The 72,089-nt window shown below is 40.8% G+C and overlaps 1 protein-coding gene across 2 annotated transcripts; it reads left to right on the forward strand.

The window, feature by feature from the left end:
- Positions 1 to 1,593: 1,593 nt before the first annotated feature.
- LOC134579496 (estradiol 17-beta-dehydrogenase 2-like) lies at positions 1,594 to 36,925 on the forward strand. Of its 2 annotated transcripts, none has more exons than XM_063438801.1 (5): positions 1,594 to 1,996; positions 15,938 to 16,150; positions 18,116 to 18,301; positions 35,283 to 35,420; positions 36,131 to 36,925. In XM_063438801.1, exons 1-5 carry the CDS (start codon positions 1,720 to 1,722, stop codon positions 36,493 to 36,495), a joined length of 1,179 nt encoding a protein of 392 aa, XP_063294871.1. In that variant the 5' UTR covers positions 1,594 to 1,719; the 3' UTR covers positions 36,496 to 36,925. The 2 variants fall into 2 exon arrangements, with proteins under 2 accessions (XP_063294871.1, XP_063294872.1); XM_063438802.1 differs by having other exon boundaries at positions 15,938 to 16,144.
- The last annotated feature ends 35,164 nt before the right edge of the window (positions 36,926 to 72,089 follow it).

The following is a 72,089-nucleotide window of genomic DNA, read 5'->3' on the forward strand; positions in this document are numbered from 1 at the left end:
CACAGAGTATCATTTTTTGTGTGCCCCAGAAAAACCCAAATGGTGGATGGAAACCGTTCACATTTAAGTCCCAGAAGGAGTCAAGAACTCTTTTCTGTTTAGACAAAATGAGTAGGGTGGGCACATCCTGTTCTGGCAGTTTAGGGAGTGTATCTCATTTTTACTGAATGAGGATCCTGCATATCATAATGGGTATAACATTTTATTACCATACACTCTGAACTAAAATTGTCTTTTCTTTTCTATACTGCTGAGTCCTGAAAGTGGATTTGAAAGTCTACACACAGCTTGGTTCTATAAAAGGTACTTTATTAAGGATATCATGTGAGTGTACTTGCACATAATTAAAAGAACACTACAGGCACCCAGACCAAATAATGTACATGAAGTGGTTTAGGTGCTATGTCCCCCTCGTGCTGCACTGCAGGAACAGCAATGTTTAACGCGGAGGGTTTAAATTCCTCTAGTTGCCGTCACTCTGACAGCCACTAGTGGAGCTTTATCCAAAACCGTAAAACTCTACTATTTTCATCAGATAGTCTCATAGAAACGTATAGAAACCATTTGATAGGCGCAGCGCATTGTGTCGTACATGAGCATGCTCTCTCAGCGCTGCAACAGAGAAAGGGTAAGTAAACGTGCATTTAACAGGAGATTATAGTGCTAAGAATGCACATTTGTACTAATAATGCTATAGTGTTCCTTTAAGCACAATTTTTTTTTGTTTTTCTTTAAATGGTGTTATTCTGTTTGTTTGCCTCTCTCTCTCTATATATATATATATATATATATATATATATATACACATACATGCACACTCACACACAATACACAAGATCCAGCGCACTCACTTATCCACTAAACGGCAACTTTAATGTTGACAGATTTTGTTTTTTTTTAAAACACCTAATCTAGGCAAAAATAATGGGGGTTTAGTTACAGTATATGATCCTACATTGCATAAGCCTGCCACAACGTCAATGTACCCCATCTTTGGCAGGTCCTAATCTAACAGCCTAATTTCTGCTTTTATGAGATTAACCCACTTACTTGGGGAAACAATTCCATCTGGGGCTCTCTGCAGTACAAAGCTAAATAGGGTCCTGGGATGAGGCACCTGTGACAGGGAGGGGTGCAAAACCAAGGAGCTGTCTTGACTCCCAAATATGTATATGCATTATATGAAACCATGGTGCTGCACTCACCTGAACATGCATAAACGGGGGTGCTGCTGGAGGCCAATTTATACAGTGCACTCACTTATCCACTAAACAGCAACTTTAATGTTGACAGATTATATATATAGGCCATTCCAACATTCTGATTCTGTGCACTAGGTCAGTTCATATTATGACCCCTTGCAAAATGCCCACTTTGGCAACTCTCATCATGAGCAAGTGCAGGCTATGTATACAGATATGTTGGCTCATGATCTCACCTGACAAGCCCCAGCCCTACTGCTAACCATTGCATTAACCTTAAGTAATGAATGGGTTGTTACAACTCTTTATATAAATAGTTTAAAGTCTGCAAGGGAGGGGCTAATGTACCAGACAAAGAAAAAAAAAAAAAAAACACATAAAGAGGTGGGAAGGAGATTTATATTTATAGCAGCAACTTATTAACAAGTCATACAAGTTGAAAAATCTTTTTACCTAGCTCAATGAAAAACCAAGGTCTGTGAAGTCTCTGTAACTGTCTCCCACTAGTGACTGGGATATGGCTTTGGTACAGTGTGAGTCCTTGCTGCTATACTGTGCAGTAAGTGCTGTTTTTATGGGATCTGCCCTTCACAAATTAACCAAGAACAAGGTGAAGATAGAACATGCTTGTGTCTTTGGGCTGCTGTCACTGCTGATTGTGGCACTTGTCTGTTTCTACCTTCTATCTAGAAGCATTGGACTGACTATATTCATTTTATCATGCATCACTTATTATATTTCAATACCTGTCAGAGATATGCTACCCACCAAAGACAAAGCAGTACTTATTACAGGTAAGGCACCAAGAGTTCACATTTGTTTCATGCTAAATATAGTTCTAATTGTGTTCTGTTAATTGTTTTAAGTGAATTGTGGATGAGCTGTGTTTGCAATCTACCAGTTTGCTCCAATGTAACTGCTAGACAGAATGATTCTTTTAGAAATGTCATTTTTAAATCACTATCATAAAAGCAACATTAACTGGTATTTTCAAGGTATGCTAACAATGTATGCAGGGCAAATGACAAGTTAAACAAGAAAAACTATAAATGCAAACTATCTTTAACTTGGGGGGAAACAGATATAAAGTATATAACAACATGTGAAAATGGCATACCTGAACTTAAAGGGACACTGCTAGAATAAGAAAGTCAGGTTAAAGTATGTTGTACTATCTGCAATGTATCGTTTTGTTTTTGTCTGTGTACTGGGAGAATAGGTCTCGTCAGATTAATTGGGCAATATTTTAAGTTTTTTTTGTTTTTTTTTAAAGGATGCTAGTTGAACAAAATATATATATATATTGGGGTTAATTTGCTAAATTTGTAATTTAAAGCAAGATTTTAACAGACAGAATTCTAATAGATTTTGATGCAGTTACATTTTTCTCCAGTTTGAATTAAACGTATTGCATTCATTAGCTGTTGAATGAATATAAAAAAAAAAAAGACAGACATAGACAAAACCAATTATTAAATATACTCTGCGCAATTAGGGTGGAGTGTATATGTGTATGTCTCATTCGGGAGTTTTGTATAATCCAAATTAACCCCTTACATTGCCAGGCTCTTGCTAAGAGCATACTGGGATTGTGTTTTATAGGAAGAAATAGAAAAAACGGTGTAATGGGGAAAAGGTTTTGGGCAATACTTTGGCCCATTGTTAAGTGTAGGTGTAAACCATAGGGTAATAAAATCCATGGAACAGGGCCATAATGCAAGCTATGGTCTAATATGCAGCTTTGGTGATTACAGTTGAGATCACAGAGTGGAGGTAGTGACCCTGGCTCATACCATCTGCTAGAAGGTCTCAGGCCAGTTATATATGTATTTGTTTTAATTTTAATTACTTTTTACACATCAGAGTGTCTTTTTACTAAAGTTAATTTTCACAAATTAAATTGAATTTCTCATTTCAGGCAAAAAATAACTGAGTTGAAAGCATAACTGACTTGGATAACTACTCCTGATGGGAGCTGCTGCGGCTTATGATCAGTTATCAGTTCAATATTTCAGTCGGGTCTGGGCCCTTCCATATAATATCAAACTGACATTCCAAAATCTAACTTAGAATATATTTTGCCTGACATGTTTGGAGTTAATTTGTTTACATTTTACCTCTGTGGGGAAAAAAAAAATATGAATTCTTTAAGTTTACAATCATACAATACAAACATAAACTATTACAGTAATAGGGAAGAACAGTGTGTCCAACCTGTCTGTATTAGACACGATGTATCAAGATGTTCATAGCTGGGACTTTCAGAGCTAACAATCCCTAGCGGTTAAATTAAAGCTTACAGTTATTGCCTACTATAGTTAAAGGGACACTATAGTCACCTGAACAACTTTAGCTTTATGAAGCAGTTTTGGTGTATAGAACATGCCCCTGCAGCCTCACTGCTCAATCCTCTGCCATTTAGGAGTTAAATCCCTTTGTTTATGAACCCTAGTCACACCTCCCTGCATGTGACTTGCACAGCCTTCCATAAACACTTCCTGTAAAGAGAGCCCTATTTAGGCTTTCTTTATTGCAAGTTCTGTTTAATTAAGATTTTCTTATCCCCTGCTATGTTAATAGCTTGCTAGAACCTGCAAGAGCCTCCTGTAAGTGATTAAAGTTCAATTTAGAGATTGAGATACCATTATTTAAGGTCAATTACATCTGTTTGAAAGTGAAACCAGTTTTTTTTTTCATGCAGGCTCTGCCAATCATAGCCAGGGGAGGTGTGGCTAGGGCTGCATAAACAGAAACAAAGTGATTTAACTCCTAAATGACAGTGAATTGAGCAGTGAAAGTGCAGGGGAATGATCTATACACCGAAACTGCTTTATTTAGCTAAAGTCATTTAGGTGACTATAGTGTTCCTTTAAATACAGACAGAGGCAAAGGAAAGGGTAACTAACTATACTTCGAATGGAAGGGAGCCAAGTTACACGCCAGCCATCTATAGTCGCGAATGGCTCAAGGAGTAAAGGCAGAGTGTTGTGCAGTCAGGTTATAATGACTTAAAGGGACACTCCACTTCCCAAATAAATAAAATACATTGTTTAGTAGATATACCCCAAATGAAAAATTGCATGCATTTAATTAAGTATTTTTTCATTAGGGATATATAAAAAAAGCAGCTTGCAAAACCTGCAGTTCTCTTGTCTGCTACCTTTGCAAGCTCTCCCCTTTTAACCCCGCCCAGACTTTCTGTGTCTGTCCAATCACAAACTTCCCAATGCAGCTCAATGAGACGTCTTTGTAAATCAGGTGCTCTGGGCAATTGCTGCCTCTTGAGGTCAGCTGCATTGAGCTAACGAAACCAGGAAGTAACCGACCCTGTTGTCTGTTTGAAAGCCACAAGGGTGTAACCAGGTTAATTTATAAAACTGTTAATTCCTATTGCGACCTGCAATGAAGCTTTTCAATAACGATTTTCAGCAAGCTAAAGTATCCCTTTAATTATCATAAGGCCTCAATGGCCCCATAGAAAAATTTTAATTTTAACTAACATTTCAGGAATCTGTGAATATATGCACTTTTTTCTGTCCATTGTTTAGTTTTTTTTGTATGGTCTGAAATTTTGAAAATATCTTCGTATGACACTTATTTGTCTATCTTTTGGTGATAACATGGGGGTTTAGAGTATGGTGGTTTATATCCTACACTCAGAAATGTAGTGAATTGAAATTCAAATAGAACAATATGGGCCACATTAGTTCAGGAACTCTCTCGGCTACAATTTGGCTATTTTTGGCTATTTATGTTAACCTGTAATTTAAGGCTTCAATTTGCCACAATTCAGTATAAAACCCAAAATGTAGTACAATTTCCCCAATGTCATACAGCTTTTATGCAGTATATTTTATCTATCGATACAGAGTTCACTTTAAGTTCTAAACATCACACATACATCTTAAGTCATATATCTATGACTGATTAAAAATAAAGTTATGTTTAAAAATCACAGAATCTTTCATGAAGACATTGTTAAAATGTAGAAAAAAAACCTTCAGACAGAATTCTGACAATCCAAGCTGGAACTCACATGTAAGGGTTTTAATCTTTCTGTGGGAGAGTATGTAAAATGTACAAGCAATCCCATGGAATATTGCACCTTTCTATATTTGAGGAAATTAAAATCACAAAGTCATCTAAAGTGGTTTGCTTAAAACTGTTCTGTTACATGAAAGCCAACCACAAGTTCATTCAATAAACATCTCTATACAGCGTACGTGTTTCACAACCGATATATTTTTTAGAATTCAATGTGTCACTTTCCGTTTAGATTTTCTTTGTTGACACTCTACACTTAGTTCATTTCATTTTGTGAATATGTTGCAAATTGTTATATAGAGACATAAAGCATTGTATGTATATAAAAGTAGTAATTGTACCAATTAGTGCATAAATCAATGAGACCTATGTAAAAAAACAAAAAACAGTATAATGCCTTAATTGCCACTTTAGAGGGTAGGTAGAAAAGATAGATATATTGCATATTTTTCTTAAAAGGCGTTTCCATGGTGACTACAACAATGGACACAGTTCCTGATGAGTTCTCCAGTGTAGAACTTTGCTCTTTATATCATTGACAGACCTGGAGAGCTGTCAAACAATTCTCTTTCTAGAGCAACAAACCCAATTCTTATTGCACGGAACTCTACAAAACTGAGGTTCAGCCGCGATTTGCCAATCGAGTGGCCCAAACACTTAGGGCCAACCGATGAGTAGCACTGGGGCCGGTCAGGTGCCGAGGTCATGTAAGAGCACGACCAGGACCCCTGTAGTATTGGATGATGGGAGGTAGTGACAGACTGTTACTTCCTCCCAGACATCGAGAGCGCAGCGCTGGAGGGAGAGAGGCAGCAGCGGGGAGTGAGCTGCTGCCAACCTTGCACACCAGCCTCAGCCAGCAGCACTAAAAGAAGTCACCCTCCTTCCTAAAAAATTTAAGCGAACAGGAGGGTGACTGCAAATATAAACATTATGACCTGTATGCTGTATATCTGTGTGTGTGTGTGTGCCAGTGTGTATATAAATAAAGAGATTATTTAGCCAAAATTTGGTTATTACTGTATGTGACAAACATCGCTTTCCACAGACATTTGCCACGGACTCCTGGAGGAGTGTGGAAGCTGGCCTCCTGGCCACCGACTATGGGCCAGGTCAGCGACTGTAAAGACCCATATTATATTCCCCCTGGTTCCCCAGGTTCAGCACTTTCCATTCATGCGCATAGAACTGAACGCTAGCTCCCTGGTGGCCGTTCTCATGGACCAAAACTGCAAATAGACTTCAGGGGGACTTAGCCACGAATGCCCTGGAACTATTTTCGACATGAAGACTTCATGGTTCCAGGTCGGTCCCCAGCAGCACTTAGCCCTGATTCTCTGGAACTGTTTTGGGCATGGGACCATGCAGGCTGTCAAATTATGACTTCCAGGAAATTCCTGAACCCCTGAACTGATCTGGGTGATTTTTGGATATGTTGGTCATCCAGATCAGGGCTATCAGGGGATGTAACCTTTGTGGGGATTTTGTGTTTTTAAGGTATTTTTGGGGGACTCTATCTTTCAGGCACAGGGGAGGGATTTACCTATTTTGCATGGGAATGTCCTGGACCTGAGAGCCAATGTGATTGTGTATATATTTTTACTGTAGTCTACTCTCAGGTCCAGAGAGGAGTGCCCATTGCATGGGGACCTGCATATAAGGCCAGTTGTGGCTACCATTAAAGAGATTTGTTTTACCCTTCATGAAGTCTAGGCTCATGTTTGGGGGATTGGAGAGCTATATTCACTCTGGGGATTGCTATAATCACTATGCTCCCTTGGATCACAACAACTGCTCTTGTAAGAGCAGTCTGCTTTGCTTTCTGGACTAGGAGAGGTCTACCAACTAGAAGCTGGATCCTGGTCTTTGGTCCAGGGTGGTTGGAGGACAGCGAGACCCCAACCAAGCTGCGGCGGTTTGTGGGGTTTACGGTGGTTATGGTTTCTGGTGCGGTGCTTATGGTACTCGAGGATTACCAGGAAGCAGTGATTGACGGAGATACCCAGTCGGGGCACCAGGCGGTCCGTCACACTGTACTACACTATTAGAGTGTATTTTTCATTTACCTTTCAGGGATAAGCAACATGTACTATTCTCTCTAGGTGTGTGTGTGTGTGTGTGTGTATATATATATATATATATATATATATTCACTCACAAATGTATACACTTGGTAGAGTGAGTTCTGGTATCACTATTATGTTTTTGCGCTGGATACTATTTTCTTTGTTTTGCCAAGCTTCACTCGTCTTTTGTTTTATATAGTGGGAATTGACAGATATCTAACTTACATTGGCATCGCTCAGCATTCTCCCTAAAAAGGCACTGGTTATGAACACTACAATATTTAAAGCTTAACGTCTTCCCTGTGGGGATGATGGAGAGAGCAATAGTTAAAATTAAGTAAGGGAGCCTTGGCTCTTCAATGTTGGTTAAATATTCCTGAAAGGCGACCAGAGAACCCCCCCCCCCCAACCCCAAAAGCCTGCACCTCCCCCGGAGCATCATCCCTTTTCCCCCTGAATGTTCTGTCATATGCCTGTATATCAACAGTCTCTAAAAGACTGTGTGGTAAACAACCACCATCCAGTGAATCCATATGTCTACATAGGTGTGAGAACGTCCCTGAGCTGAAAATGGCAGTTCCTCCAATCTACGCAAGTCTACCATTTTGTCAAACCACACTGTTAAGGCCGGGGGTGGGTCTTATTTCTAAATAGGGGTAGAATTTGTTTGCGGTATTTAATATTCTAATGATTTCTTGTATTTAGCTGTTGGCATGGTGGTCTTGTAAGAAGCAAGGGGCAGGTTGAAAGGCAGGGGGGTTATCGGAGAACTTCATCAAAATCACACAAATTGCCAAAAAGGTATAATCTTAGGGCATTCCCACCAGAAGTGTTGAAATGTGCCTTTGCTGGCACGACAGCGCTAACACTCACCAGCTAGGACAGGGTTTATACTCAGCAAAAACTGTGGAGTTACCCATACCACTCATCCCAACAAAGAGGTCTGGGTGCAGTGGCCCTGTCCTTTGTAAAACATTGCTGTTTGTAATTTTTTTTAGAAATGTCAATGTTTACATTGCAGGGTTAGATCAACGTCCAGTGGCTGTCTTCCTGGCGCTCACTGCGCATGCACATTAGGTCCCCAATGTTCCTCTATGAGAAGTATCGAAATTGACCATTGCTGAAGGAGACCATGCCTCCTTGATGCCATTCACCTCGACAGTGGGGAAAAAAGCTTTCATTACACTCTTACTGCACACGAGGGGGACTGTATACAACTAGGGACAGGGGCACTATATTGTTTGGAATAAACGTTTGTATTCCTAACACTATATATTGTTCTTTTAAATAGAGGCATATTTTCAGGTATTCCAATAAGTGTGTTTGCATGGATGTGTAAAAAAGGACACCAACTTCTTCCATATTGCCTGGTCTCTTGCAAATAAGATACCTGCTAATAATCCACCACTAGCTTTAGGCCAGCCATAGCACAAACTCCCAGGGATCACATGCTGTTCAATCAGAGAGGACCACTAGGAAAACTAACCTAGGTGTGGCGAGATTAGTAAGGAGTGTGAAGAGTCAGGCCTGTGTCCTCAACGTGTCCTGCTGCTGTCCAATTCTCACAAATTATGTACTAGTTTCCCTTGTAGCTATATCACTCAGCATTTCCATGTGCATACTGCAGATGGTCCCCCAGCTCAGTGATGTGTGTGTGTTGTGCCCATAGAGCAGCCGTTACTACCTTGACCCGTGTCTGGCTCGGTGCTCTGACATTTGGTCTATCTATTTAGTCTACAAGTTGGGCTTTCGGTTGTTAAAGGTTTGGGCGAATTTTGTTCATGCAATTGTTTCAGTTGTGCTAAAATTGTTCAATGTATTGGAAAATATAAATAGTGTGTGTATGTATATGTGTGTGTATATAAATATTGTAGTACACTGCGCATATTCACACCATTTGGTTCACAGATCAAGTGAGAAGAAGCAACCAATAGAGTGTAAAAAGGTGCAGCAGCAAAAATAAATAGTAAAAAATAAATATATATATATTTCATTTTCTGCTCCTTCTAGTTTCCCTCTGTTGGTCTCATTTCTCCCTTTTTTTTCATTTTTTTTTTTTAGCAGACGGAACTCTGAATCATTTAACAAACTAAACAATTTCTCCCATTGCCCATTTACGTGTTTCAAGATTCGTCCATAAAGCATTAAAGAGTTTAGGATTTTGGACAAATGGCCGAGAGGCAAAAAACCCATGGACAAATCTTAAATAATTTCAAACCATATGAATTCATCCATAGGGATTATCTCCAGAGAGCTAATGAAAGCTCCCAAGAAGAAACTTCTGGCTCTCCTGGTATCTGAATTGTGGTGGGGAGCAGCAGTCAGTGTACAGTCCACAAAAGGAAATAATGGAGAACCATACATTATATTTAATTGTTAAGATATAATCATGGTTGTCACTATTTTTTATAACAAACTGTTATTTTTTTCTAATCCTTCCTTCTAGATCCACATTATATATTGTATAGGGTTTAATCACTAAAAATGCAGAAATATGATAACAAGACTAAAATAACCATGCTTGAAAAATCCAGACTATAACCCTGGATTGGAGCAGACGAATCTCCGCTAACCATTAACATAAAATGGGAAAGTCAATAAAACCCAGATATAATATTTATCTGGACTATATCCTACTGGTTGGTGATGATTTATTTAACAAAATAAATCTGTATTTAAATTTTTCATGCTATAAATTATTTCCTTTTTTCATTAAATTGTAGTTTGGTAATAATAAAGCATTTGTATCAAAGAGAACTTAATGACTTCACCTCATAAAGACTTGTTGCCTGGGATAAGCGATCGGGTTGGAAGCTATGAATTCGTTGTGTGTTTCTCCCAAGTTATTTCATTAACTGTGAAAGGGATTACAGAACTTGACTGGCAGCATTAAATTACACTGCTTTAGAGCACTTGTTTAATACAATTGGGTCCAGATGACTTCTGGTTGTACTTTTTAACTCTTCCTTTGGAATTTGTACAGTTTTATCATTATTAAAGACCTGTGGCACAGATGCCTTAGGCAGAAGTAAGACGTACAGGAACACTATAGTTATCCAGACCACCCACTTCATCTGGGTACTGAGTCCTTGTACTTTTAACTCTAATGTTAAACATTGAAGTTTTTGAGAAACGGCAATTTTAACATTGCAAGGTTAATTTCAACTCAATATGACAGCCACTGGAGGTACTGCCAGAGTAAAACTCTGTCACATGATGTGGATGCCCCCATAGAAAAGCACTTATTCAATGCTTTCCTATGGGTAAGTGTGAATGCACGCGGTACTTGCCGCACATGCACATTAGCTCCCCAATGCTCCTCTATGAGAAGCACTGGATTGGACACTGAAGAAGGAGGCGTGACACAGAGAGGTGAGCAACACCGAGGGAGCCTCGGACCTGTAAAATGCTAAGTAAATCATCATTATTTATTTCCCCCCCCCCCCCCCCCACTTAAATTAATGCACCAGAGGTCAGGACTTGAAAAAGAGTAGGGACACTATAGCGTTAATACAGATTTGTATTCCAAATGCTATAGTGTTCCTTTAATCCAGAAAACCAACTACAATTAAAAGATGAATCCAAACTTTAACAGGGAATCACTAGTGGTTTAACGCACAGCTACAGTGAAGACACCTCTAGTCTACTCTAGGCTGAAAACAGAAATGTGTAACCAATCTCACTTCGGGTGAAGGAGGACTGGAATGACGGTACAACAGGATACAAAAAGAAGATGGTGAAAGCAGTTTAAAGTAGCACTGTTACCGTCTGGGGACTTTGCATAATTTGCAAAGATTCATGAAGGTGAGGTGGGGGGCAGGAAAAGGTGAATTTAACTTAACTGATCCTGACCCTCGAGGGGGACACCTTCTTCTTCTGGCTAGGACCCAATATCATTGCATGCGCACGAGTACAGTACTGAGGTCTATGGAGGGTCCCGCCCTTTATACACAGAGCCAATTCCCTGCAGCCATCACTGGTGACAGCTGGGGGATTGACACTTCCAGACTGGAGCTCCGCCTATTATCAAGAAGTGCCAGGTGTAGGAAATTACAGCAGTATACAGAAAAATACAAAGTAGTCTCGGTACGACTGTAAGGTTCAGAAATATTGGAAGAGGCTCAATTAAGCCAGACGTAATTATGACATTTAGACTTAGACCTCAATTTAACACGCTATCTGCAAGATTCCATACTGTTCGAAAATGTTCCAAATGATTTTCCACAAAAAAAACCCTTCTAATAGTTATTTCTATAGACAAATCATTTAGTAAGCTGTTTTTGTGTGTGTATGTGTGTTGTTGTTTTTTTCTTTTGTTTTGTGCAATATTTGTTTATTCGGATAGCTTACGACATCAGGGCACTGGTTTTCTTCTCCCCACCCAATTTATATATTTTTGGGGCAAAACAAACGTGTCAAGGTAAAGTGAACATGATAACATATGATAAACAAACCAAAGTAGAAGCCCAGTTTAAACCATCTAATGACTGAATATCAATTACATAAGGGACATTTGCCTTTTGTACGTGTAGCGTTGATAGTGACCAGTGTCGCTAAGTGCGAAAGAGGAATTATGGTCTCAAAGAGGAAACACAGGAAGAACAATTAAACTAACCAGGTTTTTCATTGCTCGGATTGCAAAGTGAATTGAAAATTTAAATCTAAGATAGCCATACTGAAAACAGAAGTGAATGTTTCTAATTTGGCTATATTGTGCTAATTTCTGAAATTCACTTTGAGTTTCTGGCAGTTCTCCATGTCATTGGTCTGTAAAGAGGTTGCTGTGTCACAAACACTGTACAGACTTTTAAAGTGCTCCTAATCTAGATACGATAATAATAAAAATAAATAAAACAGCTGGTTTTCACTGTGAGTTTCTTACTGGCTATCATCACTTTTTAACATTCGAGCTGTAGGTTCCATGATTCAAGCAAATGACCTTGAAAGACTTGTTACGGTGTTTGAGTGTCATGTCGTCCATCTCCAGACATGGGTGTTGCTGATTTTTACACCATGCACCTGAAATGGTTATTGGCAATGGCAAGCAAAACTCCATGAAATATAATTACACCTGCAAAATGACCCTCTTCATAGTTCAGTTTTAAGGTGGGATTAAAGAGAGTTGAATATGATAGGAGTAATGGAGGTTGCCGGCAGGTTGAGCAGAATGTTGTTGTAAGCGTAGAAAAAATATTCCTTTTTATGGAGTGTATTTACATTCAGCAGTAGTTCTGCAGTTACTTATCCTCTGTGCCATAGGCTGTGTCACTGCACTCTAATATGGGATATGCCCATAAATCCCAAGCAAAGCCTATAAAACCCAATGTTCCTATGCACCATAACTAAAGGAAATTGTATTTCTCTTTAATGCACTTTCTAACTTTCACCTGCTAAGCCATTAGATTAAATTGTCCTTTGCAATTTGAATATTTATTCTTTTACTATAACGCTTTCTGTGCCGTTTATGCCTCCTCATTTATTGACCTATTATTTATAAAGGACAGCTAAACCTCACAGTTTACAAAAAAAGTTAAGGAAAAGAAAAAGTTTTTGAGGTCAAGTTCACATAGAAGCATAGTGATAACAAACTGACAAATGAATACAGACAAAGGTATTGCTAATGGTTAAGGGTTCCAGTTCAAACCCACATTTTTGAGTTTCTACTTACTAAACTGTAGGTTGTTAAGTAATACATTTCTTGTGTTCATTAGGCCTGTGTGACCAAGGTGGATACAAGCTGTATGTGTGTGCACAGTATTCACCTCTTAGCACTGGCAACATAGAAAATTCTTCCTTACTAAATGTAGGTTACACTATGTTACATTGCATGCATCCAAAGGGAGGCAGGATACGTGCATACAGCACCTCCACAGACAGTCACAAACACAGGCAGACAGTCAAACACACAGACACACACAGGCAGACAGCCACACACAGGCAGACAGCCACACACACAGACAGACACACACACACACACACACACACACACAGGCAGTCACAAACACAGGCAGACAGTCACACACAGGCAGACAGTCACACACACAGACACACAAGCAGACAATCACATAGTTACCTCTGTTCCTTGTGGAGGCAGACAGGCAGTGCAGCTCCTGGATTCTGGTTGTTGGGGGAAGCAGGGACTCCTGCCTGCTTCCCCTGCAGTAATTAGACGGCATTTTAGCTCCACCCTGTGTGGCCGCACAGCTCGCACACCTCTAAGGCCGGCCCTGCCTGCACTGCCCTCTGAGTCATTTTCTACTATCAGAAACTTTGTGGGCCTGACTTTACTTCACCTGGGCCACTGTGTTGTCTCAGGGCCAGGTGAATGACCTGCAAATTCTATTACCACAAGTAAGCAGTTCATCTTTTTTAGATTGTAAACTCAAAGTATTTACACTGCCCCATAAGGCCACTTCTCGTTGCTGTCATTAGGACAGCCACTAGAGGGACTTCTGTGGCCCAGAACAAAGAACATCAGAGACCTACACAGTTGAGCTATATTTCATTCTCTAGCAGACTTCCCAAAGCACCGACCGATACCTTTTTACTTAACATACCTGGCTTATCCGACTTGGCTTCCGCTCCACTGCTCGACGCAATTCTCAATGAGTCATTCCTCAGAACAAAGCAAAACCTCACTCTTGGCACTGAAGAGAGGCTGGCTAAATGGCGGACTGGCTGCCTAAATCTGCGAATGGGGACTGTGTCCTACCGCTAGTTGGTCCCTCCGTGGGTATTGGGAGCCTCACTGAGTTAACGTACAGCTGATGCAGTAGTTAATTTTCCTCCTCTGACTGGTGTGTGTGTTTCTAAGGTCCTAGGGTGTCACGGGAGTCGTACCTCAACACGCAGAAAATAGGAAACCCAGAAAAGGTGGATTCGAAAGATGTAATACTGAGCCTTAGAATGGCAGCCTTCACATATTAAATTAGCAAGAATCCAGGTCAGGGATACAGAAATATACTAAGTCAAGTCAAAGCTGGGTCAGGATACCAGAAATCACGAGTCCAATACAAAACTGAGGTCAAACACAGGGAATCACAAGGGAATCTCTAGGAGCACTAAACGAGGATCTAACAGAAACCATGATAGGGCAAAGAATAGGGGCCAAAGCCTGATTGGTCCACGTCATCATTGCAACTCAAAATAGATTAGGATCGCAATGATGACGTGGTCACTTTAAGAACAAGTGTGAAGTCACGCCTACACTCTATGGCTGTCATGCAGCGTGGCCGCGTGGATTGGCTGGACCGTGCGTCAGGATATTGTGAGTGCACTAGAGTATGCCGCGCAAACGGACTGTGCGGCTCGAGGGAGGTAAATTCCCTTCACTTTGCTGCGCGGTCGTGTGGTGCGGTCGGACTGCACAGCATGAGGAGGGCTGCGCGGCTTGTGGGAGGTAAGTACATGCCACACAGGGGTCTTTCTTTGTTATCTAGTATTACCTTATTCCTAATGTTTTCTTTTTCATGCTATCTTGATTTACTTGCTTACATCTGCTTTCTTTAATTTTAAAAAAGTGCAGCATTTCTTACGTCTTACTGATTTCTCTTGTCAACCATGCTTAAAGGGACACTCCAGGCACCCAGACTACTTCTGCCCATTGGAGTGGTGTGGGTGAGAACTCCCACTGCTCCTAACCCTGCAAGTGTCATTATTGCAGTTTTTTTATAAACTGCAATAATTACCTTGCCGGGTTAACTCCACCTCTAGTGGCTGTCTATTAGACAGCCACTAGAGGGAACTTCCTGACTCATAGCAAAGATTTTCTTTGCTAGAGCGTCGCCGGACGTCCTCACGCTGTGTGAGGACCTCCAGCGTTGCTCAATTCCCTATAGGAAAGCATTGAAAATCTTTTTCAATGCTTTCCTATGGGGAGCGCTAATGCGCATGCGTGGCATTGCCACGCATGCGCATTAGGTCTCCCCGGCCGGTGGGCGGGATCAGTCTCGCCCACCGGCCGACTGAGTCAGAAGGAGGAGCGACGAGGGACTTCGTCGCTGCCTCAGGTAAGTGACTGAAGGGGTTTCCCCCCCTTCAGCAACTGGGGATTGGGGGGTGGGAGGGAGAGGGAACCTGCAGTGCCAGGAAAACTGATTGTTTTCCTGGCACTGAAGTTTTCCTTTAAGCTAATTTGTTTCAAGCATCCTGTATTTTTATCTCTGCACTGCAAAAATAAAGAATTGAAAAAAAAATTGGAAATAAATTATCTGGATTTAAAAAAAGTACTCTTGTCTTAAATGTACCAGACCCTCTTTAATTCTGAAGTTCTTGGACAGTTTGAAATGCTTGACAGGGAACTTATCAACCTCACAACTGCCTCCTTTTCTCCTAAGATAATTGATCGATATTACAAACGTAAACATGTGGTTAAGAACCTCATATTTAGGTGTGAAATGGACAGGTAAATGAGAAGATTATAAATGAACTGAATGCAATCTATAAGTCCCCAGGCGATGAGGTTACATCTGTTTATGTTCTCTTTGTCTGCTTTCAAATACGCGTACGTATTATCAGTGTAAAATGCTTCTGTAGACATTTAAAGTATTGTTTACTTGCGGATTCTTTGAGAGATATTTACTTTGGCAGAATCATTCACATTTTGTCATTTTTCCCATCATGTAGGGTGTGATTCTGGGCTTGGACATGCACTAGCTAAACACTTGGATGAACTAGGTGTTCTTGTATTTGCTAGTGTTTTGGATAAGAAAGGGCAAGGCGCTGAAGAACTAAGAAGGATTTGTTCATCACGGCTTTCCATCATCCAACTCGATGTCACCGATTCGGAGCAGATAAAGGCTGCCTGCAGTGAGATCAAGGGTCGATTGCAAGGTGAAGGTACTGCCTTGTTTAGATGTTAAGATCCACGAATAAGGTTAAACTTTGTCTGTTAGTATAGAGGTGTTTATTATTATTAATACTTGACTTTTACAACAATGACATTCTTTTATTATTTTCGCTGCACATTTACCTTTTTTAGAATGTGTGTTGTATAAACTAACATTCACACACTACGTTTTGGCTGCTACACAAATGGGGAACCAACATATGTCTTCTTTTAAAGGACCACTCTAGTGCCAGGAAAGCATACTCGTTTTCCTGGCACTAGAGTGCCCTGAGGGTGCCCCCACCCTCAGGGACCCCCTCCCGCCCGGCTCTGGAAAGGAGAAAGGGGTTAAATCTTACCTTTTTCCATCGCTGGGCGGAGAGATCTCCTCCTCCGATCCTCCTCTTCTCCTCCCCGTCGGCTGAATGCGCACGCGCGGCAAGAGCTGCGCGCGCATTCAGCCGGTCACATAGGAAAGCATTCATAATGCTTTCCTATGGACGCTGGCGTGCTCTCACTGTGAAAATCACAGTGAGAAGCACGCAAGCGCCTCTAGCGGCTGTCAATGAGACAGCCACTAGAGGACATAGGGGGAAGGCTTAACCCATTCATAAACCCATTCATTTCTCTGAAACTGCTATGTTTATGAAAAAATGGGTTAACCCTAGAAGGACCTGACACCCAGACCACCTCATTAAGCTGAAGTGGTCTGGGTGCCTAGAGTGGTCCTTTAACCCCTTAAGGACACATGACGTGTGTGACACGTCATGATTCCCTTTTATTCCAGAAGTTTGGTCCTTAAGGGGTTAAGAGAACATTTATTTTTAAATCAAGGGACACAAATTGTTGTCAGTAGTTTTTACACATAGCGCCATATTTTTGTGATTAACGTTTTTTTTTTTTACAAAATGTTTTTCAATGTTGGTGAACAGGAGGAGAGAAAAAACATGAATGCAAGAGTTCTGGAAGCATATATGCCAAAAAAGCAACCACTAGAAACACTGTGTTTCATCCCAATTATGCTAGCGCAAGAGAGATTAGACAGGAGACCCACAGCTCTTATTACTCCACCTCTCTTACCACTCACTGGTAAGTCCGTACTTGGAGTACAGGAGGGGCACTGGATCACTGAGGGTGGCTTGTACATTCATAGCAAATGCTTGCTATCTCCTAGAAGCCTCTTTGTTGATATGTCAGGTCATAGAGCCCTGTGAGAAATTGCCCTGAAGGAGTTATTAAACCAACCTGTATTGGTTGGCATAACCACCATCTTTAAAACAGATGCAATCTTAGACGTAGCTATGGAGAATAAATGGCAGCTGTGCTGTGAATCGTAGGTCTCTAAGACTGCACCAGTTTAATCAGCTAATCGACTTCTCTTGCATAGTTATTACCTGTGGCCCTCGGTTTGACCGGATTGCAGGGAAAATATTAAAATGTAGATTTGTCAGGCAAAAATAAAGAGAATAAAAAATAAAAATGAAAGCCAATCCACTGGTGAAAATGGTGACTTTTTGTTTTGCCACAAGTACCATATAAATAACCCATTGCACTGCAGAGCTCATGCAACGTATAACTTTTCCACATTAACAGCCAAACTCCACCTGCCATTACACATTTTAATTTAACTGCACTCACTTACATCAATTATTTTTTTTAATTAACAAATGTCTCAACAATCTACTATTACTAATTCCTAAAAATGGAATATAGATGTTTTACACCCTCTGCTTGATCACTGAACAAGACAACTTAACTGGCTGGACTATGCCAGCCAATCCTAATACTGACTGCAATCAAATACATGACAATGGTTAATCTTGCCTACGTGTTGGTAAAGAGGTCACCTGTGAAATATCGAATTAGATTTATTTTAAAGAGTATCGGCACCTGTACTGTGGTGTTTTGCAGAGGTAAAATAACCCTTACCTGTTCTGTTTTTGATCCTTTGATCGTGTTTTTTTTTTTTTCTTTAGGGCTTTGGGGTATTGTTCACAATGCTGGAGTTATTGGCTACATCGCAGATGGAGAGTTACTCCCTATAAGTTTGTATAAGCAATGCATGGATGTGAACTTTTTTGGTGCTGCACACGTTACTAAAACGTTTCTGCCATTATTACGGAAAGCCAAAGGCAGATTGATTTGCATCTCCAGCATGGCAGGTAAGGCTCCCAGAACGGAAAATGCAAACAGTTTACTCACATACGAATGAGGAGAGAATGAGACTTGCATGACTATGGTTCTCAATAGAACAAACTGAATCCTCTAACATACAAAGACTTAGACAAACTTTCATGTATTTGTCTTAAATACGTGCAGTCATACGTTTTTGGTTTTCATTCAGTGTATAATGTTTTAGTACCTATACGTGGTTTAAGCAAATAGGCCGATTTCTGCGCTGCTATTTTACTTATTATTTGGAAACCTATATTTGAGGTTTATTTTTGTTTTTTTTGGTGTGAGAATGTATAAGTTATAATATTGTTATTTAAGGTTTGGATTCACAGTTGTGGTTTGTAGTGTATGTGAGGATTCACATTTTTTTTTTTATAGCTATATAATTGATCATTTTTGTGTTATTTATTGAGTGTGATGTAGTACTTGTATTGAATATTTAGGAGCAAAACCGCTCACTACTTAATATTATTTCAATAAACTGGCTATATCTTTTAATGATTATCCGTTCAACCTTTTTTTACTTTTATAAAGGATTTATCACTAACCTGTGACGCCAATGGCACTCACATTATCCGAGCGATCAGACCATCATTTCTTCGTCCTTGCCAAGTGATGTGCCGGGAGTTAAACTGTCAATCTGTTTAAATCCCAGGTCCTGATTGGCTGCTGGCAGCAACTGTTACAATGAGGGAGCTTTATCAAAGCGTCCGACAGTTTTCTCCATTTTTTGAAGCAAAACTTACAATTTATTAAAAAAAAAATCATTTTTTTTTTTAATATGCACCATTTTTGGGATATGCAAAGGATTCAGTAAACTTCCTTCAGAAAAGTGTTCTGCTTCATTGTTCTCTTTTTTTTTTTACCACTCTGAATTTGACAGTCCATTCTGCAAAAAATAAAAAATAATAATAATATTAATAAAGCTCATACATTTCCCCCGGTAGTGTGTCTGAAATATTGTGATGAGTTTTCCTAATCCATCACTTTCATATATAAAAAACGGCCATTTCTACAAGGGGTGATTACTTCTAACCGTACTGCAGCATGGTTCAGTTGAAAATATCTATTTGTCAGTAGTATTCTGGAAATCTATTCATAAACAGGGCTATACATAGGACACGAGGTCACACATTTAGGCTGGAAGAAAGGAGATTTCATCTAAGGCAAAGAAAAGGTTTTTTTACAGTAAGAGCAATAAGGATATGGAATTCATTGCCGGTAGAGGTGGTTTTGTCAGAGTCTATACAGATGTTTAAACTGCAATTGGATAAATACGTGCAAAAACATAACATACAGGGATATAATTTCTAATTAGTGGGGTAATAGCGGATTGATCCAAGGAGACATCTGACTGCTATTTTGGTGTCAAGAAGGAATTTTTTCCTAGTTTGTTGCAAAATTGGAAGCGCTTCAGACTGGGTTTTTTGCCTTCTTTTGGATCAACAGCAAAAGCATATGTGAGGAAGGCTGAACTTGATGGACACAAGTCTCCTTTCAGCTATGTAACTATGTAACTATTGTTTTAAAGGGACACTGCCCAATTACAAAATATATAAATCACTATTTTGTAAATATACCCCAAATAAAAACGTGTGCATTTAATGATGCATTTTTTTCATCTGGATATATCTTGCAAAAGAAGCAGGTCTCATCTGCAGCCTTTGCATGCCTCCCCCTTCTTATCCTCTTTCGCCCCCCCCCACCCCCCCAACCCATAGTTTCTGTGTCTGTCCAACCACAGCCTTCCCGATGCAGCTCAATGAGAAGTCTTTACAAGGCAGGTGCTCTGGGCAATTGCTGCCTCTTGAGTTTAGCTTCACTGAGCCAAACAAACCAGGAAGTAACAGGACCTGTTGTCTGATAGACATCCACAGGGATGTAACAAGGTTAATTGACAAAAAAAAAAAATCAAATTTCTATTGAAATCTGGAATTTCTTTAAAATGAAACAATTAGGACATGCTCCTAACAAATAAAGCTTTTCAGCAAGTTTGGAGTGTTAAATTAGTCTTAGGCAAGAAGAATCAGTTAACAGGTCCCCTGTGCTTTGTTTTTTTTTTTTTTTTTTTTGTTGAAAACCAGGAAAGAGAGTAAGAGATACAAATTAGTAACTTTTTTTTTCTTTTCCATGAACAATCTTCATGGATGTTTCATCATGTGGTACAACATAAATCTCAGTTTCATTCCTAAATTTGTAATTATCCTATTACCTCCATCGAACAAACCAGGCCTAAAACACAGAGCAAAACAGCAAAGACTGTCATGTGATGTGATCTCGCAGGACCTACAAAACCAAAAGTAATCTTTCATTTCCCTAATTATTGTAAGCTTCATCTTTAATTGTTTTAAGACCTTATGTGGTTTGGTCTGTCGGTAGCCCTTATTGAAGGAAAAAAAAAAAAAAACACAAAAAAACTAAGTTTACTAATTATTCAGGAGCCAAGTTAATACCCTGCAGCTAAAAAAGTTAGAGACTTCAGCTTTTTATAAACTGAGTGGGCATTCTGTAGATTAAATTAGCAGGATTCCTGCCACACAGAGCTCTGAGCAGAGAAGGTAGATTTAATACCCACATCTGCATCTTGTAACCTTAGAGGGGTAATTGTATTTCTTTGTGCTTCAAACACCAATAATTAGTTTGGGGAGCTATACAGGGCAGGGAATTATGCATTATTTACAAATGTCCACTTGTCCTAGTTATGTGTGTCGTTTCATCTCAGTCTTGTAGATCACAGCAAGCTCCTCTGAATTGTAGACCTGGGTGATCATGTAGACCTGTTGCGTAGACCTTAGGGAGATGGGCTTAGGGATAAGAAATAGAAGGCAAATTTGAATTTTGGGGTAGAAATAAGACTGACTGACTGCATTTTAGATGGAGAGATAAAGCTGGCAAGGTACTGGTATAGAGGAAATGCCCATCATTGAATATTTTGGCTCTGGGTGGAAGGAAAATTCTATTTTCTATCAAATGTTTAATGATTCTGCTACTACCCAAAGCTGCCCCCCACCATGCTTTTAGTAATGGGCAATACTGCTAGCCCACTTTATCAGTCTTCTAATGGTGTACAGCCTCATGCATTAACTCCCAGAGTAAATATACAGCCAATGCACCAATCTACTAGCAGAAACTAAATACCGTAGTTTGCTGTTAAATTCAGTCATACAGATGGAGATGATGTTGCATAGTTGCCAACATTTGAAAAAAAAAATTCCCGGGACACTTTGCAGCACAGCTATCAATTACTACCGTGAAAATTTACCACACCGACTGCCACAAAGCTCCGCCCACTCTGGCCAACCCACATAGTTAATCTTTGCCTACTTATCACAGTCAGATTACAGGGTTTATTCAATATAGAGAGAATCACAGGGAATTGAGATGGAAATTTTAAACTTAAGACCAAAGTAGCCGAGTTGGAAAAATTCTCCCATTCAGCTGCATTATTTCGACCTAAAGTTTGAAATTCCCATCTCTGTCCCCTGCAGTTCTCTCTTCATTGAGTAGACCTTTATAACAGCAAGTTCCCACCAACAGTACCAGCATGCTTGGTATATGATAGATACATTCACAGCACAGCATCTATATCAGAAAGGTACATTGTATCACTTTAATGTGAGTTGGGTATCAGTGGTGACACTGTCAGTACAAATATCGAAAGACCTTGTGCAGATGTGCTTCAGTCAGAGAGTTGTATCTACACCATAGAACATACATTAGTTCACAAAAATAATTATATTGGGGAGTGAATATAGTAAATTAAAAAAAAGCTGACAATAGGAAATTTAAAGATATTAAAGGATACTTTACAGAATGGAATTAAAGAGAGAAATGGGAGCAAAAGCAAAACATATGCACATATTCCATTAGCCCCCTTTCACACCCCCAATTCAACATGTCTCAGATTGAGACTTCAGTCACCACTCCACTGCTTCTGATTCCTCTAGTTCCTGGAATCTGTGGGTATTATACATGTATTATACAGAGAGCAGCACTATATAGGGAGCACTGACTGTCCCAGGGTATTATACACACAGACCTGTATTATACAGAGAGCAGTATTATACAGATAGCTGAGGATATACCCCATGTCCCAATCTCTAGACCAGGGATAGGAAACCTTCCGCACCCCAGATGTTGTGGACTACATCCCCCATAATGCTGGCAAAGCATCATTGGAGGTGTAGTCCAAAACATCTGGAGTGCCAAAGGTTGCCTATGCCTGCTCTAGACTACTAGTACCTGTCAACAGCAGCTCCCAAATGCGTGTAACAGGGCTGGGCAATGTATGCCAGCCCTATGTATTATATATTACACAGTAGGCACACAAGCTCACTGATACATAGGCTCAAAGACAGACATGTTCACTGACACAAACTCACTGATACACACAAATAGGATCACTAACAGACAAAACTCTCTGACACACACAAGCTTACTACAGACAAACTCACTTGTATAGTCACACAAGGCTCACTACAGACAAGCTCAATGACACACACATGTTCACTGACACACACAAGCTCACTAAATACAAGCTCACTGACAAACACATGCTTACTAAATACAAGCTCTGACACACCCATGCTCACTACAGACAAGCTTACTGACACATACAAGCAGTGCCATCTTGACAGTGTTTTGGGCCCCTGGGCAAAGCAAGTGTACTGTGGCCCTTCCTACACAACAACTTACAGGAATAAAAATTTAAATTATCAATAAAATGAAGCTTATATTTATTGGTACCTCCAACAAATGCAATACATACACGCAAACTGCTGAATAAAGTCAAACTGCTGAACACATTTACACACAGACTGTTGAATACACAGACAGACTGCTGAGTAACGGGTTAAACAATAAATCTCTGGTTTTGACTTTGTGATAACCATCACATATATGGCTGTGTGCTTGAAAAACTGTGATTTAATTCCTAGGCCACCACCCCCAAGTATAATTAATGTAAACTCACCAAGTAGTAATTAAAGTTAAGTTACCATAGCTCCATTAGATAAAAATAAAATGTAACGGCTGACAATATTGTTCTGTAACAAGTTCACCTTTCCTGCATGACACAATGTCTTGGAGAGAAATTATTACTAACAGACTCATGCTTGTGCATTAAACTCAAATATTGTGTGTAGGAAATTGTTCTATTGTTATAAAACAAGAATAGGCAAATACATTGGAATATTTTAGAAAAGGGCATTAGGAAGATTTCACTCATGCCCATAACCGTTTTGAATTGATTTATACAAAGAAATATTTATTGGACAGATCCGCGTTTAGACATTTATTTGTACAGATTTATTGAATGATAAAATTGCTCTTACTCTTTAATCTGTTATTCATTTCAAATACAGTTTGTAGGGCTTGTTTGTGGACATGAAAATGCATCAGTCGAAAAATATTGCTGATTATAATGTTGAGATGAAGGGGGGGAGAGCGGATGTAAAAAGACTGACAGCACACTTATGATAGTTACTGTGCACCTGCGGTCTTCTTTTAGCACTTTCTACCCAAGCTCAAATTATTGCACACTGTTTTCACCAAGTCAGTCACGTACAAAAGCATTAGTGGATGGATCAATCAAAGCTTTAAAGCCAAGTCTTACATCTTTGCTATTAATTAATGAACTCATTAGTTTGTCAGACCTAGCTTGTCATCGTTGGTTAATTGGCTTTTTGATTATTTAATTAGTTCACTGTGTGATTATAATTGCACATAGAAAAAAAAGAATATATATATAAAAAAATTCTTATACACATAGAATACTGCATTTTTACTTTTGGAACAAGTCGAAATATTGTATCTTTTATGGAGGTTAATTTACTAAATTAAGAATTGTGGAGAATTAAGAACTACAAAATGTAGGAAAATAGTCAGATTGTGTTAAAAATACATTGGCTATTTTAGGCTGTAATTTGCAATCCCAATGTAATTTCTTCAGTTACTGGATTAGTGACTAAACACCAGTTTGATGTTTAGATGGATACTCCACTACTTAAATAAAAAGTAATTAACATCACTGTTTAGTAGTGCTTTGTATTATACAATTTTTTTCACTGGGGTAAATCTCTTGTCTGCAGCCTTTGCAAGCCCTCCCCTTCTAACCCCGCCCAGACTTTCTGTGGCTGTCCAATCACAGATATCCTATTGCAGCTCAACAAGAATTCTTTGCACGGCAGGTGCTCCGGGCAATTCCTGCCTCTGCCGTTTATTTCCACTGAGAGAAACTACCTGGAAATAACAGGGCCGCAGTAAAAACAGAGCGAAAACGAGCTACAGCTTTGGGAAACTCAATCGCTTCTCCTTTAAGTAAATACCTGCTCAGGACTCAAATTAGTTTTTGCTCACTTGTGCCATTGCAGGGTTTCCCCAGCATTCTGGATGCCAGAACCTGTGGCTTTGCCCCATTTATGTTGCAATGTGTGCGCTGATTACATCTAGCAGCATTAATGTTGGGAGACTCACATGTTTTGGGTCATGGCTACCTACATAATGAGCCAGACTATAAATAGGTCGTTAGGGCTTTGTTCTATGGGCTCTTGTGATTCTATTGACTCTATTTCAGTCCCAACTGTGCATTATATATCACTACTACTGTCTATATGCTTTCGACTTTGGCTTATCCTGATTACTCTGTTCTCTATTTTCCTTGACTCAGATATTGTATTTCATTCCCCTGAATTCTGGTTCCCTTTGACCTTGACCTGTCTCTGACCATTCTCTACCCGAATTTAAGTACAGTCTGGCCACTCTTTGAACCTGCATACTGCCCCCTTTGTAAGATACACTCTGCATGTTGGCTCTAACTATTGGTAGTTAGTAGACTAATAGACCAAATGAAAATGTAGTTTTTAAAGGGTAGAAAAAATGTACGAGCATTAAGAATTGCTGTAAATGCAGTTTTTTAAGGACTAAAATACTTTCGCCTGGCTTCCAGGATTAGATGGCCAGAGGAAGGGGATTACAAATCGTTGCAGGAGGCCAATGTGTTTATTAGTACAGGAAGATTTTAACATTGTGCAATTAGACAAACCACTCATTCAGGATTAGTGTGCAGCAACGTACTCATTTTTAAGTGATACTGTGAATGCATGTTCTGGCTTGTTATCTGATAAAAGGGTTTTTGCACAATGAACTGTACATGTGGTTAAGTTTCCTGAATGCGCGTACATTAGAATGCAGTGAAAGAGCTAGACTTGAGGTTACTGTGACCTGTATAAAAGTTATTAACTTCAATTGGGATCAACATTTCAGAGAAAAAGTAGAAATAATCATCATTAAAGTACTCCGTGCTGAGGAATCTTCCAAATCGAGGTGTTCTGACAAGCACTGGCAATGCAAGCACAATCTTTCAACATAAAAAACAAAAAACAAATTGGAATAATTTATTAAAAAATATAATTATATTTGGCAGCAAAGCTGAATGACGTGTGATAATGAAAAATGTGGGGGTTATTAATGGACACAGTGAGTTTTAGCTTATAGCTGAGTTGGATAATTGCTTTAATTTTTGTTCAAATTGTCAACTCACTGTTTAGTGAATAAGTCCAAAGTGCAGAAGTATGAGTCACGATCTCTGATGGCAAAAAAAATCAGGCATTTGTCTGCATTTAAAGTGAGCCCTGTTGGTAAAGGAATACTCTGGGCACCATAACATCTTCATTTGTTATGTTTTTTTTTATGGTGGCTGCAAATCCTGGGCAATATCTTTCCTTACAGGTTAAACCATTTACAAACTGTTTAAACCCAAAGTGTTGGATGCTTCAATGAGGAAGTGTATTGCCATTTTTTTCAACTTTGTACTTACAAAGTCAATAAACCAGGGATTGACAAATCTGCTTGGAATCTAAGAGCCAGCTAAAATGCTTTACTATGGGAAAACATTGGCCTGGCTGAGATCATCAAGATTGATTACCTGAGCCATGGAGGTGGAGCCAGCAACGGCGAGACCTGCACAGCTGATTTAAAAAGGGTGAGTAAAATAACCTTTCCCATGCGATCGAAGGGGGCCAGTCACCTAAACAAGACACTCTCACTGATTTGACACACACTCACACACTGACAGATACACTCTCAATGACAGACACTCTCTCTCAAACACACACTTCGTCGTTTACTGATGCTAAGGCCGGAGTGAGGTCTCATTCCATATACAGGTAGTCTTCACTTAACGACTGAGCTTTTTAACAACGGCCCGGACATACGACCAGCTTTCTAGCGCAGGGATTTTTGGTATTCTCAGAACATAGATGACAGGCATTCTATGTTCTGGTGTGCTTGTCTATGTTTGGGGACATTTCCCCCGTACATAGACCTGCACTGGTGCATATGCTCTGCATGGAAACGCTGAACAGTGCTGCACACTGCGTGATTGCCACTTAAGTTGTTACTAGACAGCAGTGTAAACACTGCCTTTTCTCTGAAATAAAACGTTCTTTTTGGGGCAAAATTGCTTCAATGTAAGGTTTTTTTTTTTTTTTATAATTCTTTATTTTTGTAGTGAATAGGGTATCAAACAAGCTCATGTAGACATTTCATGAAAATATTCAAACAAACAATACATATTATTGTAGGCCTCATATGGAATGTCAGAGAAAGACTATACTCTTTCTAGAAAAAAAGAAAAACAACAAGAGCACTGTTCTAGGAGGTGAAAGAAATAGTGGATAACAAGGCCCGGACTGGCCCACCAGGACAGGATACCAGGAAATTTCTGTGTGGTCGGTCCGGAGGGAGAGAAAGAGAGAGATGGGAGACAGAGAGACACGGGGAAAGGGGGGAGAAAGAGACAGAGGGGAAGAGAGAGACTGGAAAGGAGAGGAGGCCTGAACACAGAGGAGCAGTGAGGGGGGAGAGAGAAACATTCAGAGGGACTGGGGGCGAGACAAAGAGGCACACTGAGGGGCTTGAGGTAGAAAGAGACACACATAGGGGATATATATATATATATATATATATGTATGTAATGGATAGTGTCTGAGATTGTTGGTTGTGCCGAATCCAACGTACGAGTGGGCCTGTAAATAAAAGAGGGCAACAGAGAAGCTCAAGGAAAAACACACTTTATTGCATTTAGTACATGAAGGCTTGGCGAAGCTCTCTTTCTGGTCGTGGTATGTACGTATGGTATATGGAGGACTTCCATCAACCCAGTCTCTTGATGATGTGAACCGGGATGTTTGTACTAGAGGCTGATGAAGCGGCTCCTATGCGGAAGGAGTGACCAGAGAACGAAGCCGGGTTGTAACCCAGTTTTGACAATAAGGTTCTGCCGCGCGTCGTGAATTTATCGGAGGTGAGTGGGTGCTCTTGTAGTAATGAGAGCGGACAGTCTGGTAGGTGCATGTGATAAGTTGTCTGTAGGTGGTCTAGTGCCTTAACCAGACACCAAGCATTCAGTGGGAAAGAGGGGAATAATAGTGGGGTGTAGTTAGTGATTAGTTTTGGTAGATGGGAGCGTAAGTACGTAGTGATTCTCCACCTTGGTGAGATGTGAGGTTTTGAGGCTGTGTGTGATATCCCCTTGACAAACAACGGTGAATTCTCTGGGTCTGAGGAAACCGTAAAAGGCTAGATAAATTGCAGACTTGATAACCAGGTTTGTGTTGGGATCGAATGGGGATTCATCTAGTAGATTGCGGAGTAATTTAAAGATAGGCCCATCTCGTGGTGATAAGTGGAACAGAAACCTTTGAGATACCCTTTAGGACTTTCTTTATGGGGTATGATGACAAGAAGGGGGTGTTGTTAGAGAAATTAGTGAGACTGTGGTGCTGAACCCCCGTGAGGTATAGTTTAATGGAATTGTGAGAAAGTTTTAAATGTGTATTAGTTATATATATGCAAACAAAATATTTAACCCTGAAACAGGATATAATACAGGGGATTGGCACAAGAATAGCAAGATAGCAACAACCCCCAGTGTCTAAAAACCACTCAAGACACTACATAAATCAGTAACAGCAAGCACAGTAAGGAGGGTGCAACAAACACAGTGATTAATACTTAGTACTGTGAGACCTCCTGATCATTCTGTAAAAGATAGTATAACAAATATACATAGCATAATACTGTTTACAATAAAATCAATAACAGAGGTAATAGGTCACTCACAATCGTCCGAGCCTTAGAAAGAAGGCTCTGACTGTATCAGCAGGTGAATAATAAGCTTAATAAAACAGGTATAGAAAAAACAGCAGCAGCACAGGCTGTAAATAAAAACCGTAAAGTCCGGTAACACTAACGTGTTTCAACCTATTCGGTCTTTATCAAAGTGTTTATGTCTCCCCTCGGTGCTCGTTTTTAAACCATCTATCCAGGAAATTGATTTTCATGCCATCTGGTGCTCCGGAGTCACTTCCGCATTCGTGTGTCATTGCGTAGTGACGTCCTGACGTGATACGTAATGACTGAATTGTCTGTTTAGCAGAAAGTGGAGATGTCGGAAGTCCAGGAGACGCCATAATAGTATCGGGCGTAATTGATTTATATAATAGTTCATTAAAAATCTATAACCTAGGACTGTAGAAGGACTTAAAAACAAAAAGCATATATATATGATAGAAAAACATGAGCAAAAATAAAAGCAAAAAACATATAAAGCATAACCAGTATGTAGTTCGAAACATATACAGCACACTCAAATTTATAATCAAAGGAGAACAGATCCAAAAATAGATATAGATGGATCTGATACAAATTGCATATGATATATATATATATATATATATATATATATATATAGATATATAGATATATATATATATATATATATATGAATAAAAAAATGTATGTACCAAAAATATGTATATCAACTATATGTAAAATATATTATATATATATATATATATATACACACACACATACTATAAAAATATACAAAAATTAAAAATGTAGAAAAAAATGATCAAAATATTTAATGGAATATTCAAATAAGTGCTGACATTTCAAAGTCCACGTTGAGCCCACTGGGAGACAAGGTGTCTAAATAAAATTTCCACCTCCTCTCGAAGCAGCTCAACGTGGACTCCAGGTTCCCGCCTCTCCAGTTATTTTTAATCAACTGTATGCCACAAAATTATAGTCCTGTGGGGTCTCCACCATGAACATTTAAAAAACAGACGTTATGATTTAAATAAACCTCTCCTTATATTATAAATATGCTCACGTACCCTTGTTTTTAAGCATCTTGATGTCTTACCAACATATTGTAATCCACAAGGGCACATGAGCAAATATCACATTTTTGGAATGACGTGATAAAAGAGTCAATACTGTACGGTTTTGATCCCATCCGTGGTTTAGAAGTATACATTTTTTTTGTTTGTTTTTTTCAATTTTTAAATCCCATATAGTCACCACAAAAAAAAACCTTTATTGGTATTTCTATATGTGTTAAATAAGTTATTTTTCTTATTGGGTGCATATACATATCTAGAGATAAGTGTCTGTCTAAGATTTTTATCTCCTCTAAAGACTATTTTTAATTTCTCCACTAGATTTCTTGGTCTTGTTGTTAGATATGCCAGTTTTTATCCAAGATATTTTTAAGTTGTCTTTGATCCTTACTGTAATTAAAAATCAGAGGTATTGTTTTGTTTTCTCCTTTTATACTCTTGGATTTATATAGGTATATAGGATTTAAGTAGGGATTCTCTATCTAATTACCACTTTTTTTTTTTATTTCTCCATCTAACTGGTTATTAAATTAATCAAGTTCTGTACAATTGCGTCTTAAACGAAGAAACTGACCTCTAGGGATATTATCCAACCATGGTTTAAAATGACAGCTTTCTTTGTGGATGTAACTGTTTACATCCACTTTTTTGAGGAAAGTACATATATTAATTTTATTATTTCATATTAATCTCTAGATCTAAAAAAAATATTTTTTTCTCTACTGATTTCTTGGGTTAGATGAATATTCCACTGATTTGAATTTAAAAAGTTTAAAAAAAATCTAAAAGAGAAAGCTCATCCCCCTATCATAACCAGGTTCACTCTCCAGCCATGATTGAAGAAAACAAAATTATTTCCCCAATGTGACATAAATAAATTAGCATAGCTGGGTGCAAACCTGGTCCCCAAAGGCAGTCCCTCCACACTGTAAAAAATAGTTCCCCTCGAACCAAAAAAAAGTTATAAAAATAATTCCCTCCATAATAAAATCTACCTAGTCTGTAGGGTACAGTGCAGAGGTTTCCAAAAAAAAAACCATGTAGCCTCACATCCTAGCCTGTGATCTACACATGTATAGAGGCTAGTTATGTCACAAGTGGCAAGCAAAAAGTTATTCTCCCATTTAAAATCTTTACGCATTTGTAATAAGCTCATAGAGTCTTTAAGGTAAGCTGTACTCCGCTTTACTATCGGTTGAAGGTGAGTATCCACGTATTTTGATAATCCACTAGAGGAGGAGTTAACCCTGCAATGTACATATTGCAGTTTATGAAAACTGCAATAATTACACTTGCAGGGTTAAGGGTAGTGGGAGTTGGCACCCAGACCACTCCAAATGGCAGAAGTGGTCTGGGTGCCTGGAGTGTCCCGTTAACCCCGTAAGGACACATGACATGTGTGACATGTCATGATTCACTTTAATTCCAGAAGGTTGGTTCTTTTAAGGAAGGAATATGCTGACTGAGTCAGGATTCCCTTGATTAACCCTCTATCTAGATTTTGCACACTTTTTTTTTTTTAAATCTCATTTTGGGGAGTGTTTTCTAACATTTTATATGTATTTATATCTCCCAATTGACGAGGGATTTCCATAATATATTTTTCCTATCCATTAATACAACTCCTCCCCCTTTATCTGCAGGTTTAATTTATTATTGTTTGAGAATATTTTCTCAAATTATCCATTGCATTTTTTTCTTGTCTAGTTTTTCTACTTTTATCTGTTTAATATCTTTTACACACGCCCTTTCAAAAACTTTCATACAATTAGATTTTAAATGAATAGGATAAAAAGAGGATGGCTGTTTAAGATATGTATGAATAAACTCGTTGTTTATCGTATTGTGATTTTCTCTTATTAATTTTCTCTTATTAATAGTTAATTTCTTATTAAAACCCGTTTTAAGACATACCGTATATACTCGAGTATAAGCCGAGTTTTTCAGCACATTTTTTGTGCTGAAAAACCCCAACTCGGCTTATACTCGAGTCAGAGTCTGTATTATGGCAATTTACATTGCCATAATACAGACTGGGGGGAGAGGGGTGCTGGCAGAGCTGTACTTACCTTTCCTGCAGCTCCTGTCAGCGCTCTCCTCCTCCGCGCCGTCCGTTCAGCACCTCGGTCAGCTCCCAGTGTAAGTCTCGCGAGAGCCGCGGCTCTCGCGAAACTTACACTGGGAGCTGACAGACCGCGCGGAGGAGGAGAGAGCTGACAGGCACTGCAGGAAAGGTAAGTACAGCTCTGCCAGCACCCCTCTCCCCCCACTGAACTACCAATGACACTGGACCACCAGGGAAGGAGCCCCCCTCCCTGGCCAGCTAGCAAGCAGGGAGTGGGGACGAAAAAAAAAGATAATAAAAAAAAAAAAAATTAATAATAATTAAATAATAAATAATAATAATAAAAAAAAATAATAATAATTAATAATATATCAAATGCCCACCCCCACCAACACATACACAAACACACACTGCATCACACACTCACACTTCATTCATATACACACACTGCACTCACACACACTGCATTCACTATATACACACACTGGAAATAAATATTCAATAATATATACGCACACACACTGCACTCATACGCACACACACTGCACTCATCCGCACACTGCACTCATCCGCGCACTGCACTCATCCGCACACTGCATTCATACGCACACACTGCATTCATTATATACACACACTGTAAATAAATATTCAATTAATATCATTTTTTTTAGGATCTAATTTTATTTAGAAATTTACCAGTAGCTGCTGCATTTCCCACCCTAGTCTTATACTCGAGTCAATACGTTTTCCCAGTTTTGGGGGGTAAAATTAGGGGCCTCGGCTTATATTCGGGTCGGCTTATACTCGAGTATATACGGTAATCTCTTCATAAACCTGTTTATGTCTGTATATGCCTCAAATGTATCCACTGTGCAGCTAGGTGCAAATTTAAAACCTTTATTTAAAATACTAGTTTCGGCAGAATTTAAAGCTTTGTTAGATAGATTTAAAATGCTGATCTCATTATTTTTCCTCTCTCCAATCTTTTTCCTGCCCTATTTCCCCTTCTTCTAAATCTCAGTATCTCCTCTTTGTGGGGATTGAGGTTCTCATAAGTGGTTATCTCTATCTTTTTCCTAAAAAAGTAGTAGCTCCATTAATTTCTGGATCTCTTATAGGTTAAAACGATTAAAGGCTGGAACATCTTTTCTTTGAGGGGGTGGCGATCTATCTCGATAGGATGAGTACTTGGGTCTTAGATATGTTTTACCCTAATTATCATAAGGGCGATAATCTTTTAGTTTTGTATGTATCTTTATTGTTCCTCCTTACTTCGGTCCATTCTTGAGCTTTATTTTCTACTCTAGGCAGCCTTTCCTTTATCTGAGTAAATGGGGTAATATTTGAATTTTTGTTAGATCAGTCAAATATGGTTTAGATTTTTTCTGGTAATTATTAAATCTAGGTCTTTTTCTAAAAAATTTATTGGCTTAGTCATTCCCATCTCTTTGATATCATTTTTTTATTATTAACAATGATCGATGTTTCAAGTTTATCTAATCTCTCCATAATTATTTTGCATTTCACTGATAATTTTATCTAAAGTCTCTAGATGTTTGGTTCTCTGATCCACTACAATTTGCATCATAGTGATAGAGAATGATTCCAGTGCTCCTTCCCATATTCTGATAAATCTTTTAGCTTCTCTATCGAAAGTGGGATACTTTGTGAATCTAAGACCTCGTGGTGTTATTTGGTCTTTTAGGTACTTTTCCATCGTAAAAAGACCGAATAGTTTGAAACGTGTTAGTGTTACCAGACTTTCCTGTTTTTACTTACAGCCTGTGCTGCTGCTGTTTACTGTATATCTGTTTTTATTCTGAAGTAAAATGTCTTGCCTACCTTATATGATAGTTTGATTCATACTTACTTGGAAAAGGAGGAGATTGAGGTGTCGTGCTGATAACTTGAATAAGCTTATTATTCACCTGCTGATACAACCAGAGCCTGCTTTCTAATGCTCTGAAGATTGTGAGTGACCTATTACCTCTGTTATTGATCCATTCTATTGTAAACAGAATTATGCTATGTCTATTTTGTATACTATCTTTTACAGAATGATCAGGAGGTCTCACAGTACTAAGTATTAATCACTGTGTTTGTTGCACCCCCATCACTGTGCTTGCTGTTAGTTATAAATATATAATTGTGCCTATAATATTTACACATATATTAATGTACATTTATATATGCATAATACACAGAGAAATGTAATTAATATGTAACATATGTAATGAGCAGATATTGGCCAAGTCTTGTTGCTAGGTGCATACTCCAGCACAATAACGTATTTAAAGTGAAGAGCGCACCCACAGGACTTCAAAATAAACAAGATAATGCCATTTTTTTACAGTTGTGTACTACATACATTCACCATTTCAGTCCCATTACGAAACTTTCCTTAATATGTCAAGGTAGTTGGACTGAAACATTGATTACATGCAAAGGCACGTCTGCTTAAAATAAATCTGCACTTTTGTTTATTTTGAAGCCTATGAGTGTTTTTTTCGTCACGTTGGAGTAATCGTTTTTAATTGTAAATTATCTTTTCTAACTCTGTATCAGCACACTATGCTTGGGAAACGCATTATTGGCTGGTAAATAATTTTTTCCAGAGCTGCTTTTAGTTCCCAGTCTGGCCCAGTGGATAACACGAGTTATAGAACAGAGTTGAGGAGAGTAGTGACAAGAAATTACCACGGAGTAGGTAGGGCAGCCTAGTATAGATGCATAGTGCACTGATGACAGGGCAAAAAAAAATATATCAGAATTATTGTGTAATCAAAAGGCAAACTTTACTAGGTCCAGTGGGCAACAGGTTGTGTGTGCTGGCCCCTCAGTCAATATCGAGAGATAGTGAGGTGGGAATTACACTATTTTCAGCAGCTCCAAAGAGGCTCCTCCAATCGAACCAGGGTGTCAGGCAGTCCGGTGTGCTGCTGAAGCTCGATGTTGCAGCTTCTCGGCAGTGCGTACCTTGTAAGCAGGTGTGCCGACGTGTGGGTTATGCATGCTGTGCTGGAAGTAGAGAGGTTTGTTGTGCCACCATGGGAACGAGTCGTGGCGAACATGTAGGCTACAACCGTGATTGTAAGATAGCTTCTGCTCCACTGTCTTTTTCACAGTGTCCCCCTGGGGAGATGCTGGTAGCATTGAGGTAAGTGGTAACGATTAGCAGCATGGTTCTGGGGTGTTGCAACTCCGCCAGCAGGAGGAGGGATAGGTATCCCGTCCCAAAGCTTCACCCAAAACAGTTTGCAAGTGCGGTCAAAAGTCGCAAGGAACTGCTCCACATTTGATAATAAAAGCAGGATTCTAGCCAAAAATAGAGCAAGATTGCCCAATTTAAAGGCATTTTAGGTGGTTTTTCCAGAGGAGCTGCAGCATCATGCAGCTGACTCAGTCTGCCATCAGGCCCCCCAATGTAAGGTTTTTTTTTTTTTTTTTGTCTTGTTTTGAATAGATGTGTAAAAGTCTAAATTTTGAGTACTTTTGTTGCCTCTCTCATATATTCTACCATACCCTTTAAGTAGCTCTAATGTAGAGTAATTTTCTGAGGGTCTTTGAAGGGAAATGTGTTCACATGAAAACAAAATCATTGTATTTTGCGATCAGCATCAATTTACTGAGATTACTATGAAATTTCTTTATAGTCACTGAATGTTTCTCTGCCTTTTACTGGACTAAAATAGCTTTGCTTTCTTTTATTCCTTTTAGGACATGTCCCCATCCCACGACTAGCAGCCTATGCAGCATCCAAAGCAGCTCTCACAATGTATTGCGCAGTAATGCGCCAGGATCTCATCAAATGGGGGGTTCAAGTAGCTGCAGTTCATCCCAGCGGCTTCAAAACAAGTAAGTTAATGGGTAAATGTAAATGCACAATTCAGGCTATAACGGGTAGCTGTGAGAGTTTGATTACTGTAAAACTGTGTGTATTTAAAGAACACATTCTCCAATTTAAACCCATTTGAATCCCTGCACTGCATATTTATTTACATGGGTACATATGGAGTAGAGTCTTGAAGGGACAATTTAGGCACCATAACAACTTCATCTAAATTAAGTTGTTATGGTGCCAGGAGGCCCCCAGGAGAAAGCTTACTTCAAGGGGTTAAACTGCTTTCGAACGGTTTAACGCCGATGTTGCCTCTATCGCCAGTCTCAGCTTCCCCCAGTCAATCAGTAACTACCCATTCACAAAACTGGCTTGCAAAAGAAGGTACATTTAACTCCTTGATGTAAGAGTGCGCCTGGGGGCCTCTTGGCACCTTAAAAACTTCATTTAGATGCCTGGAGTGTTCCTTTAAGCTGTGGTATCAAAATCATTCCCTATGGTTTAGCTTAGATATTTAATAGTAAACATAGTACATATCATTATTCGTAGCATTTTTAAGCTTAGAAAGCAATAATTTGACTCTAGAAATCACCCTGCTTTGTAGAAGACCCTCAAGAATGCAGCTTAGCCAACCATCCTGTTTATTTTATTCTTTTTTTCCTTTTTAAGGGAATGTATTGTTTTTTTCTCAGCTAACCCCATCTGTTTCTGTTTTTATTTATAACAGATATTTTTGACTCTCATGAAAACTTGTCTAGCCAAAACAGGAATATTTTGGATAGTTTAATGCCTGATGTAAAAGAGGATTATGGAGAAGAATACCTGGAGACATTTAAAGATTTACACCATGAAATGTTTGCAACTTCCTCTTCCGACCTCACACCCGTCCTAGAGGACGTGTGCCACGCTTTATTGGCACGAAATCCCCATTTTTCATACACCCCAGGTAGATTTGCGCACTTCATCCCTTGTTTGTTCCGGAATTTTCCTCTTTGGGTTTATGATCACTTTGCCAAAAAAATCTTCCAAATCCACAGGAATATCCTTCCTCGATCTTTACAGCTATCTCAGACTAAAAACTGTAGATCATAATCTTCTACCAAAGAACTGGAAATATCAACCTGCAAAGAGTTGGCAGAAAAGAGAATGGAATACTTTTCATACAGGGTTTTAAATGTTTACAAAACAAACACGATAACAAAAAAACACACACACTAAAGACATTTGTCAGATCCTTCCTAATGAGCGTACTATTTTTTTTTTATGTGTTTTGTAATTTTTAGTTTAACATTTTTAAAATGTAGGTGATTTCAAAGACGTAGCGATTATACATCAAAACAATGGGGAAGCTTTGCAGTGTAACCTAATTTTCCAGGATTTACGAAAGGTGTCCAAGGAGTCATGTAGCTGAGCTGTCAATTTTTAAATGTCTGTTTTACTATAAACCTCCTGATATATTGAGACGTTAGCATTTTAAGTGTATAATGTTGATAACAGAAATAATAAACATTTATTACTTTTAGACATTCAATTTCATTTGAATTGACTGTGGGTGAAAAAAGTGATACGACCACTAAGGAGTCAGAGTCCTTTTCTTGGAAAAGAGGGGGGAAGGTAAAAGCATGGTTGTACGATATAATAAGTCCACCGTCAATATCATGAATTTCCCAGAATTTGGTAAAGGGGCAGTTTAATTTTGTGTTGGAATATAGAACAGATCACCTTTTGCAAACTTGCGGAGTAAAAGGCTAACAAAGGCCACATCAGTAAACCGTTAAGAAGGTTTAATAAAGTCATGTGTGGCAATAAAGATTTGGAACCAGTGCCAATTTAATAAAGTAGAGCAGCAAAGTTTCATGAAGGCTTGAGATGGATTTAGTGCTGTCATTGGAAAAAAAAAAAAAACCCTGCCAATAAATTACTATTTATGTTTTCCGGGTAAAATACTTTACTGCTACCTGAAAACTTATATAGACCATTCCACCAATGAGCTGGCTTCGCTCGGAGAGCGACCAGAAGCTCCCTCCTGCTATGAGGAAGGAGGAAGCATGCCTGTTAACACCCCAATAAATAAGTAAAACCATTCCTAAACTTTTTAATGCTGGCATACCTTTCTTTAGTTACATACTACACACATGACATGCGCATAGTGGCCTTATCGGCATATCCAGCTTAAATTTAATACCCACCCCCATTAAAACGTAGACTACAATGTAACGTTGGAAAATATTACAAACTGCAAATTATATTTCCTATACACGAAAATATATATGGGTGGATTGGCGCTATTAATACTAATATAAAGGTGGTGAACAGCAACTACCCCCAAGTGCCCAGTAAATCACCAAAAGGCACTATACAAATATAGTAGAAAAAAGAAATATAGAAGGGGGGTGCTATAAAAACATAATATACTTATATCTGTACACCGATAGATTCCTCAGTAGTCTACCGAATCAGTCTAGAAAAATATAAACAAAATGCACATAGCATAATACTGTATGATGAAATTGATCTGAACAATTTTGGTATTGGGTCACTCACGATATGCAGAGCCTATTAAAGCAGGCTCTGACTGTATAGACTCCTCAAGTCTCCTGTAGACAGAATAATTCAGCGAGATCAGCTTCAGCCGCATCCAAGTATTCCCCCGGTCACACCACACCACAGCTGAAATCACCAAGTGGGTAAGTATAAAGGGATTTATCCCTGGTTCGGAGCCACCAATGATCTCAAACCTACCACTCACTGTAACCCCAGTGAGTATTTGCCACTCAACCTAACCCTGCAAGTTCTTAACTCAATTTACCCCGCCACAGCTCAGGTCTTGACCACCTCAAGCCACCTGAGCGCCCCCACCCCTCAAAAAGAGTGCCTTGCTAATACCCTCCTGAAAGCCAAGATTAAGTATATCATAACCAACGTCAGAGAAATGCATCCCATCCGGCCGATAATACCCAGGAAGCATCCTTTCCAGTTCCTGATGCCTCACCAGTACTCCACCTGTCTGCTTTATGAAAACTGACATAGTCTTATTAAGCTTTCCCCTACATTGAGCCACAGCGGCAAGGACCCCAGCATGCCATTTAATGCTACCGAGGGATCATCTCGGACCACACCACAATCACGTCAGGAACCAGTTCCCATATCCGGTCCACATCCCTCTTCATAAGCCTCACTAATTCTCTCTTGGGAATAAGCCCCAAATAATTTCCCACAGCATGAATTAATATAATGTCTGGGGGCCGACCCACTCCCAAACGTTTGAAAATCTCTTTTCTCACACCTAACCATTATAGAAACATTTAAATACATAAAGGAATCAACACAGTAAAGGAGGAGACTATATTTAAAAGAAGAAAAACTACCACAAGAGGACATACCGTAGTTAGATTGGCAAAGGTTTAAAAATAATATTGGGGGGGCGGGGCCTGACAGCCAAGATGGCCAGACGTGCTCTCTAAGAGCTCTTGCACTGGAGGGCACAAAAATTGACAATCCTGGTAAATCCTACCAAGCCAACAACCCATGGTGCCCAGAAAACGACACAGAACCACACGAGGAACAAAACGGTACCTATCATGCACCGCAACGATACACAAGCACACGAACCGGCCACGCGGCCTATCTTGCAGCGAAGCCTGAAGCCTGGGGGAGGCGGCCGATTGCCCGGCACAGGACCCGCTAGCAAGCGAGAAATACATGATGCCCAGCCTTCCCCTTCCCCTTCCCCCCTCTAGACCGGCAGGGGATATCCCGGTCCTCGCTGGGGACGATTACCCGCACAACAAGGCACGAACAAACGACAATACTTGCTGAAAAACAATGCTGTCAAGGCCCAAACAAGATGGCGCCAAGGTGCCACCTGCATCAAACAGCTCCCCTGCAAAACCACCCGATAGCACACTGGACTTCTTTGACCAGTTCTGCACTAGCCTATGGTCTAAACTCTACAACAGGGGTCGGCTCTTCAAGCTGGCGAGGAAAGAGGCGGCGGCATGGATTCGCCCTGCCACCCGGCGCCTCCTGTGCGGATGCCCGCCCCGAGCCCCCAGAACGGCCCTCAGACAGAGACAAGGTAGGAAATCGGAGTGGTGGGGAGCGGAGACCGGCCTCCCGGCAGCGCAGGACCACCGGGTTTGCCCGACCCGCTCACCGGCAACCGAAGCCACCGACCAACAGAGAACGTCCCCGCACGTACGGACTCATGCTGCAAGCCTATATCAAGCACCCACCATATCTGGGGCAACCCAACACCAGCAGCAAGGTATGACCGACCAACCAACCCCACCAATCCATGCCCACTTACCGATCCCAAACAGGGACCCAAGCAGTCTCCAGCGTACCTTACTCTTACTCAACTATGTTTGTCGGAGAGACCGCGGGACACACCTGCAAAGCAGGAGCAGAGATCAGTAATGGTCCCCTATGATCAGCAAGACTCTCTTACTTTATTCGTAGCAGACAACGTTTACCAATCCTGATCACCAATAGTATAGGCCATTTCCACACTTCCATATACCGTTGGTGTTGTGTTATATCTTGATGAAACAAAACTAATTCCTGCATGCTAAACTTAAACCACAGACAGTGAATACAACTGTCACTGCTATCGCCAAGCGTTAATAATGTGTCACCAACACTTTTAACATAAAAGCTGTCTTTCTTAACAATGCAATGCTACATATATATGTCTCAGCGTAACTAGCCTTGTTATATACACGTTTAACCTAGCATGCTAAAATCTAATTCAATGATGTTTAATAGCCTGTTACCCTCATGATGTTAAATATATATATAAAAAAAAAAGTGCTGTCTCAACTGCCACACTTTTAAATGTTTTTAGAAATGCCTACAGATGCTATTGTGGCTATGCATGCTTGTTGTCACTTTTCGCACAAATAAAAAAAAACATTAAAAAATATCAGGAAGTATTACTTTACTGAGAGGGTAGTGGATGCGTGGAATAGCCTTTCAGTTGAAGTGGTAGAGGTTAACACAGTAAAGGAGTTTAAGCATGTGTGGGATAGGCATAAGGCTATCCTAACTAGAAGATAAGGCCAGGGACTAATGAAAGTATTTAGAAAACTGGGCAGACTAGCTGGGCCAATTGGTTCTTATCTGCCGTCACATTCTATGTTTCTATACCCCTGAAAACCCATCCAACATAGAAAAAACTGAGGCTCGTGAGAAACCCAGCTGCATTCCCTGTTTCCGAAGAGCGTCTCTCCGGTGCGCCCAATAGATGGAGTGGCCGATTAACCATGCCACCCAACCTAAAACGAGAACAAGAATGTAAACATTGTGGAACCACAAACCACCCACCCAATCATGCCCAACATCTTTAAACAATCCGATGCGGGTGTACGTAAGAACGAAATCGGATCGATTCCCACCGAGCTTTCCGCTTGACTAGATCTTTGCCAAGCCCGAGCCGAGATGCCTCTGTTGCTGCCCCAATCCGGAAGGAGTGCGTCCTAAACTCTAGAGGGTCCAAACCCAAACTCTGTAGACCCAGACAGCATACACTAATAAACTGGAAGCACGACAGAGATGACTCGTCTTCATGAATCAAAAACAAGCCAGCAACTTCTGACCGAACCACCGTAAATAAGACATAGCACATGAGACCGGGCATAAGACTGAACCAACCAAGGAAAACAACGTGACCCGATACAATATTCTGAACACGTCAGTTTTGGACCTGCGAGATCGCGACATTCGCCAGCTGGACCCCCTCCTGCAGCTGCCTGGTTGCTACTAACTATCTCTCCAACCCGAAATGCGCCAAAAAAGGCCCACACGAAAGCCACCGTGAACAGTACCACCTCGAAACCCAAAAAACACACTGTAGGTAACGTCGTCACCAACCGTTGAAGGACCTCAAAAGTTACCGGACGTCTACTATCCAACAAACCCTTACCCTTCCGAAAACCTTTGAGAGCCTGCCTGATGACGAACTGTTTTGTGAGGTCTTCCCATCCATTCAATTTAAAAAGAAATGCTAGTGCCGCCAGGGTCCGGTGAACCGCCAATGCCTGTCCAGCAAACAGACGACACATAAACCACAAGAGCGAATCTAAATGCCCTTCTCTTGAATTTTGCCACCCAGTACACCCCAAGACCTCATCCCATGCCCTCCATACTTTGACGTCCCTGGCGCTAACAACTGCCGTATCAGCCCTCCATACAGGACGTCCCGAGCCAATCACATCTCCTCCAGACATCCCTGACCAACCTCCTGTGCACCCGGAGCCACCATCCGAAAGCGCTCCCACTGTGAACGAGACAATGCATCAGTCACCAGATTCAGATAACCAGGCACGTTTCGTGCCTGGAACACGATATTCAAAGACATGCAAAACAACACAAAAAGCCGGAGCAAATGCACTACGGGAACAGAGCACGCCGACATACTATTAATGGCATGAACCACAACCATGTTATCCGTAAAAAAGACCAAACGCTTGTTTCTCAGCTCCTCACCCCATAATGACAAAGCAACCAATAACTGGAACAACTCGAGAAAGGCCAGAATACCCATCACTGGCTTCCCCATCCATTCTACCAGCCACTGTGCCGGCGAAGTACGCACCAAAGCCCACACTGCCAGACGCATCTGTGAACAGTTAGAGATCTGCAGAGAACTTAGTCGGGCACCGAAAGTAAATAAGGGGATCGAATCCCACTTGTGGCCCTCGCCAGAAACCAGTTGAAAACCCTCCCTATGGGAATCACTCGACATGCGAAGTTAAGGCTTCCAAGCAGCGACTGCATTTCCTGCAGCATTACCTTACGTGCGCTCTGAACTGCCCCCACCTTTGCCCTTAGTGCGGTCAGCTTGTTGGATGGTAAGTGACATTCCCCAGCCAGTGACTCAATCTCCAGACCTAAGAAACTGAGACAAGTCGTTGGGCCAACTGTCTTTTCGACTGCAAACGGCACCCCAAAGAACGTAACACGCAACTGCATGCCTCCGAACCGGCGGGGCCGATGCACAAAAAATCATCCAGGTGGTGAACCACGGAACCACCCCCGTCTCATCCCTAACCACCTATTCCAGGAAGGTACTGAATTTTTCAAAGTATGCACACGATATTGACCACCCCATAGGCAAGCAAAGATCCAGAAAGTATGCACCGTCGGAAAAAACAGCCCAGAAGATGATGAAAGTCTAGCTGGACCATCAACAACCTAAAAGCCGACTCCACATCAGCGTTTGCTATGAGAGCGCCAGAGCCTGCTTTCCTCACCAACTCAACCGCATGGTCGAATGACAGAACAGAGCTCCACGCCGATATCATTGTTGACCGTGGACCCTTTTGGGTACGACAAGTGGTGTATCAGCCTAAACTTAACCTTTTCTTTCTTAGGAACAACCCCCGGTGGTGAAATCCGTAGGTCTCCAGGAGAAGGTACCCCAAATGGCCCCGCCATCCTCCCCAGCTGCACCTGCTTAAATAATTTTTCCTGCACTACTCCGGTATACTGAAGGACCGACGAGTGACAACCCTTTCCCTGAATGGAATAAAAAAGCCTTTTGAAAACCCCACCCGCAACAATCTCGCATCTTCCTGGTTAGCGTTAGTCAAGGCCACATTGCGCCGACCTTCACCGGTGTTAGCCTCAGCGGAAGTAGACTGGGCCGCGAATGTGCCCCTGCCTCCTCCAGATGTAGCCGTACCTCTCTTGAAGCACTTGTAGTAACCGTGAGCTCCCCCACAGCCGGAGCACTCACGCTTGAACGTGGCTCCCCACTTGCACTGTCCCTCGTTGAAGAGCCAACAAAATCATTTTTTCTGAGCGGTCGACAAGGAGGAAGCTGCTCCCACACTCCCCCCCTTCCCCCCCCTCCCCAAAAAGGGGGAGGCCTTTTCTGTCATCACCAATTTCATCCAAAGCAGCAGGTCCATCTGGTCCCACTGCATTCCTGGATTTGCCGACAAGCGTTGCCTAAATTGTTAATCATACTTCCACTATGCTAATCCGCCATATGTACGATAAGCCTCCAATATGCCATCTAAGTAGCAAAAGAACTGGGAACAACGCTCCATGAATTTTTCCCCCCAGTACACCCGCTAAGATACAAAAGACCCGCAGCCAGTTCCTGAAAGACTTTGATATCTTACAATACCTGAGCCTTTTTTCCTCCTCCTTCTTACAATCCTTAAGGTCATCCTCTTTCAAATTAATATACTCCTCTAGCGGGAGCAGGGAAAAAATTTCTACAAATTCCCCGCCAAATCATTTCTTTGATGTCCTGCTTAAGATGACATCCTATGGGACCGGCGAACGACATGTGCACGTTCTGTCGTGCCGCATCCCACATACACCCCAACAATTCGCTCTGCTCATCCCCTCCTCCCGCCGCAGTGTTGGCAGGAAGCGTCCCCACTTTTTTTATTGCCAAGCACGTGGACCCAGCACCACCAACCTCTTACGCTTCCGCCCTCTGCCTCTGTTTTGCTGCCTCTGTCTGCAGGCTCCCATACTCTCCCAAACTGCATTCCCCGAACTTCCCCTTCGCTCCAAGTGTGCAATAAAAAACTTAAACTATCCAAGAGACCCCCTGTATTTGGTGTAGAGGGTGACTTACCACCATGACCCCCGGACAGATCTGGCCGCGGGGGGAGCAGTCCTTCTGTCAACTTCCACGTCCTGGCACCTTTCAAGCACCGCATGCGACAGATCAGGAGCCCTGAAATAAGAAGCACACCTGAGTAGTCTGTCCACAGTGACCTCTACCCGTCTAGTCCTAGGTCGCTCCGCCTCCCCACCCTTTCCCAGTCTGCGCATGCTGTCCTGAACGGCCGCAAGGAGTACGTATTTCTTCTCCTACTAGCTGACTGGGAGGCACTGTGGCAGCACCGGCTACATCTGGCTGAAGAGACCGACCGGCTGATGTGTGCACCAGCCGGCCACCCCGCTCAGATGCGGATAAAACTGAGTATTTTGCCTGGGAGCGTCTCTGTGGTCCTCCCGCTGAGGGCCAGCCACCATGGCCTCATTCTCCTCCTCCTGGCCGGCCTGGCGCTGCACCAGCTCCCTGGCCCCCGACAGGGCTGCAATAGAAACTGTGCTATCCCCACAGTTAAGACCTCGCCCGGTGGGAGCCTGAACTGCGCTGGGGACCCTTTCTCTGCCAACCAACCGTGCTTCTTTGTATGGGCGTGCAACCTAAATGGGGACCCTGGCCTCAGTCGGAGTTTGGACCGTTTTAGGGGAACCCCCCCTTCTAACCTTCCTGGCCCACTCACCCCTAAGTTCACCCATGTCCCTGAGAGGATGTGGTGATGACTGGCCATCTGAGGGACTGTGATCTGACTCACCGCTTCTATTGCCTGCATGTAGTGCAGCCTCCCAACACCTGGTGGCGCTTACCATCCTCTGGGAGCCTGCCGCCGCCCGAAACTTTGCCGTTTTCCTGTCCACTGCCTCACGACCGGGCGCCTTACAACCGCGGTCACGTGTTCTTTGACGACCAGGCCCTGTGCTGCGGTTCACAAGCGGCACGGGCCACACCACTGCATTTAATCTGGACACTCCACCGCCTGTTTTCCGGCCAGGATCTCCTGCATGAGCTCCAGTGCTCCACCTCCTCCTTCTTGCCGGAATGGCGCCAGGACTAAGGCACTCCGGCAGCCTTGTCCTTCGAGTTGGCCAGCTCGCTGGAATCGATGATGGGCCTGATGACGTTCCCGGCATTCTGAGCCTCTCTTGGGTCCATCCTGTGCTCCGCCACCATTGACCGGACATTTCACCAAGAAGGCCTCCACTGGATCCACCTGAAAAACAAAGAGGGAGACACCGGCCCTACACAACTACAGGTAAGGGTGGCTGATTAGAAAGGGGGCAATCTTTAAGATGGCCACCATATATACTCCCCCCTAAGCCCACCCTTACTAACCCCTTCCCACTTACTTCCTATGCCTGCCCCCAGGGCCGGTGCAAGGATTTTTGCCGCCCTAGGCAAAAGTAAAGTTTGCCGCCCCCCATCCCCCCCCCCGATATGACATCACAATGCCCCATGTTAACTAACGCAAGTGCTGCAGTGCCACCGTGTTTACATTAAAAGGCCTGCAGGGACAGGCTATAGACACCAGAACCACTACATTAAGCTGCAGTGGTTCTGGGGACTATAGTGTTTCTTTAATGTAAATTAGAGATTAGTGCCACAAATAATATACTAGATTGCCTACTTACAATCAGATAAGGATGGTGATGGGCTCTACCTGCAGTCTGGCTCCACTGGTCTGGTGTAGAACAGGCTCTCTGGAGGCTGTTTGTGTTCTGGGAGAACAGGAAGAAGGCTCCATTTTTTTTAAGGCCCTTTGCACAGCTCAAGGTCTGGGCACCAGGGTCCACCTTCATGTTCCACCAATTAGTTTGTTCACAGGAGTAGGGGATGTCCTGATATGTGTGTAAGGAATGCATTGTGTGAATCTGTGTTTGTATGTGTAAGGGCTGCAATGAGTGTTTCTGTGTATGTACGGGATGCAGTGTGTGCGTCTGTAAGGGGTGCATTGAGTGTGTGTAAGGAATGCATTGTGTGTTTCTGTGTGTGTAAGGGTTGAATTGCTTGTGTGTGTGTGTCTGTGTGTAATGCATTGTGTGTTTTTCTGTGTGCAAGGGGTGCATTGTGTGTGTGTGATGGATGTCAATCTCTCCCCCCTCCCTTGTCACTCTCTTCTCCCCCTCTCCCTCCCTCGTCACTCTTCTCAACCCCCCTTGTCCCTCTCTTCTCCCCCCTTGTCCCTCTCTTCTCCCCCCTCTTGTCCCTCTCTTCTCCCCCCTCCTCCCTTGTCACTCTCTTCTCCCCTGCGTGTCCCTCTCTTCTCCCCCTCCCTTGTCACTCTCGTCTCCCCCGTTGTCACTCTCTTCTCCCCTCCCCACTCTCATTCCCCCTCCTAATCCCGTCAATTCCCCTCCCTGTCAATTTATCCCCCCCCCTTTCAATTTATTCCCCCCACCCTGCCTGTCCATTTATTCCCCCACCCTGCCTGTCCATTTATCCCCCCCCTCCCTGTCCATTTATTCCCTCCCCCTCCTGTCCATGTATTCCCTCCCCCTCCCTGTCCATTTATTCCCCCCCTCCCTGTCCATTTATTCCCCCCCTCCCTGTCCATTTATTCCCCCCCTCCCTGTCCATTTATTTCCCCCCCCTGTCCATTTATTCCCCCTTCCCTGTCTGTCCATTTATTCCCCCCTCCCTGTCTGTCCATTTATTCCCCCCACCCTGCCTGTCCATTTATTCCCCCCTCCCTGTCCTCCCCCCCTCCCTGTCCATTTATCCCCCCCTGTCCATTTATTTCCCCCCCTCCCTGTCCATTTATTTCCCCCCCGTCCATTTATTTCCCCCCCTCCCTGTCCATTTATTTCTCCCCCCTCCCTGTCCATTTATTTCTCCCCCCCTCCCTCTTCATTGATTTCTCCTCCTCCCCTCCCTGTCCATTTATTTCTCCCCCTCCCTGTCCATTTATTTCTCCCCCCCCCTTCATTGATTTCTCCTCCTCCCCTCCCTCTCCATTTATTTCTCCCCCTCCCTGTCCATTTATTTCTCCCCCCCCCTTCATTGATTTCTCCTCCTCCCCTCCCTCTCCATTTATTTCTCCCCCCCCCCCCTTCATTGATTTCTCCTCCTCCCCTCCCTCTCCATTTATTTATCTCCCCCCCCCCTCTCTATTTATTCCCCCCACCCTCCCCTACCTCTATAGTAGCGTGGCCGAGCTCTGTATCATGGTCCGCGGGTACAGGGAGCTTTTGTTTCCTGTACCCGGCGGACTAACAGGAAGTGAACACCAGTGTTCACTTCCTGTTAGTCCGTCCGAGTACAGGAGACAGATGCTCCCTGTACCGGCGGACTATACTGCGCTCGGTCACGCTACAGAGAGGGAGTGACAGGAGGGAGCGCTGAGCGCTTCCCTCCTGTCAGCCCCCTCCCTCTCCTCATGCTGTGCCCGGGCGGTGCGCCCTCATGGACGCACCAGCCCGGGCAAAGCTGCAGCCGCCTGAGGCTCTCTACAGAGCGCTCGGGCGGCTGCAGCATTAGGGGGGCCGGCGCTCCTGGCGGCGCCCCTTCCCAAGGGGCGCCCTAGGCGGCTGCCTAGTCCGCCTTACAGGTAGCGCCGGCCCTGCCTGCCCCTAGATCTGTCCGGGCCCATTCCACCTACTATGTTATTCCATGGGCTACAGGATGGATAATATAATAAGCAACAAACAGGATCTAATGCATACTTCACGCTAAAACAAAATCCTCTGACAATTTACAATGGAATGCCAGTACTTTACTGCTGTTCATGAGAGCAATGAAATATGCAAAATAATTTTTTTGAAAAAATACATATTTGTGATTATCTAAACTGTTATGAAAATGAAAACATAGACCAGGCTACCAAATGGAGAAACCTTTACATTTCAAAATTACAGGTTGTATTCTGTGCAGATTCAACTCATCCTTTCATCTTTTAGAGGTCAATTGTATGAGTACTGTTGAGCTTGGTAATCACATCTATACATAATATTAAGGCTTTTCATCCAGGCACAGTGCCATATGCTAATACTGTAGGAGATGGATTGTGAATGCAACCAGATTTATAGTAAAAGAGGCAACAGAATCGGAGGGAAATTTTTGCCATCTATGTTTCATTAATAAATCTGTGCTGTTCCCTAGTGTATTTAAATATTTATACTTTACATCTCATTACCATAAAACTCAAAGATATATTGTTAAATATGCACTAGTAAGGAACACAATATTATATGTCACGTAGTTTAAGCTAATGAGTCACACAGATTTTGTTTTCAATTACAAAATGTATTTGTATAAATTGATGATACTCTACTTGCTTGTTCTATAATTTCTGAATTTGTTTTAAGTATATAATAGATTTTCCCCTAGTATTATACAGAAATTTGTAAGGGTGTACACACATATTTGCATGCATTTGTGTTTATTGCCAGTAGAGTAATCTGGTTTATACAAATTACAACTATGGCTACATGTTAATAAACATGTTTAGATATTGGTTGGTTAGAGCAAAGGTAATCCCAATCAGACCACCTCACCAGTAAATGTCCATGGTAAGGTAAGATAAATACACCTGTCTAAACCAAAATACTCAGACTATAAACGTGTTTGAGCAGTGCCTTAAAGTACCTCCTTTCCACGATTGTACTGCGCTGTGGAATATGTAGGAATTATGTAAATAATTATAATAGTAATTACAACTTTTAGTGATAACAGGGAAGGGTAACAGTGCTTCTCTCTGGTTTGATTTAAAATTAAATATTTGTAACAATAATATTTGTAAAGTACATTGTGTGTTCATATAAAAACACACTTTTTTTTAATAAAAAAATGGTAAAAGTGAAATTAAAATCAGCATGACTTTATTATGTGAACTGTAAGTGGATGATGGACCAGAATAATTGAAAACATGTCTGTAAAGATACATCCACAAACCATGTGGCCTGGTTAATCTGATGCATGCACTCGCTGAGATGTACTGCTGGGGATACTCTTCTAAGACCAACTTCTAAACTTTTAGCCTGAAAACATTCTGTAAGATCTCGGTATCAGCAAGTGGATGGCACACAATGATTATAGGTGTTTCTTTAGGGCACCTAGTGTTATTTACTGCACGAAAAATACATTGAGATACAGAGCAGCAAAATAACACAAAGATAAAACATATAAACAAAACCATATAACTGTTCAATTCACTGAGTGAGAGTTTTTTTTAGATCGTCTTAATTGTAGAAGTTGCTGAGAGTAAAGGCATTTTATTTACACCAATTCATTTATACACTTATTTACTGCAGTTTAATTGCTCTGGAATTCCTTGATGCAAGCATACACATCACAAAAAAACTTCACTCATGTTAAAAGATCATTATAGTGTCAGTAAAACAAACTTGTTTTCCTGACACTATATAACCCTTAGGTCCCCCCCACTCTCAGGCCCCCCTCCCGCTGGGCTGAAGGGGTTAAAACGCCTTCAGCTACTTACTTTAATCCAACGCCGGGCTCCCTCGGCGCTGGTGACCTCTCCTCCCACTCCGACGTCAGTTCCTGAGTGGAATGCGCATGTGCAGCCAGAGCCGCGCGCATTAAAAACCGCCCATAGGAAAGCATTTCTCAATGTTTTCCTATGGACGTTCTGCACGCTGGATGCGATTTTCGAAGAAGCGCCTCTAGCTCCTTTCAGGAAGACAGCCACTAGAGGCTGGATTAACCCTGCAATGTAAACATAGCAGTTTCTATGAAACTGCTATGTTTACATCTGAAGGGTTAAAACCTGGGGGACCTGGCACCCAGACCACTTAATTGAGCTGAAGTGGTCTAAGTGACTATAGTGGTCCTTTAACTTTGCAGCCACTTGCAACCGTGCATTGCTGCTTAGTCTCATGCTTCCAAATTAATACAAGCAGCACAGATCTAAAAAACGGTTTAACACTGAATGTAAGGATGTGGTGCCAGGCGACTCTAGACACTATGACCACTTCAATTAGATAAATCAGTTACAGTACCTACAGTGTCTATTTAACTGTGTATAAGTGTATGTGTGTTTGTGAGTCTGTGTGTGTGTGTTTCCATATGAGCCTGTTTGTATGTATAGCAATGTGTGAGTCTGTAAAGGGGTGCAGAGTTTGACGCTGAACGCTTCCCATAGAAATGCATTGATTCAATGCATCTCTATGAGGAAATACAGATTGGCGCCTATGTGGCATTTTGGCTTGCATGTGCAATAGTCTCCCAATGCTTTCCTATGGGAAAGCATTGGGTTGGATGAGATCAAGACTGATCATCTCTACCATGGAGGTGGAGCGAGATTGGCTTGGCCCTGTAAATTAGGTGTTAAACTATAGAACTATAGTGTCAGAAATACGTGTGTATGGTGTTCCTTTATGCACTTTGGCATTTGTATGTGGCAAGGAACGAGTTAAACTGCCGTGTAGTCATAGATATAGAAAATCCAGGGAAACTTGTTAATTTTTGGCATTTGGGCAGTTAGACAGGTAGCTGGGCAGAAGTGGTGCCACTGTTGTATACTGGGACTGAAGCTGGCATGGGATTGAGTGAAGGTAGCTAGTGTTAAAAGCTCAGGAAGCTGGGATAGAATAAAATGTAGCAGCGCAAGCGCAATCCTGTCAGCGGTTACTGAGGGAGGAGCGATACAGATGGACACCGCCGCGCCTTCCCTCCTTCTGATTTTATTTTAATTGTTGTGATGTCATATAGTATTGATGGTAAAAGTCATCCTTCTTACTTACAGTAACCTATCCTATAACAAACAGTACTTACATTAACCTATCCTATAACAAGCAGTATTTACAGTAACCTATCCTATAACAAGCAGTACTTAAAGTAATTACCATATAACAAACATTACTCAGTTACCTAGCTCATAACATGCAGTACTTACAGTAGCCTACCATATAACAAACAGTACTTACAGTAATTACCATATAACAAACAGTATTTACAGTAATTACCTCATAACAAACAGTACTTGCGATATAACAAGCAGTATTTACAGTAACTACCTCATAGCAAGCAGTACTTACAGTAACCAACCTCATAACAAGCAGTACTTACAGTAACCTACCTCACAACAAGCAGTACTTACAGTAATTACCATATAACAAACAGTACTTACAGTAGTTACCATATAACAAACAATAATTGCCTTGTAACAAGCCATACTTACAGTAATTACCATATAACAAACAGTAATTGCCTTAAACCAAGCAGTACTTGCAGTAACCTACCTCATAACAAGCAGTACTTACAGTAATTACCATAAAACAAACAGTACTTACAGTAACCTACCTCACAACAAGCAGTATTTACAGTAACCTATTCTATAACAAGCAGTACTTACAGTAACCTACCGCACAACAAACAGTACTTACAGTAACCTACCTCATAGCAAACAGTACTTAGAGTAATTTCCATATAACAAGCAGTACTTACAGTAACCCACCATATAACAGACAGTACTTACCATATAACAAGCAGTATTTACAGTAATTACCTCATAACAAACAGTACTTACAGTAATTACCTCACAGCAAGCAGTACTTACAGTAACCTACCTAACAAACAGTACTTACAGTAACCTACCATATAACAGTACTTACAGTAATTACCATATAACAAGCAATACTTACAGTAACCTACCATATAACAAACAGTACTTACAGTGATTACCATATAACAAGCAGTATTTACAGTAATTACGGTACCTCATAGCAAACAGTACTTACAGTAATTACCTCATAGCAAGCAGTACTTACAGTAACCTACCTCACAACAAACAGTACTTACAGTAACCTACCTCACAACAAACAGTACTTCCAGTAATTTCCATATAACAAACAGTACTTACAGTAACCTACCATATAACAAACAGTACTTACGGTAATTACCATATAACAAGCAGTATTTACAGTAATTACCTCATAGCAAGCAGTACTTACAGTAACCTACCATATAACAAACAGTACTTCCAGTAATTACCATATAACAAGCAGTATTTACAGTAACCTACCTCATAACAAGCAGTACTTACAGTAATTACCTCATAACAAGCAGTACTTACAGTAACCTACCTCATAACAAACAGTACTTACAGTAACCTACCTCACAACAAACAGTTCTTACAATAATGACCATATAACAAGCAGTACTTACAGTAATTATCTCATAACAAACAGTACTTACAGTAACATGCCTCATAACAAGCAGTACTTACAGTAATTACCTCATAACAAACAGTATTTACAGTAACCTACCTCATAACAAGCAGTACTTACAGTAATTACCATATAACAAGCAGTACTTACAGTAATTACTTCATAACAAACAGTACTTACAGTAACCTACCTCATAACAAGAAGTACTTACAGTAATTACTTCATAACAAACAGTACTTACAGTAATTACCATATAGCAAGCAGTACTTACAGTAATTACCTCATAACAAGCAGTACTTACAGTAACCTACCTCATAACAAGCAGTACTTACAGTAATTACCTCATAGCAAGCAGTACTTACAGTAACCTACCTCACAACAAACAGTACTTACAGTAACCTACCTCACAACAAACAGTACTTCCAGTAATTTCCATATAACAAACAGTACTTACAGTAACCTACCATATAACAAACAGTACTTACGGTAATTACCATATAACAAGCAGTATTTACAGTAATTACCTCATAGCAAGCAGTACTTACAGTAACCTACCATATAACAAACAGTACTTCCAGTAATTACCATATAACAAGCAGTATTTACAGTAATTACCTCATAACAAGCAGTACTTACAGTAACCTACCTCATAACAAACAGTACTTACAGTAACCTACCTCACAACAAACAGTTCTTACAATAATGACCATATAACAAGCAGTACTTACAGTAATTATCTCATAACAAACAGTACTTACAGTAACATGCCTCATAACAAGCAGTACTTACAGTAATTACCTCATAACAAACAGTATTTACAGTAACCTACCTCATAACAAGCAGTACTTACAGTAATTACCATATAACAAGCAGTACTTACAGTAATTACTTCATAACAAACAGTACTTACAGTAACCTACCTCATAACAAGAAGTACTTACAGTAATTACTTCATAACAAACAGTACTTACAGTAATTACCATATAGCAAGCAGTACTTACAGTAATTACCTCATAACAAGCAGTACTTACAGTAACCTACCTCATAACAAGCAGTACTTACAGTAATTACCTCATAACAAGCAGTACTTACAGTAACCTACCTCATAACAAACAGTACTTACAGTAACCTACCTCATAACAAACAGTTCTTACAATAATGACCATATAACAAGCAGTACTTACAGTAATTACCTCATAAAAAACAGTACGTACAGCAATTTCCATATAACAAGCAGTACTTACAGTAATTATCTCATAACAAACAGTACTTACAGTAACATGCCTCATAACAAGCAGTACTTACAGTAATTACCTCATAACAAACAGTATTTACAGTAACCTACCTCATAACAAGCAGTACTTACAGTAATTACCATATAACAAGCAGTACTTACAGTAATTACTTCATAACAAACAGTACTTACAGTAACCTACCTCATAACAAGAAGTACTTACAGTAATTACTTCATAACAAACAGTACTTACAGTAATTACCATATAGCAAGTAGTACTTACAGTAATTACCTCATAACAAACAGTACTTACAGCAATTTCCATATAACAAGCAGTACTTACAGTAATTATCTCATAACAAACAGTACTTACAGCAATTTCCATATAACAAGCAGTACTTACAGTAACCTACCTCATAACAAGCAGTACTTACAGTAATTACCATATAACAAGCAGTACTTACAGTAATTACCTCATAACAAACAGTACTTACAGTAATTTCCATATAACAAGCAGTACTTACAGTAATTACCTCATAACAAACAGTACTTACAGCAATTTCCATATAACAAGCAGTACTTACAGTAATTACCTCATAACAAACGGTACTTACAGTAACCTACCTCACAACAAGCAGTAAAGTAATTAGCTCATAACAATCAGTACTTACAGTAATTACCTCATAACAAACAGTACTTACAGTAATTACCTCATAACAAGCAGTGCTTACAGTAACCTACCTCATAACAAGCAGTACTTGCAGTAATTACCTCATAACAAACAGTATTTACAGCAATTTCCATATAACAAGCAGTACTTACAGTAATTATCTCATAACAAACAGTATTTACAGTAACCTACCTCATAACAAACAGTACTTACAGTAATTACCTCATAACAAGCAGTACTTACAGTAATGACCATATAACAAACAGTACTTACAGTAATTACTTCATAACAAACAGTACTTACAGCAATTTCCATATAACAAGCAGTACTTACAGTAATTATCTCATAACCAACAGTACTTACAGTAATTTCCATATAACAAGCAGTACTTACAGTAATTACCTCATAACAAACGGTACTTACAGTAATTTCCATATAACAAGCAGTACTTACAGTAATTCTCATAACAAACAGTATTTACAGTAACCTACCTCATAACAAACAGTACTTACAGTAATTACCTCATAACAAGCAGTACTTACAGTAATGACCATATAACAAACAGTACTTACAGTAATTACTTCATAACAAACAGTACTTACAGCAATTTCCATATAACAAGCAGTACTTACAGTAATTATCTCATAACCAACAGTACTTACAGTAATTTCCATATAACAAGCAGTACTTACAGTAATTACCTCATAACAAACGGTACTTACAGTAACCTACCTCACAACAAGCAGTAAAGTAATTAGCTCATAACAATCAGTACTTACAGTAATTACCTCATAACAAGCAGTGCTTACAGTAACCTACCTCATAACAAACAGTACTTACAGTAATTACCTCATAACAAGCAGTACTTACAGTAATTACCTCATAACAAACGGTACTTACAGTAACCTACCTCATAACAAGCAGTATTTACAGCAATTACCATATAACAAGCAGTACTTACAGTAACCTACCTCATAAGCAGTACTTACAGTAATTACCATATAACAAGCAGTACTTACAGTAACCTACCTCATAACAAGCAGTATTTACAGCAATTACCATATAACAAGCAGTACTTACAGTAACCTACCTCATAACAAACAGTACTTACAGTAATTACCTCATAACAAGCAGTACTTACAGTAATTACCTCATAACAAACGGTACTTACAGTAACCTACCTCATAACAAGCAGTATTTACAGCAATTACCATATAACAAGCAGTACTTACAGTAACCTACCTCATAAGCAGTACTTACAGTAATTACCATATAACAAGCAGTACTTACAGTAACCTACCTCATAACAAGCAGTATTTACAGCAATTACCATATAACAAGCAGTACTTACAGTAACCTACCACACAGCAAGCAGTAAAGTAATTAGCTCATAACAAGAAGTACTTACAGTAATTAGCTCATAACAAGCAGCACTTACAGTAATTAGCTCATAACAAGCAGTACTTACAGTAATTTCCATATAACAAGCAGTACTTACAGTAATTACCTCATAACAAACGGTACTTACAGTAACCTACCTCACAACAAGCAGTAAAGTAATTAGCTCATAACAATCAGTACTTACAGTAATTACCTCATAACAAGCAGTGCTTACAGTAACCTACCTCATAACAAACAGTACTTACAGTAATTACCTCATAACAAGCAGTACTTACAGTAATTACCTCATAACAAACGGTACTTACAGTAACCTACCTCATAACAAGCAGTATTTACAGCAATTACCATATAACAAGCAGTACTTACAGTAACCTACCTCATAACAAGCAGTACTTACAGTAATTACCATATAACAAGCAGTACTTACAGTAACCTACCACACAGCAAGCAGTAAAGTAATTAGCTCATAACAAGAAGTACTTACAGTAATTACCACATAGCAAGCAGTACTTACAGTAATTAGCTCATAACAAGCAGTACTTACAGTAACCTACCTCATAACAAGCAGTATTTACAGCAATTATCATATAACAAGCAGTACTTACAGTAACCTACCTCATAACAAGCAGTACTTACAGTAACCTACCTCATAACAAGAAGTACTTACAGTAATTACCTCATAGCAAACAGTACTTACAGTAACCTACCTCATAACAAGAAGTACTTACAGTAATTACCTCATAACAAACAGTACTTACAGTAATTACCTCATAACAAGCAGTACTTACAGTAACCTACCTCATAACAAGCAGTATTTACAGCAATTACCATATAACAAGCAGTACTTACAGTAACCTACCTCATAACAAGCAGTACTTACAGTAACCTACCTCATAACAAGAAGTACTTACAGTAATTACCTCATAGCAAACAGTACTTACAGTAACCTACCTCATAACAAGAAGTACTTACAGTAATTACCTCATAACAAACAGTACTTACAGTAATTACCTCATAACAAGCAGTACTTACAGTAACCTACCTCATAACAAGCAATACTTACAGTAATTACCTCATAACAAGCAGTACTTACAGTAATTACTTCATAACAAACAGTACTTACAGTAATTACCTCATAACAAGCAGTACTTACAGTAACCTACCTCATAACAAGCAGTATTTACAGCAATTACCATATAACAAGCAGTACTTACAGTAACCTACCTCATAACAAGCAGTACTTACAGTAACCTACCTCATAACAAGAAGTACTTACAGTAATTACCTCATAGCAAACAGTACTTACAGTAACCTACCTCATAACAAGAAGTACTTACAGTAATTACCTCATAACAAACAGTACTTACAGTAATTACCTCATAACAAGCAATACTTACAGTAATTACCTCATAACAAGCAGTACTTACAGTAATTACTTCATAACAAACAGTACTTACAGCAATTTCCATATAACAAGCAGTACTTACAGTAATTATCTCATAACAAGCAGTAAAGTAATTAGCTCATAACAATCAGTACTTACAGTAATTACCTCATAACAAGCAGTACTTACAGTAACCTACCTCATAACAAGAAGTACTTACAGTAATTACCTCATAACAAACAGTACTTACAGTAACCTACCTCATAACAAGCAATACTTACAGTAATTACCTCATAACAAGCAGTACTTACAGTAATTACCATATAATAAGCAGTACTTACAGTAACCTACCTCACAACAAACAGTACTTACAGTAATTACCATATAACAAGCAGTACTTACACTAACCTACCTCTGGGGAGGGCCCTGACTCCATTTTGGTCACAGCCAGCAGGACAACGCCCTCTGTTTTCCCGCGCTGTCAGTCACATGCTCCGCCCCCTCCCCATCTGGGAACAGCGGCTATTGGCTGGGGTTTTTGACGTCATCACGTTCTAGCCGCCGGGGGAGGAGCGCTGGTGAGGTAAGTGGGCGGGTTACATGACTCCTCAGGGGCCACAGGAGAGCTAGGGGCCCCATTACTGTGCCCAGAGTCAGTGTCAGTATATCTGCGGGGATTGTGAGGAGATATATTGACCTCATAGACTTCCACATGGCGTCATACCAGCACTTTATCTGTGACCTCAGAATGGGTGCCTGTGACGTCAGAGTAGTATCTGTGACGTCACACTGTTGCTGTGCGTGCTATTAGAATAGTATGGGTCATAATACAGTGTTATTTGTGCTAATAGACATATTTACCTGTTTTTATTTGTATCTTTTGTTATGGGCTCATAGTGGTATTTAAGCATTTTATTTAATTCTATTCTTTTTCTATGACAGAATCCAGAATAAAAAGACAACACAGGATACATAACCCAAGTATACACCGAACATTGTATCGTATATGATGTAAGTACGAATTACATTAATCTGGCTGTTGAAGGCTAAATGCCTCACATTAAATGAATTCCAAATATTACCTCAATCTGGAAAAATTCTGTCCTGGCTTCAGAAAGGGTTTCTGGTTTGTCCCCAAATCAGTGGCTCATAAAGAAGAGAAACTTCTCTGGAGGTGTGTTAACCTTATAAAAAATAGTAATAATAAGTATCTGTTACAGGGGTGTGCTTGTATGTAATGTTTGTGTATGGTTGAAGGGGTGTGTTTAGATGTAATGTTGAATTTTAAATGCAGATGTAGTATTGGTGTTTGAGTGAAGGGGTGTGTTTAGATGTAATTATGGGGTTTAAATGCAGGAGTGTGTTTGTAATGTATATTAAATATTTGTGTTAAATTACAGGCATGTGTTTACATGTTGTGCTGCTGTTTGATTGCTTGGATGTATGCACATATACACTACCACATACATAATTACACCAATATACATACACATTAACACACAGATACATATAAATACACTGACTCATGCACACACCTTGACACATGCTTGACGCATACACCGTCATATACACACAGTTAAACACCCTGACACACAAATGTGAGCACGTGCACAGACACACAAACTGACACACATAGACACACTTTGACATACCGTATATACTCGAGTATAAGCCGACCCGAATATAAGCCGAGGCCCCTAATTTTACCCCCAAAAACTGGGAAAACTTATTGACTCGAGTATAAGACTAGGGTGGGAAATGCAGCAGCTACTGGTAAATTTCTAAATAAAATTAGATCCTAAAAAAGTTATATTAACTGAATATTTATTTACAGTGTGTGTATATAATGAATGCAGTGTGTGTGTGTATGAATGCAGTGTGTATATGAATGCTGTGTGTGTATGCAGTGTGTGTATGAATGCAGTGTGTATATAATGAATGGAGTGCAGGGCGTGTATATGAGTGCAGTGTGTGTATATGAGTGCAGTGTGTGTATATGAGTGCAGTGCAGTGTGTATGCAGTGTGTGTATATGAGTGCAGTGTGTGAGTGCAGTGTGTATATAATGAATGCAGTGTGTATGTATGAGTGCAGTGTGTATGTATGAATGCATGGAGTGCAGTGTGTGTGTATGAGTGCAGTGTGTGTATATGAGTGCAGTGTGTATATAATGAATGCAGTGCAGTGTGTGTATGAGTGCAGTGTGTGTATGTGTGTATGTATGAATGCAGTGTGTATGAATGCAGTATGAATGCAGTGTGTATGCAGTGTGTGTATGAATGCAGTGTGTATGCAGTGTGTGTATGAATGCAGTGTGTGTATATAATGAATGCAGTGCAGTGTGTGTATGAGTGTGTGTATGAGTCTCTCCTCCGTCCGTGCAGCTCCCAGGTCAGCTTCCTCTGCAACTCTTGCGGCCGCGCGGAGCGTTGCCACGGTAACCCGTGGCAACGCTCTGACCCCGCGGCTCTCGCGAGAGTTGCAGAGGAAGCTGACCTGGGAGCTGCACGGACGGAGGAGAGAGAAGGGAGCTGACAGGAGCTGCGGTGAAGGTAAGTTACAGCTTCCTGACAGCCCCCGGTCCTTGTCTGTATTATGGCAATGAAAATTGCCATAATACAGACAACTGACTCGAGTATAAGACGAGTGAGTGTTTTTCAGCACAAAAAATGTGCTGAAAAACTCGTCTTATACTCGAGTATATACGGTATATGCACACAGATGCACACCCTGGCAAACGTATTCACACAGATACACACACCTTGACACAGATGCACACACTGACACACACAATCTGACATACAAATATGTTTTTATTTCTCCAGCCACCCTCCTGTTAGTTTACCTTTTTTTTCCAGGAGGTTGGCTTGCTTGGGGTTCTGGTCCTGCTGCAGGCGGATGGAGTGAGGGTCTGGAGCAGCTCATTTTTTGTGCTCCTGCCCCCTCATGATGCCTTTGCCGGTACAGCTCCCACCTCCCTCCCACCCACACGGCGCTCACTGCATAAAACAGGGATGCTGTCACTTCCTCCCAGCCCGCCGATATTATAGGAATCCAGTCACGCTCTGAAAGGGCTGCCAATAAAGCAGTAATACCCAACGGGTTGCCCTAAGTCAGTGATTCCAAACCCGTCTTCAAGTACCCCCTAACAGTCCATGATTTAGGGATTACCCAGTTGTGTCCAATGTGTTTTTAGAAAGAAAAAGAAAAAACACTTTAGTCACAACTGAGTAATCCCAATAAATCCTGGACTGTTAGGGGGTACTTGAGGACTGGGTGAATGAACCACCCAATTGGCCCCCTGAGAAAACCTTCCACGGCGCCCTTGTATACCATTCAGGGGGTCCCAGGGGGCGCAGTGCACAGTTTGGGAACCGCTATATAGATTAATATTGGTGGTAAAGTGGCATTACATTGGATTTTATTAATTCATACAAAGTTTTTAAGTTCACTCTTTTCCTTTAAGAATATCGTTGCACATTGGGTTAATACAAAGAATAATTTATTTATATTCTCATAAACCCTATTCTTCTAATGACAGTCATATAAAAATAAGTTTTAAAACCCAGGAGGGGTAAAATGCAGGGATGACATTCTGCAGAGTAAATGACCTGGCAAATATTAGGAAAAGAACATGCAGAAACGTATTTCCATTATAACAAGCTAAACATGTTATACCCTTCCCATCATTCTGCCGTGAGCCAGGGCGCTTCTGTGACCTGCTCCAGTGACCTCACACTTTCTTTTATTTATTTAGTGAAGAGAAATGAAATATTATATCTGTAAAATGTCTTGTGCTTCATTACCGGCCTCTCCGGTTGGGCAGCTGCTCTAACGCTCATACCTTTGCTCCAGCTCAGAGCAAGTTTAATTGCTGCAGATGTTTGTTTTGTTTTTCCATCCAGCCCTTTCTGTTCTGGAATCTCACACCCGTGTCACTTCACTTCCATTTATCTTTGAATATGCAAGGCCGGTGTGCTACAGCTACTGTGTGAGCTAAACGTGTTTCAGGTATAGAGAGCAGCAGGGCCGCCATCAGAGATTTTGGTGCTCCCAACACAGCTCCAGATCTGGGCCCCTGGGGGTCAGCCTCCAAATCCAGTGCACAGGGCCTGCCCACAAGGATGTAGTGTGGGTAGAGTGGATACAGGGTGTGTGTTTTGTGGATGCAGTGTGTGTTTGTGCATTGGATGCAGTGCGTATGCAGTGGATGCAATGTGTGAACCTGTGTGTGTGTGTGTGTATATATATGTATGTATATACAGTATATAAATGCAGGTGTGCAATTGTGTAGTGTATACACTTTTGCACACACATACGCACAATGAGCCGGGTTAATCAAAAGACATTTGGCATTTGCAATTATCAAGGAATAAAAAAAAAAATGCTCTTGGACACAATTGCTCTTGGATTGATATTGCAGCTGTCATAGTCATTCCAAAATAAATCGGTGTGACAGCCTAATTCCTGATTGAATGTAGCCCAATGGCTCTCAGTCACGATCTGGTATTGTATTTTGACTGGTATTTGTATTTTGATAGTTAAAATAATGAACATCGTGCTCTGCCTTCAAACTTTCAAAACGCTGCTAACACCATTGTTTCACACCTGGAAAAGAGAAGTATTGATCCTCCTGTAAAAAAAAAAAAATATGGAGAGAGTGAGAAAATACATAACAATGAACTAGCAGGTATTATGGGATTATGTATATTATGAGACAAGAATTCCATTTACGGGTATTTACACATATTTATATATTACATGCTATTTTAGGAACATGTTTTAGTGTTATGGTTAGGGATGAGGTTATGATTAGTTCTAGGGTTTGGTGTGGAGAGGGCATTAAAAGGACACTATAGTCACCAAAACAACTACGGGTTAATATAGTAGTTCTGTCTGGAGAGACTATTCTCCATGTCGCTGCCGGCTTTTTTAATGTAAACACTGCGCTTTCAGATTTAATTTTTGATCTTTTGGATTAAAGGCAAAAATACATGGGAGATAGGCTGAACTTGATGGATGCAAGTCTCTTTTCAGCCTATGTAACTATGTAATATTGTTGGATAAACTTTTAAATTGATATAATATTATGGAAAATATTAACATTTTGTAAAATGTTGATTTTTTTTTTTGAAATGTTAATATATTTTAAATATACAATATATTTTTTTTATATTTTCCTGTATTTAAAAAAAATAAAAATCTTTAAAAAAAATAATAAAATATATTAACCTCTTGGTGACCAGACCATTTTTCAATTTTCTTACAGCTGAGGACCAGGGCTGTTTTTACATTTCTGCGGTGTTTGTGTTTAACTGTAATTTTCCTCTTACTCATTTACTGTACCCACACATATTATATACAGTTTTTCTCGCCTTTAAATGGTCTTTCTAAAGATACCTTTATTTTCATGATATCATATAATTTACTACAAAATAAATTATATTATAGTATTTAAAAAAAACACACCTTTCTAACGTTGACTCCCAAAATCTCTTACGCATCTATAACTGCCAAAAAAATACCCATGCTAAATAGTTTCTGAGTTTAGAAATACCCAATGTTAACATGTTCTTAGCTTTTTTTTGCAAGTTATAAGGCTATAAGTAGGACAATTCTGTTTCAAAAAAATAAATATATATATATATATATATATATATATATTTAAAATTTATGAATAGTTTGTGTGTTAAAAATGCAAAAAAAAACATTATGAACGCTAGCTTTGGCCAGTGTTTGTGACTAAGTGGCTACTAAAAAAGACTGGACATACCCTATTTGCAATACATTGGGTTGTCTTCTTTTGCAAATGATATGCCATCATGGCGGTAATTCTCAATCCTGGGCTACCATACGCTCTCGAAGGCAACATAACGAATCTGGCAGATTTCAATGTGAAAAAAATGGAAAATCAAGCCTTATATTTGACTCTGTAACTTTCAAAATCACACTATAAAACCTGTACATGGGGGGTACTGTTATACTCCTGAGACTTCGCTGAACACAAATATTAGTGTTTCAAAATAGTAAATCGTATCACAACAATATCAGTGAAAGTGCCGTTTGTGTGTGAAAAAATGCATGATATGTTTTTCTGTTTTGAAACACTAATATTTGTGCTCGGTTTTAGGGTGTCTTGGAAAGTTATAGGGTTAAATATAGTGCTAGCAAAGTAAATTCTCTGGACTTTCGGCCTGGGTTGTCAGGCAGGTCCCTCAAATTGCAATCAATAAAATTACTTAATTATGTAAAAATATTACATAAATTGGACACATAGAATTTAAATATATATATATATACATATTTATATATTTGAAGTCCACATGTATATTTATGAAATTATTTATGTAATTATGTAAATGGATATATACATGTATTTCGTATTATTTTTATTTATTTATATATACATAGATATATAATTTCATTCTAAGTGTATTTTGATATTAATATAAATATATATATATATATATATATATATATAATTTTAGCAAATTTTTTTTATTACTTTTAGATTTTTGTATTTATTTCTATTTACTTATTATTTCGATTTTATAATAATATATATACACAATATATAGTTTATTATATATATGTACGTGTGTATTTTTATATTAATATATTTATATATTAATATAAAAATACACTAAGTATGACTATATATATATATATATATATATATATATATATATATATATATATATATATTTTAACAGAAGCAGGGAGACTGCCTGACAGTTTAGGTAGTCCCCCTCTGCGGGCCATGTGATCGCTCTTTCAAAGGGTCCTAATTTTTCAAAGGGGGACTGTCTGGGCTGTCAGGCAGTCCCCCAGACCAAGAACAACCCCGATCGTCGATGGGAGAACAATGACGATTGGGTAAGTGCATAGGACGGCTCATATTTGGACCACCACTGGGGGCAGGCTTAGAGCTGCATTGTTTAACATTGCAGCACTAAGTGCAAAAGGGTCACATCACCCAGACCACTTCAATTAGCTGAAGTGGTCTGGGTGTCTACAGTGTCCCTTTAAAGTCAGTTAAATGTCATTTGCTGTGTGTTTTATTCAATGGTATAACTTGAGAGGTGATGGCTTCCCTTCAAAAATTATGTTAAAGAATCCACATATTATGATAGATATATATATATTTATATGTCATTTATTTATTTATTTATTTTTTTTTTTTTTTTTACAAAGCCCTGACAAATATACCTGTAACATAATTCTAGCAGAGTTTAGAGCTGTGGGGTCATTTCTACCTTAATACACTCACAGATGCAAATTTGTGCAACTTTCCAAATTCATTTTACAGCTTGTGCTGTCTCGCAATGTGACCTTCCAGCAGTCTGCAGGCAAGGCTCAGTGCTACTCCATCATACCGAATATACAATTATATTATAAAATCTGATGATAACTTACCACTTTGCATTCCCATATTTTGACATGCCCTCTACTAGTTTGTACAGCTGCGTAATACCTTTGATGGCTCCGGGTTTTGGGAGCTCGTGAAATATTGTTTTCCAGAATTGAATCATATCCCAGCATGCAGACTTCACTCTTAGCAATAATAAAAGACAGAAATACAGCTGTGTCTCATTTGTTGTTACGGTCCCTAGCAGTAAAGGCACAATGAGAAGTTGGAGCCAGAGAGCAATGGCGCCTACTAAAAGTTAATCGCTAGCTGCTAACTTTGTTTTGAACATTTTTATAGAATTCATAAGGTGCTTTATGGCTCCTAAAAACATTTAAAATATAAATATCCTTATCAGCTGCTCAATATCTCCTAATGTTTAAAAATATTGTCAATCTATGTCCCAGCGAACCTGTCATACAGAAATTACCTTATGACGTACTGTAGAAAATAGTTAATATGTTAAATAGTTTTTATCTCAATCTATACGTGGATAGATGGAATTTAATGCTCGTTTTTAAAGAGTTAAAGATGTTTTGGGCACTTCAATTCCAACAAGATTCGTACCAATAATAATTTTTATTTTTCATTACTCCCTTTATCATCCTTTAGTTTAACAATTTTCGAGGTCAGAATTTATGGCTGCATTTTGGTATATAGAAAGAGGAGAGAGATTTTATAGTATACAATAATAATTTCCTGCAGGCTGAACCAGGAAGTTGCAGTGCCCTGTAAAGCACTCGCTGTATAGGACATTATGTCCTACCAATCACAGAAATACCTATAAGCATATTTATCGGTTATTTACTTGTCTTCTGTATGTTACATACGCATTATGCTGTGTCTTTTATTTATTTATTTTATTAATTCTTTATTTTTTATTTTGTAAGCGAAGTGATAGTAGACATTGAACCGGTTTGCAACAGAAATAGATGCATGCATGCATGCATAGTTGCCTACGCAGAGGCATGATACATTGATCAAAGGTAATGCAAATAACAACTTTCACATAAAACTAAAGAGGTACTAATAAGCAGTTCGTAGCATCCTATTATCCGGTCCGTGTACTGTGGTGGTCAGGGTTTGGGTTAAGTCTTATCCAAGGGGTGTGTGTGTGTGTGTGTACTAGTGCCTTCGCAGAGGCATGATACGTGCATATGGCCATGTGGGTCATTTCTCGTCTAGGTTGTGTTGGGCAGTTTGCGTCTGTGTGCGGTGTCAGTGAGATGTTGGACTGAGGCTTATCAAGCGAGTATATCATAGAGCAATATTGGCAGTCAATAATCAGTAGGCCAAGTTGGCAGCGGTTATATTCTGGAGGTTACACCGTGTATAAAGTATATACCTGAGAAGGTAATTGGTTGTATCTTGTGGGGTTGAGTGGTCCCTATCATTTTAGCGGCCTGTGGGTTGATTGCTCATTGGCAGGCGGAGAGTCAGGGAAGGTAAGTAATAACCATAGTAGTGGGGTTCAGATGGGGGGGGATGCCTGCTACTGTGTGGTTGGGCGGCCTAGGCTGTTGTCTGTGCAGTATGTTTCTCCTGAGTGGGGGTTCTGCGGTAGGACACTGGGAGCGGAGGGAGAGCAAGAGGGTGAGGGCAGGGGGGGGGGAGAGATGGGCCAGGCAGAGAGGGGGAGGGAGGTATCAGGAAGGAGAAAGGGAAGGGCCCCTGGGTTGGTTGGGCGTCCGCAGGTGGTTCCGCAGTACGAGGTGTTGTGGCTTCCGAGATGGGCCTAGGTCTATCTTTTCTGGAGGTTGTGGGATTCGTTTCTGGGTCTTTATTTCGTAGCCAGCCAGTGTGTCCAGTGGTACCAAATCTTCTGGTAGGTTTGGCTCCGTCCCCTCGCTGCCAGTATAATTTCTTCTATGCTCCGTATGTCTTCCACTCTGGTGATCCAGTCGGTAGTAGTGGGAGCTGAGGTCTGTCTCCAGAAGGTCGGGATGAGGCTACGCGCGTCGTTGATCAGGTAGGGGATGATGGTTTTCTTGTATGTCATCAGCGGCATGGGAGTCAGATGGAGTAGATAGTTCTCTGGGCTGTATTCCACTGAGTCATCCATGATTACAGAGATGATCCGGTGTACTTCTTGCCAATAGGGTTGGATCTGGGTGCATGTCCACCATATATGGAACAACGTGCAAGTTCTCTGCCACATCTCCAGCATTCTGGTGCACAGGTGTTGCTGATGGAGGCGAGTTTCTCTGGGGTTTTATACCAGTGGGATATGAGTTTGTATCCGGATTCCTGGTATTTCGTGCTGATTGACGATATGTGTGTCAGAGTGAAGGCGTTGGTCCACTGTTCTGGAGTCAAGGGGTAACCAAGGTCTCGCTCCCAGTGTTTAGTGAAATATGGCAGGGGCTGGTTGGTTGGCAGAGTCTGTAGTAGCCGGTAGAGCAGTGAGATGGTGTGTGGAGGAGGTAGGGGTTGGGTGCATAGTGTTTCAAACGTGGTGAGCTGTCTGTCGGCCGAGGTTATGTTGGGTACTTGCTTGAGTCTGAGGGTTATTTGGGGGTCAAACAAATAGATGTTGGATCAGTGCTATATGATCGGATAGAAGCTAAAATGGATATAAAGCTGCAACCTATAAATATGAGGTTCCCTCTGTGGTGTATCACCAAATTAATATAAATATTACACAAGGTTCGTCTACATTAAAAGGTATTTATTTAGAAGGCAACAACACAATACTATAAATGTATCACAAACACACAGCCCAGACCCACGGAGCAACAACCCTTTTAAATCTATCTATCTATATAGTAATCCCCTTCCCCACACGTTTGATCTCACCCATGGTTAGGCCTTCACCATCTAGTAATGGCTCACTGCTGCAAGTTCAACATCCTGTTGTTTCTCATCATCCTAATGCAGCTTTGCCTTGCTCTGTGGGAACACTAGATCTCATCATTACTAGTGGCAGAGTTTGTAGAGTGTGTAGGACTGGATGTGATATTTGCGGAATTCCATATTCTTAATCCAGTTCCGACTCCTCCCAGAAGGGCTGCAAATATGTCCAGTTTTTCCTGACTCCCTGCTTTGCCTAAACCACTGCCGCCGTTGTTCCGGACACCTTGGAAGAATAGAAGGATTATTAAAATGTAGACTAATCTTTTTACTATCTATTAATGTGTTATTACCTCATAAATAACCTTTGTAGAAGTCTAAAATTAGTTGGTCGCCATATGTGGTGTATTACCAAACTCTATAAATTATTATGTACGCATACACATATAAACTCTGGTCCGTCTACTTTAACAAATATTTATTCAGAGACAAAACAACAACAACATACAAATAATGACACACAATCTAACTAACTATAACAACAACAACAACAGCAACAACAACCTAACTAACAATAACAACTAAATTTTATAAAATCACCAGATCCCACTCACAGTTCACCATGATAAAAATTAGCCCATGTCTGCTTAAGGGTCTGCTTAGTAGCACAGCCAAGAAGGAACAGAGAGGAATGAGGATAGAGGGGGGAGTGGCTATCTCTTTCCTGACTTGTAAATTACCATATCAATTACCATATCAAAGTAAAGCTTATCCCCCTGTAAGAAAGATCTACATGAACTTGATCACATGACCCCTGGTCACCATGATTACACCACACCCTCACATACCCTCAAAGAAAATGGCAAGACAAAAAATTGGAAATAGGTCGCGCTGCAGTAACAAAGAAAATAATATATAGTGGTAATATACTCACATAAAATGTAAAAGGCAAGAAAATGAATTAAAAATAGTCCTATACTATTTATACTATATTTTATACTATAGGGTCCAGTTGACCTGTAGAGACTTGAATATGTAATGAGTCCAATAGGGTACTGGATCTTCAAGTGCTGGAGTAGTCTTAACTCAGTTTTGGATATGTGGATATAAAAAGACAAAAAGTACTCCAATAGTGCAGGCTGCGATGTGACAGGTAAAAAAATTATATAAAAAAATACACAACAGGGAGGTAATCCACTCACCTATTCGGGAGCATGGACTAGCTCAAGTATTTCTGGCATTCAGTGGCGTCGATCCCCCACTAGTAGGATATACGTGTTGATGATCTGAAGAGCTCCTCAGTGTGTAGAGAGATAAAAGCCAAATATAGTGCTCAACTTTGCAGAGCCACATATATATATATATAGTAGGCTCTGACTCTTCAGGCTTTTCAAAATCCCTTTGACTTTGTCTCCTCTCCTCCACTCCTCAGGATCCATCCCCTGGTGCCAGGAATCAGTAGGTAATAACGCAATTTGTAGAGTGGGAATTTTTCCAAAAGTATTTAATCGAAATAAGGAGCAATAAAACAGGGATAAAAAGTTCATATATAAACAAAAGTCAATAAATGAGCAGCACTGACGCGTTTTGACCTGTCTGGTCTTTTTCAAAGTGGTGGTGCCTGAATCTCATCATTAAGTCTGGGGGTTCCGGTGTGGGTAGGTCAGATAGCGGTGTGATGGTTCCATTTGTAAGCAGGTGTTGTAGCTAACATTGCGGCGGCAGTCCCAGGCTGGTCATGATCCGAGCGGTGTCAAGGACGCGGAATGCCGGGTTACTCATGATTGGGTAGAGGGGGTAGATAGGCGGGGAAATTTCCACCCCTGCCGATAATTATTTCCGGACTTGGAGGGTGGTGGCTATTGTGGTGAGGCTTCGTTCTCCCCTGGTCACTGGAGTTGTGGGCTGCCACGGAAGTGTCCGTATAGGTAGCATCGTGAAGCTGGCTTCTATGTGTATCCAGAGTTTGTCCGGGGGTGATGTTGCCCATTCGATCACCCATTGTAGGTGAATGGCCCGGTAATATGTGGTTAGGTCAGGGAGTCCAAGGCCGCCCCGAGGCTTGGGTCTGTTCAGGATCTCGTATTTAATTCTAGCCATCCGGTTATTCCATATGTATGTTGTGAAGGTTCTGCGCACCTGGGTAAAGAATGTCTAGGGGATTGGAACTGGCAGTGTCTGTAGGAGATACAGGAATCTTGGGAGCACATTCATTTTGAGGACATTTACCCGCCCCAGCCAGGTGATATGAGGCACTGTCCACGTTTTGAGGTTTGCGACCACCGTTTCCAGTAGAGGTGGGAAGTTGAGTCGGAAAAGGTGTGAAATGTCTGATGTTATCCAGACTCCTAGGTATTTGATTGCTTCCGTGCCCCAGCGTGCGGTCACATCCGATGCGAAGGATTTCCGATTTCATATAGTTGATTTGGAGGTTTGTTAAGGCGTTGTACTGTTCGAATTCTTGCACGATGGCCGGGAGTGATGTTAGTGGATTCTGCACTGTAAATAGCAGGTCGTCTGCATATGCTGATATTTTGCTTTCCCTCCATCCGCAGCTTATGCCTTTGATGTCAGGTCCCCTTACTGCATTGAGAAACGGTTCCAAGCTCAGCACAAACAGCAGGGGGGTGAGGGGGCAGATCGCGTGTTATTTACATAGACCCGTGCTGTTGGGTTGCTATACAAGGCTCTAATCCATGCCCGCATGTTTGGCCCCATTCCCACTTGTTTCAGCGTATCGAACAGGAAAGACCAATCTACCCTGTCGAATGCTTTTTCCGCGTCCGTGGAAATCAAGAGCGAGGGTACCATGGTCTTTCGGGCTGCATGTATCAGGTTGATTACTTTGGTGGTGTTGTCTCATGCTTCCCTGTTCCTAATAAATCCCACCTGGTCAGGGTGTATCAATTGTGGGAGGGTCGGTTGGATGCAGAGCGCTAGAATCTTCGCAAGCAGTGTTAGGAGGGGGGTCAGGGGCAAGGTCCAGAGGTGTCCCCTGGGCACGCCCAACTATCTTCTCGCGTCGGCAGTCAGAGGGCACCCGGGGGGAGACAGACCGGGTTCATGGAGCCGGGTGTGGGCGTTATTGCATCCCCTAGAGGGTTTCGTCAAGTGCGTGGGTCCAGTCCTCCCACTCACTCCGTATGGCGAATGTCCTGTACGGTCCTGAGTAGTGCGTGTCTAGGCAGGGTGGTTTCAAGGGGGCGGGGGTCTGTCGGTCGTGGGGGCGTCTTCGTCCAGTGGTTGGAGGGTGGTTGTCAGGATCGGGACAGGGATCCAACACGCAGAGTACAAAGAGTGGAAAGGTACGTATACCGGGCCTTAGAATGGCCGGACTAACGTACCGAGAGTAATAGAGAATAGTCAGAGACAAGCCGAGGTCGAGGGAACGAGAAGACAGATAAGCGAGAGACAAGCCGGGTCAAGGGATAACAGAGAAGCAGGGTAGTACAACAAGCCGAGTCAAAACCAAATAGAGCAAACTAGAATACCAGAGCACTGAGTGACTAGACAAGCTAGAACCACGACAGGGCAATGAGCTGAAGAGAGAAGTAAGCTTAAATACCCTGGCTCTGGATGGTAATCACGCCTCTGACAAGTACCGATTGGATATCGGACACTTGAGTGACAGGTCGCTCGTGATAGCGTCATGACGTCACGTATTGAGCGTCCCGCTAGAAAAGGACGTGGATTCCTCGCGGCCGGTGTTTAAGTGACTGGATGAACCGCGAGGAACGAAGGAAACAGCTCGCCTGGACGGGCAAACCACCAAGTCTCTACCTCCCTTAGAGGTAGAGGCCTCAGGTACCCTGACAGTACCCCCCCTCTCAGATACGCCCACCGGGCGGAAGGAACCGGGGCGAGATGGGAAGCGGAGGTGAAATGCTCTGCGAAGGCGAGAAGCATGAACGTCCTCCTGAGGTACCCAACTCCTCTCCTCAGGACCATATCCCCTCCAGTTGACCAGATATTGCAATTTTCCCCTTGAAATTCTGGAATCAATGATGGAGCTGACCTCGTACTCCTCCTGACCCTCCACCTGAACAGGACGAGGCGAGGAGACCTTAGAGGAAAATTTGTTGCAAATAAGAGGTTTCAACAAGGAGACATGAAAAGAGTTAGGAATGCGTAAGGCAGGTGGCAGAGCAAGGCGATACGCAACCGGATTGATACGAGTGAGAACCCTGTAAGGACCTATGTAGCGAGGAGCAAACTTCATAGATGGAACTTTTAGGCGAATATTCTTAGTACTCAACCATACCCTATCCCCAGGAACAAAAACAGGAGCCGCTCTTCTATGCTTGTCAGCGTGTTTCTTGAACAACGAAGAACTATGTAACAGAATTTGCCGAGTCTGATCCCATAATTTCTTCAGGTTGGCGACATGATCATCAACCGACGGTATCCCCTGAGAAGAGGAAACCGAAGGAAAAATCGAAGGATGAAAGCCATAGTTCATGAAGAAAGGGCTAGAGCGAGTTGAATCACAAACAAGGTTATTGTGTGCGAACTCCGCCCAAGGAATCAGACCGACCCAATCGTCCTGGTGTTCGGAAACAAAGCAACGCAGATACTGTTCGATCTTTTGATTGGTACGTTCAGCAGCTCCGTTAGACTGAGGGTGATAGGCAGAGGAGAAGTTCAATTTGATACCCATTTGAGAACAAAAGGATCTCCAGAAACGTGAGACAAATTGAGAACCTCTATCAGAAACAATCTCCGAAGGAATCCCATGTAGGCGAAAAACCTCTCTCGCAAAAATCTCCGCCAATTCAGGAGAAGTCGGAAGTTTAGGTAATGGCACGAAATGGGCCATCTTAGTAAATCTATCCACCACCGTGAGAATAACAGTCTGTCTCTTGGAAGCAGGTAAATCAACGATAAAGTCTATGGACAAACAGGACCAAGGTTTCTCAGGAATGTCCAAGGGGTGTAACAGGCCACATGGAGATGCATGAGGTAGTTTAGTCTTGGCACAAGTCTCACAAGCTGCGACGAACTCCTCAATATCTTTTCGAAGTGAAGGCCACCAGAAATCCTTGGATATCAGAGAGTATGTCTTGCGAATACCAGGATGACCAGCTATTTTACTTTCGTGAAAA

The sequence above is a fragment of the Pelobates fuscus genome, chromosome 12, assembly GCF_036172605.1.
Source record: "Pelobates fuscus isolate aPelFus1 chromosome 12, aPelFus1.pri, whole genome shotgun sequence".
Classification (NCBI taxonomy): Eukaryota; Metazoa; Chordata; class Amphibia; order Anura; family Pelobatidae; genus Pelobates; species Pelobates fuscus.

Bases quoted from the DNA above. Each gene is read 5' to 3' on its own strand.
- LOC134579496 (XM_063438801.1), top strand. From the start codon at position 1,720: ATGGCTTTGGTACAGTGTGAGTCCTTGCTGCTATACTGTGCAGTAAGT. The intron at 1,997-15,937 runs GTAAGGCACCAA...CCCATCATGTAG, and splicing joins CAAAGCAGTACTTATTACAG to GGTGTGATTCTGGGCTTGGA. The intron at 18,302-35,282 runs GTAAGGCTCCCA...TATTCCTTTTAG, and splicing joins TTGCATCTCCAGCATGGCAG to GACATGTCCCCATCCCACGA.